The sequence below is a fragment of the Triticum urartu genome, chromosome 6A (genome assembly GCF_056163025.1).
Source record: "Triticum urartu cultivar PI428250 chromosome 6A, HENAU_Tu73, whole genome shotgun sequence".
Classification (NCBI taxonomy): Eukaryota; Viridiplantae; Streptophyta; class Magnoliopsida; order Poales; family Poaceae; genus Triticum; species Triticum urartu.
In genome coordinates this window covers 100,816,048-100,888,136 of record NC_141878.1, presented here as the reverse complement: position 1 = coordinate 100,888,136, position 72,089 = coordinate 100,816,048, and the positions used below count along the sequence as shown (strand labels likewise).

The following is a 72,089-nucleotide window of genomic DNA, read 5'->3' as shown; positions in this document are numbered from 1 at the left end:
CTAGGTACATAGCTTCATCATTATCCCCCGAATGGATCGAGGTTAGAGTGGGGAAAGAGTTGGGGATCCTTTCCGACCGGTTCTTTGGGGCTGTATGAGTGCCTCGTTTTAGGGTCAATTGTCACGGATGACGTCACCAACCTCTTTCAGTCGCCTTGATCCATTCCAGGCCTTTCGTCGAGTGAATATCTTTGCTTGCGACATGCCGAGTGTTGGTGCGAGCGGGATACTCTATTTTTGGCAAGTGGTTCCGCGGCCCTTGGATCTCACGGGATTCGGATTTTGGGAAGCGCGCGGGACGGGAGCAGCCGCAGTAATCGGAAGTGATAAAGCGAAAACTCCTCGATCCTCGCGTCGCCTTTTTCACCACGTACTGCGCGCGCGTCTGTTGCGGGATTTGACTGGACTGCCTGGGCCTACCAGTCAGCCACTCAGGAGCGGCCCCTTATAAGTTGCCGGCTCGGGGTTTCCAAGCCGTGCGCTTCTCCTCTTCTTCCTTCTTCCTCTCTCCCTTCGCCAGCCCTCCCGTGACCTTCGGCCGTACCCTAGCGCCGTTAGCCCGTGTGAGATCTCGCCGGCGATGATGGTGAAGGGCAAGACCACTGCTTTGGAGCGTGCGAAGAAGGTGGCGGCGGCGGGGAAAGGAAAGAGGTCTGCACGAGGCGGATCTTCCTCCCAGACCACCCTGCCCAAGGGTTGGATTCAGGGCGACTGGATGCCATCGGTGCTCCGGCAGGAAGATCTCGACGACATGGTCGAGGGAGGAGCCATTCCCCACGAGGCTGCGCGTCTCCCGGGGGGAGATCGAACCTCAACCCCGCGACGGTGAGTGCGTGCTCCTCGCCACCCACATCGACCGAGGGTTTTCTCTGCCTCCCCATCCATTCTTCCGGAGCTTCTTGAATTTCTTCGGAGCGCAGCTCCATCACTTTACCCCCAACTCCATAGTCTATCTTGCCGCGTTCATTTCCATGTGCGAGGCCTTCCTGGGTTGCCGTCCGCACTGGGGGCTCTTCAAGCATATTTTTACTTGCCGCTCTCAGTCGGTTAAAAAGGCCAAGTCGAGTGATGAGAAGACGCAAGTGATCCAGCTGTGCGGGGGCCTGGCGATCCAAACGATGGGGAAGAGCTGTTTCCCCTCTATCACCTTCCCGGAGTCGGTCCGCGGCTGGCAGTCGACCTGGTTCTACTGCCAGGACCAGGCGACCCCGGACAGTCGACTGGTCTTCCTCCTTTTTCCCTCGACCGAGCCGAGAAGCCCGTCTCTCTGAAAGTCACGCCGGAGGAAAGGGCCCAAGTCAAGGTATTGGCGGGTCGAGTGGTTGAGCTTGTCCGTGAGGGGGTGACTGGGATGGACCTGTTAGAGGTCTTTCTCCAGAGGCGCATCCAACCGCTCCAGGCGCGAGACCACCCGATGTGGCTGTATTCTGGCCTTGACGACACCACTCGGATCCAACCGGAGGAGGTCACCGAGGAGATGCTGGAGGGGTGGCTGTCAAGCATCACGGGGAACAAAGACAACCCCCGAGGAGCCAGAAGGGTAATTCCACTCGACAACTCATATGAAGTGGATCAGGTATGTCTTTGTGTCGGATATCTGGTCTTCTGCATTGGTCTTCTTTGGGTAAGTCGATTGACTTTCGTCCTGTCTGTTGTCTTCCAGGCGACCACTGAGATGTACTCGATGCCCAACGGGGCACAAGGGTCGACTGAGGAAGGTGAGGGGAGCGGAGGCGAGAGCGGGGACGACCAGGGCGAGTGGGAGTCCGACGGTGAGGGAGAGGAAGGCGATGACATCTTCTCCAGCGAAGAGGAGGAGGAGGCTGAACCCTCCCGCCCGGAGGGGCGATCCAAGCTCTCCCACGATCCAGCGCAGGAACGTGGCAAGGCGACTGCTCCTGTTGGGCAGTCATCGAAACGCCCTCGGACTTCTTCTCCTCCGCCGACCGGGAAGGCTCCCAAGCACCCTCGAGCGACGCTATCCAAGCCGCCCAAGGCCTTGCCCAAGATGAAGATAGCTGTTCCCACCATTTCCGGGTAACAATAATACTTGCTTTCCTTTGTCGACTGTGGACGGATCCTTGGTCGATTCACCGGGCCAACTGACTAACTTTCGAGATTTGCAGTGGTGCAACTTCTGAGGTCTCCGCCAGGAACGACGACCAAGAGATGGAGGACGCTGTCACCTCCAACCCTGGTATGATCACTGACGTCCTTCTTTCGAGTCGACTGAAACTTTATTGCGACTCTGGTCGATTGAATGTTTTCCTTGCAGCTCCTCCTCATGTCATTGACCTCCCGGACGACGACGACAACGAACCACTGAGGGTGAAGAGGAAGAAGAAGGCGTTGGCTGGCAAGACTCCGCAATCCACTCCGGCGCTTGAGGCCGTAGTTCGGGACGATGGCGAACCCACTCGGGCTTTCGTGACTTTCGCTGTTCCTCTGACGAGTGTGCGGCCTTCAGCGTCGACTGCGGATCCGTCTTCGCTTTTTGCTGCGTACCCCGTCCCTGAGGACCAAGCGGCTGCTGCGAAGGAGGCTGTATGCCAGGCTGGAATCATGATGGAACAGGTGAAAGTGGCTCGGGAGGCTTGTCAGGCGGCTTATGACGCAAGCTCGGCTCTTCAGAGCAATGTCCAGGTCAGTCGACTTCAACACTTGGTCTGTTTCGATATGTCCTTTGAAGAATCTCTTTTCCGAAGATCTTTAAGTTTGTACACCCAGTGGGTGTGTTTGCCAATTCTTGGACGAGTGGGGGCACGCTAAGTGCACCCACTGGGTGTAGTCCCCGAGACTACGGTGGACTGCTGGCAGTCGACCGTAGTCTTAGTATTTATTGCCTTTGTTGCCTTTTTTTTACTGGAATTGTAACTCCTCCCCTTTGACTTCAGAGATCTTGTGATCTTGGAACCCGCTTGGCTGACTTGGAGAAGCAGCAAATTCAAATGAACCTTGATCTGGAGCTGGCCAGGACAGAGCTGCAGAAGGTCAGAGACGGCGCCGCAGGTAAGACGCCTTTGTCGACTGGTTAGTTTTTAGGCTTGAGTATCTTTTTGCTTTCTCCGACTCAGTCATCATTTTTTTGCAGAAAAACTGAAAGAAGCTCTAGCGAAGAAGGATCAGGACTTGGCTGCTGCCCGTAAGGAGGCTGATGACAAGACTGCTCTGGCCACACAGAAGCTGGCTTCGGTCGACCAATTGGAAAAAGAGAATACCAGGTTGTAGACCGCTCTGAATGATGCCAACATGTTGACTGCAAATTGGAAGAAGGAGAACCTCCTCTTGGGCGAGAAGATGGAAGGCATCGCTCGTAGGAGGGACGACCTGGAGGGCTACTTGAGGAGTTTTGCCAAGAAGTTGTACATCAAGCTCGAAGGTATACATTCAGTTCCGACTGTTTTTTTTCTTGTGTCAACTCAGTTTTACGAAATTTGACTTATCCTTGGGTCGTGTATGCAGAACTTTGCCAGAACTTTGAAGAGGAGACTGGGCGGATCGAAACAGGTTTGGATCCAATCAACTCTCCGGTGAAAGATGAAGCTGCCATGAACCTGCTCCGACTGGAATCTCGTGTTGACGGCGTCGTGGATTACTTGGCTCGACTGAAGGTTGCCATGACGCGAATCGACCCGACGCTTTGGCCAGAGTCTACGCTCCAGAATGATCTCGAGTCTCTGATGACTCGACTCAACGGAATCCCTGACCGAGTGCAGGAGTGGAAGAAGTCTTCAGCTCGGTGTGGCGCTGACGTGGCTCTGTCTCTGGTCCGCGTCCATTGCAAGGAGGTGCGGGAGGAGAATCTGGCCGCCATCCAAGTCGCCAACACGAGGAAGCACAACTTCCAGGACTTCATGGAGATGTTTATTGCCGCTGCTACCTGTATCGCAGACGGGATCGACTTGGATGAGTTTGTCGCCCCTGCCAGTCCTCCTCCTCCCGAGGAATGAAAAAACTTGCCTCGGAATGTCGAGTGTATTTTGTAATCCGTTAAACTCTGCCTTGAATTTGCCTCGGAATGCCGAGTGGAAGTGTAACAGTTAAACTCTCCCGAGCCGGGGGCTCGAGTACTTTGATCTGAGGTCTCTGGGACCTTTTAGGCTTTATCCGAAATCGATTTCTCGTTGGGAATCTTCATGGTTTGATTCGTCGAGTGGAATTTGATCTTCACTCGGAATGACCTTGTATTTGCGGTGCAATTCCGAAGGGGGAGTTAGCAGTCGATTCGCGGATTGGGTCGAGTCTTGAACTTAGGCGAGCGCTGGGCTGCAGCTAAGCCCTCGAGTGGGAGGTTTGCTCTCCACTTGGTAGGATTTTTAAACACTTAGGCGAGTGCCGGACTGCAGCTAAGTCTCTAAGTGAGAGAACTTAGGCGAGTGCTGGACTGCAGCTAAGCCCCCGAGTGGGAGGTTTGCTCTTCACTCGGTAGGATTTTTTCAATACTTAGGCGAGTGCCGGACTGCAGCTAAGTCTCTAAGTGAGAGAACTTTGGCGAGTGCTGGACTGCAGCTAAGCCCCCGAGTGGGAGGTTTGCTCTCCACTCGGTAGGATTTTTTCAATCTTAGGCGAGTGCCGGACTGCAGCTAAGTCTCTAAGTGAGAGAACTTAGGCGAGTGCTGGACTGCAGCTAAGCCCCCGAGTGGGAGGTTTGCTCTCCACTCGGTAGGATTTTTTCAATCTTAGGCGAGTGCCGGACTGCAGCTAAGTCTCTAAGTGAGAGAACTTAGGCGAGTGCTGGACTGCAGCTAAGCCCCCGAGTGGGAGGTTTGCTCTTCACTCGGTAGGATTTTTTCAATACTTAGGCGAGTGTCGGACTGCAGCTAAGTCTCTAAGTGAGAGAACTTAGGCGAGTGCTGAACTGCAGCTAAGCCCCCGAGTGGGAGGTTTGCTCTCCACTCGGTAGGATTTTTTCAATCTTAGGCGAGTGCCGGACTGCAGCTAAGTCTCTAAGTGAGAGAACTTAGGCGAGTGCTAGACTGCAGCTAAGCCCCCGAGTGGGAGGTTTGCTCTCCACTTGGTAGGATTTTTCCAATACTTAGGCGAGTGCCGGACTGCAGCTAAGTCTCTAAGTGAGAGAACTTAGGCGAGTGCTAGACTGCAGCTAAGCCCCCGAGTGGGAGGTTTGCTCTCCACTCGGTAGGATTTTTTCAATCTTAGGCGAGTGTCGGACTGCAGCTAAGTCTCTAAGTGAGAGAACTTAGGCGAGTGCTGGACTGCAGCTAAGCCCCCGAGTGGGAGGTTTGCTCTTCACTCGGTAGGATTTTTTCAATACTTAGGCGAGTGCCGGACTGCAGCTAAGTCTCTAAGTGAGAGAACTTAGGCGAGTGCTGGACTGCAGCTAAGCCCCCGAGTGGGAGGTTTGCTCTCCACTCGGTAGGATTTTTTCAATCTTAGGCGAGTGCCGGACTGCAGCTAAGTCTCTAAGTGAGAGATCTTCGGCGAGTGCTGGACTGCAGCTAAGTCTCCGAGTGGGAGGATCGTTCTCCACTCGGTAGGATTTTTTCAAACTTAGGCGAAACGGATTCGCAGCTAAGTTACCCACTGGGGGATTCCGTATGTAAACAAAAGTGACAACAATTGATGGAACACTCTTGCCTTCGATAAAAACGAACTGCAGGAGTTTTTCTTATTACATCTCGTCCAAGGGAGAGCTCAAGTGAAAAAGGGGCGGAGTAGCTCCGCATTCCAAGCTCGAGGCTCGTCGATCTAGCGATCAACGTTGTAGAGGTGATACGCTCCATTGTGGAGGACTCTGGTGATGATGAAGGAGCCTTCCCAAGTAGGAGCAAGCTTGTGTGGCTTCTATTGATCCACTCGGAGGACCAAATCTCCTTCTTGGAAGGCTCGACTCTTCACATTCCGGGCGTGGAATCGACGCAAGTCTTGCTGATAAATGGTCGATCTGATCATGGCCATCTCCCTCTCTTCTTCTAGGAGGTCGACTGCGTCTTTCCGGGCCTGTTCTGCTTCATCTTCGGTGTAAAGCTCGACTCGGGGCGCGTTGTGAAGAAGATCACTTGGCAGAACCGCTTCGGCTCCATAAACCAGAAAGAATGGAGTTCTTCCAGTCGACCGGTTAGGGGTGGTCCTCAATCCCCACAGAACTGACGGAAGCTCGTCGACCCAAGCACCTGCCGCGTGCTTGAGATCACGCATCAGCCGAGGCTTCAGTCCTTTGAGAATCAATCCATTCGCTCTTTCAGCTTGTCCATTCGACTGAGGATGCGCGACCGACGCGTAGTTGACTCGTGTGCCTTGAGAGGCGGAAAAAGCTCTGAACTGGTCCGAATCGAAGTTTGACCCATTGTCAGTGATGATGCTATGCGGGACTCCATATCTGAATGTTAGCCCTCTGACGAAACTGATAGCAGTGCAAGCATCAAGATTCTTGATAGGCTTGGCTTCAATCAATTTTGTAAACTTGTCGACTGCCACAAGCACATGAGTGAAACCACTTCTGCCTGTTCTCAGCGGACCAACCATGTCTAGTCCCCAAACAGCAAAGGGCCAGACGAGTGGAATGGTCTTCAGGGCTGATGCCAGCTTGTGTGACATGTTGGAGTAGAACTGGCACCCTCCACACTTGTCGACTATCTCTTTTGCCATCTCATTTGCTCTGGGCCAGTAGAATCCCGCTCGGTATGCTTTAGCCACAATGGTCCGAGAGGACGCATGGTGGTCACAGGTTCCCGAGTGGATATCATCAAGGATCATCCGACCTTCTTCTGGTGTTATGCATTTCTGACCGATTCCAGTCGCGCTTTCACTATACAACTGCCCCTTTATGACTGTGAAGGCCTTGGATCGGCGGACGATCTGTCGGGCCTCTTCCTCGTCTTCTGGGAGCTCTTTCCTTAGGATATACGCGACGTACGGTATCGTCCAGTCGGGAGTGATTGCCAAGACTTCCATGATTAGGTCGACCACAGCAGGAACTTCGACTTCAGTCGGATCTGTGGCACTTTTCGGTTGTGGGGCTTCTTCTGTGAAAGGATCCTCCTGGACTGACGGCGAGCGGATGTGCTCCAAAAACACATTGCTGGGAATGGCTTCTCTCTTGGAGCCTATCTTTGCCAGATCGTCAGCTGCTTGATTTTTGAGTCGGGGGATGTGATGAAGATCTAACCCCTCGAATTTATTTTCTAGCTTTCTCACTGCATTGCAATAACCAGTCATAGCTGGACTTCTGACGTCCCACTCCTTCATCACCTGATTAACCACCAAATCTGAGTCGCCATAGACCATGAGGCGACGGACGCCGAGTGAAATGGCCATGCGCAACCCATACAAAAGTGCTTCATACTCTGCCTCATTGTTGGAGGAATCGAAGTGAATCTGGAGAACATATCTGAGCTTATCTCCTCGGGGGAGACTAGAACTACCCCAGCACCGGAACCATTCAGCATCTTAGATCCATCGAAGAACATGGTCCAGTGCTCCGAGTGAACTTGAGTCAGAAGTTGCTGTTCAATCCACTCGGCGACGAAATCTGCAATTGCTTGGGACTTGATAGCCTTCTTTGCTTCAAACTTGATATCTAAGGGAAGGAGTTCAGTCGCCCACTTGGCCACTCGACCAGTTGCATCTCTGTTATGCAGAATCTCTGCCAATGGGGCGTCGCTGACGACTGTAATGGAGTGGTCAGAGAAGTAATGCGCAACCTTCTTCGTGGTCATGTAAATCCCATATACAAGCTTCTGGTAGTGAGGGTATCTTTGTTTTGAAGGGGTCAAAACTTCAGACAGATAATAGACTGGGCGCTGAACTCTGAAGGCCTTTCCTTCTTCTTCCCGCTCGACCGTGAGTACTGTACTGACAACTTGTTCCGTGGCCGCAATGTACAGCAGCAGAGGCTCTTTGCTGATTGGGGCAGCAAGCACCGGCTGGGTGGAGAGCAGAGCTTTGAGCTCTGCAAACGCTGCGTCAGCTTCTGGAGTCCACTCGAACTTGTCAGACTTCTTCATCAGTCGGTAAAGAGGCAACGCTTTCTCACCGAGTCGAGAAATGAATCGACTTAGAGCGGCCAAGCAACCTGTGAGCTTCTGGACATCGTGTATACGCACGGGGCGCTTCATCCGGAGTATGGTGCCAACTTTCTCGGGGTTAGCGTCGATTCCTCGTTCGGAAACGAGAAAACCGAGTAACTTTCCACCTGGAACTCCGAATGTGCATTTTGAGGGATTGAGCTTGATATCATATCTCCTGAGGTTAGCAAAGGTTTTAGCAAGGTCAGTCAGTAGGTCGGAACCTTTTCGTGACTTAACCACAATATCATCCATGTATGCTTCTACGTTTCGACTGATTTGAGTGAGCAAACACTTCTGAATCATCCTCATGAACGTGGCTCCAGCATTCTTGAGGCTGAAGGGCATGGTGACATAACAGAAGCACCCAAATGGGGTGATGAAAGCCGTTTTGATCTCGTCAGGTCCATACAGACGGATCTGATGGTACCCTGAATAAGCATCTAGAAAAGACAAACGCTCACATCCCATGGTCGAGTCCACTATCTGGTCGATGTGGGGGAGAGGGAAATGATCTTTCAGGCAGGCCCGATTGATATGTTTGAAATCAATGCACATGCGAAGTGACTTGTCCTTCTTGGGGACCATGACGACATTGGCGAGCCACTCGGAGTGGTAAATCTCTTGGATGAACTCCGCTGCTAAGAGCCGAGCCACCTCCTCGCCAATGGCTTTCCTCTTCTGGACGGCGGACCGTCGAAGATGTTCTTTCACAGGCTTGAACTTCGGGTCAACTCGCAGACGGTGCTCAGCCAGCCCCCTGGGAACTCCAGGCATGTCAGAAGGCTTCCATGCGAAGACGTCCCAGTTGTCACGGATGAGCGCTTCGCCCTATTTGGAGTCGAGCGTCGTCGAGATGTGAGTCGGAGCAGCGTCGGGGTCGGTCGGGTGAATGTGAGCCATCTTTGTTTCACCGGTCGATTGAAAAGCTGACTCTGAAGCAGGCTTCTTGGCCCGTAGCAATTCACTCGGATCGGCAGTCTTTTGGTACTCTTGCAGCTCGACCACTGCCATCTGAGTATCTGCAATCTTTGAGCCTTTCTGAAAGCACTCTTCTGCCTTCTTCCGATTGCCCGTAACAGTGATTACCCCTTTAGGGCCAGGCATCTTCAGTTTGAGGTACACGTAACATGGTCGAGCCATGAAGCGCGCGTAAGCTGGCCTGCCTAAAATGGCATGATAAGCACTTTGGAAGTCCACAACCTCGAACGTCAACTTTTCCTTGCGGTAATTCTTTGAATCACCGAAAACTACATCAAGAGCGATCTGTCCGAGTGATTGGGCTTTCTTCCCAGGAATGACTCCATGGAAACCCATGCTACTGGTGCTGAGCCTGGACATCGGAATGCCCATTCCTTTCAATGTTTCAGCATACAGTATGTTCAGGCCACTGCCACCAACCATCAGGACTTTAGTCAGTCGAGTGCCTTCAACAATTGGGTCGACCACCAAAGCTTGCCTCCCAGGGGTGGCAATGTGCGTTGGGTGATCAGACCGGTCGAATGTGATGGCAGTCTGAGACCACTTCAGGTAACTGGGTGTTGCCGGGGCAACCATGTTCACCTCTCGGTTAATGACTTTCAGTCGACTTTTGCTCTCGACATCGGCAAAAATCATCAGGGTGGAATTGACTTGGGGGTATCCATCGTCACTGTCTTCCTTGTCCTCGACTCTGTCCGATTCTTTTTCCTTATCCTTGGACTGCTTTCCTTGGAACTGCTGGATCAGGAGTCGGCACTGTCGAGTGGTATGCTTTGGGTAAATAAAATTACCCTCTTCATCCTTCTTGGTGTGGATGTGACATGGCAGATCCAAAACATCATTTCCATCTTGATCCTTGACTTTCTTGGGCTTCCAGGGGCCTTTGGGTTTTCCCTTGAAGTTTCCCTGGGCTACGGCCAGGGCCTCCCTAGGAGCGGCTGGCTCGGCCTTCCGCTTCTGCTTCCGACTAGAATTGCCTCCCATTTCCTGGGCGACTGCTTTCTGCTTGCCACTCCGGAGTCGATCTTCATCTTCTCCGTTAGCGTACTTGGTGGCAATCTCCATCATCCGATTCAGAGACATCTCTCCAGTTCGACCAAACTTCAGATTCAACTCTCTGTATTTAACACCTTCCTTGAAGGCACAAACTGCTTGATGGTCTGGCACATTCTCAACCGAGTGATGCAGCGTGATCCACCTCTGAATGTATTCCCTCAGGGTTTCGTTCGGCTTCTGCACACAAGACCGCAACTCTGTAAGGCCTGCAGGTCGCTTGCATGTTCCTTCAAAGGTTGTGACAAATACTCGGGAGAGGTCCTCCCAGGTGTAGATGCTGCTAGGTGCCAACTGATTTAGCCATGCCCTGGCTGAGCCCTCTAACATGAGAGGCAAATGCTTCATGGCCACCTCGTCGTTGCCGCCGCCAATCTGTACAGCCACTCGGTAATCTTCGAGCCAAGTGTCAGGCTTAGATTCGCCGGTGAACTTGCTGATTGCAGTCGCCAGCCTGAAATTGGGAGGAATCACTGCGGCTCTGATGGCTCGACTGAAACACTCTGGCCCTGAAGCATGTACTCCGCTGCTGGCAGGCGCATCTCTGTTGTGGCCTTCTCGATGAGCTCTGTTCCTGTCAACCAAACCTTGAACGAGGATGGATCTCGCATCAAAGCCTGGGTCTCTGGGGTCGACTGGAATCCTCTGCCCAACACTATGAGGGCGTCTGTCATCTTGCCGTCGAGGAGCATATGACCCACTCCGCGGGGGAGGGGTTAGCACTCGACGTCGATCATTACGGTCGAATCGGTGATCATACTGCTCATTCCTCCTGTACTGATCATGCCGGTCGCCACGTCCCTCACGCCTCGGGGGCGATCTCGGGCTGTGAGCCGACTCGACTGTATCCGTTGCGACGGATCGACTGTGGATCCTGTTCCGCGACTGAGAGACAGCAGAATTCTGGTTTCCCGCCGCCCGGAACAGTGCTCTGATCTGCAACAAGCCTCTGCCCGCCTCCGACTGGGAGGGCTGAATTGATTCTGCTATACAGGCCGCAGCGGCCAAATTCTGAACTGGGGTTCGGTATACCTGCGGCGGAGGGAAGAGCTGACGCCGACTGGACTCGGGAGCTTGCTGACGTCGACTGGACTCGGGAGCCCGCTGACGCGCTTGCTCGTCGAGTATCCGCTGGAGATTCTCCAGTCGAGTGCGCTCGGCCAGGTTAGCCAAGCGCGCGTCCTCCAAGGCCCGGGCCTCGGGGGTTTCTCCGACAATAGGAGTATGGAGCGCGTCCATGTTCCGACGGCGAAGCTCCTCTCGCTGTAATGATGTGAGAGGTTCGGGGAGATACTCATCGTGGGGATGCGACGGGTCGCCCCCAACCGCGCCTCCACCAGCGCGAGGGAAACCAGGTGGACTGTATGTCCCATCGACCGCCAGAACCTCAGCCGCTGGGTCGCTGCTGTCGCACTCGGATGCGGTCTCCGCGGAGCCAGTCGACAGGTCGAATAGGCCGCAGAGGGATTCGTCGGGCTCGATCGCCGCGACTTGCGGGATGGCCGACTGGCAAGCCACGGCATGTCTCACCCACCTCTGAAGTCTCGACCGACCGGAGCGCTTGCGCCGGTGGGAGACAGAGCGAGGAGACGATACGGGAGCCGACCGATATTGGGTCGACGGTTGCCGCAGGAGGACGCCACGAACGCATGCGCGGAAATGCGTCGCACCGCGGACGGGGAGCGCGTCGATGTCGAGTGGCGCCTCCTGAAGCCAGGCGGAGTCGTCGGCGATGAACGTGAGCGCGCCAAGACGGATCTCGCGGCCCTCCACCAAAACTCCGTACGAAACCATGATCAAAGGGGATCGGAAAAATCGCAACTTCTCCAATCAGGCGCTAAGACTGCTGCCCCACGGTGGGCGCCAACTGCCGTGGTTCTAACTCTGACAGTGATGTAGGGGGGGGGTGAGTATGGAGAGGCTAGATCCTAACTATTGGGAAGTTGTTACACGCGAGGTTTACGAGTTCAGGCCCTTCTCGGAGGAAGTAATAGCCCTACGTCTCGGAGCCCGGAGGCGGTCGACTGGATTATGCGTGTATGGATTACAGGGGTGCGAACCCTTCATACTGAGGAGGGGGGTGGCTTATATAGAGTTCGCCGGCCCCCTCCTGCCCTCAGTAATGCAGGGTTTAAGGTACATTTAAGGTCGGGCGTTACTGGTAACGCCCCTAATAAAGTGCTATAATGACCATAAAGACTACTTAACAGCTGACTGTTTGCCTGCGGAGTGACTATAGGTCTCCTGGCGGTCGAGTGGTTGGCTTCATGGTCGACTGATAGCTTCTTGGTCGAGTGTCTTGAACCCGTCGAGTGGGATACCTTCAAGTCGATTGAAAGGTGACTTCTTCTAGGGATGTCCTTGGGTAGGGCTCTTTGGACGGGTCCGTGCCCCTACCCTAGGTACATAGCTTCATCAGGCGCTGCATGCAAGGGTACAAGCGATAGAGAAACGAGAAGCAAATCGCAGCAAACGAACTGCCGACGCTTCTCCCGAAGCTACCCCGCCATCTCAGCGGAGAAGCAGCGTGGCTTCCACCGAGCTGCTTCAGCTGGAGCATGTCTTGACGGCTCCTGCCAGCTATCCCGTGGATGCTATCACGGAGTCTCAAAATTGCCACCTTATGACACAATGGATGAATTTGAAGGTCAAGGCGGTGTTGGCTCTGTTTTTCCTACTGAACCCGGCGCAACTTTTCACTGCCGACCGATTCTAGAAGGATATGCTAGGGTGATGGTGGATGAAATAACAGAGGGATTTGAGGACCTCCAGCTTGACCACCCTACCGGTGAAGGGGAGACTCGGCTGGGTTCTGTTCTGAAGACTCCATGCCTATGGTGGAAGGAGCTGATCAACCTTTCGAACTGGACGCCTCCGCCTCCTCCTCCTCCTCCGGCGAGTCAGGGCACTCCGCCTCCTCCACCGCCTCCTCCTCCGACGAGTGACAATTAGGGCACTCGGCCACCTTCTCCGGCACGTGGCGGCACTGAGGTTAAATATCGTGCCGAAGATACCGAGGCCAACTTGCTACGATCGTTGGTAATAAATGAAAACAAAGATATAATACTCTTTCCTTACAACTTCAAGTGAGTGTTACTGTCTTATGCATATTCGGTTTCCCTGCTTAGTAGTCCAGGTTATAGTAATGTAATTGATGAGTTATGCATGCGTGCACAAATTCCACTATATTCTCCTAGAGATTAAGCTTGAGCAGGGACTAGTAACCGTCTTAGACTCGAGACGAAAAGATCCCAAGGACTATGCGGACATGACTCAAATGCTCGAGAAGTAAGTTAAATCGATCATTATCCACCATATCAGCAACTTTGTTCATTTCCTGATATCAAGTAATTGTTTTCTTTGTCTGGCAGGGTTTGGAGAAAATTCACCAAAAAAGCTCCGGGACTGCCGAAGAAGCTGCAATTTAGACACCCAAAAGTAAGTACTATAGTAACATGTTCCGCGCATCTCCTAGTGATTCAAGCGCTAGTTTTATCAATACCATTTGGCATGCTTGCTTATCAGTTTGATTGACCTCTATTTCTTGTATAGTGGTTGTGGCAGGAACAAGGGAATGATTTCTGTGGATACTACGTTTGCGAGTCCATCCGCCACACGACCTGTGAACGAAGATACTCTGACGAACAATATGAAGTGCGTAAGCAATAATATTCACAATTTTATTTTATTACCATCATTTGTGTTGAGTTTCATTTATTCATATATATATATATGTGTGTGTGTGTGTGTGTGTGTGTGTGTGTGTATGTATTGACCCCCTTCTTAAAATTAGATCTTTTGGATGCGGGATGAACTCCTAACACCACATCGTATGCGAGCAATTCAAGAGGAATTTGCGGCATTCTTCCTTGACCACGTGATCGCTGAAGACGGGGAATACTATGTGGATCATGTGTTCGTATATAATTAGGAGATTATATTGTAAGAGATAATTATTGTACATATGTAGCCGGTAGTGTCGGATAGATATACGAGAACTTGTTGTTCGACCAATCTCTCGGAGAAGGAGAGGTGGTCGATATCACTTCTCTCTGTATGCATATATGTTCATGACGATCTTCTGTTTCCTTCGTTTGCTTACTAGCTAGCTAGCGTGTCTAGTCCTCTCTATACGTATATAGTACGTAGCGTCGACCAAGCACAGACATAAGAGAGGACACTTCTCTCTATTAATTAGCTAGCTAACACAATATATGAAACACCTAAATTAACCTCCCAAAACCCCCAACCCCCCCCCCCTTTCAAAAAAAACAAAAACCTCAGCCCCTGAAATGCTGACGCGTGGATGCCTATTGGTCCCGGTTGGTGCCACCGACCGGGACCAAAGGCAAAAAAAAACAAAAACCTCAGCCCCTGAAATGCTGACGCGTAGATGCCTATTGGTCCCGGTTGGTGCCACCAACCGGGACCAAAGGCCCTCCTGCCTGGGCTCGGCGCACTGGCCACGTGGAGGCCCATCTATCCCGGTTCCTGTTTGAATCGGGACTAAAGGGTCAGGGTATTAGTAACGACCCTTTAGTCCCGGTTCAAAAACCGGGATAAAAGGCCCTTACCAACTGGGACAGAAGACCTTTTTCTACTAGTGATTGTCACCATGATTTATGATTTTTCATCAAGAAGACATCCAAAAAATTCAACCCAATTTTGCACTCTCTGCCATAATCTATTATCCACACTGGTTTGATAGTTGTGAACTATAGTGCATGGTGTTTTGGTCCGAATTTGATGCGAGGATGTATTGGTCCAAGATGTGGCAAGAAGCATAAGTGGTGAAAGAATACATTTTTTTTTGTGGGGAAGTGGTGAAAGAATGCTTGTGACCGTTACGGTATTGAGAACCAAAATTATAAGTCCATGGCTAGAGCCGACAATGCCAGATTAAGAGTGGGTGAAAGAGAATGGCGGTGGGGCACTGAGGAAGGGAGAAATATACCAATTTTTTTAGTGCAAGGAGCGGATGGTTAAGGAAATAGAAAGAGTAGGAGGAAAGAAACGGGAGGGAATCAATGGTTTTCTGCTAAATGAATCCAAACCACATACAATCAATTTTGACACATATTTCGAATTAAAACAATCATATGTCAACATATCTATTTTTTTATCTCGTGGCAACGCACGGGCATTCAACTAATGGTTTCTTAAGGCATCCATTGCTTGTTTTCCTCTTCTTGGGATTGAGGCAAGATTTTGTCATGTATGGTGTAGGTTTCTTGACTTTTCCCTCCATTTCCATGTTTCTCCAGAGAATCTTGTTGGTATCTTGTTGTTGGCTTAGATGACTGACTAGTGCCAATTTCCTGATATTCTCTTACAATTGTGTTTGAAATCTTTGAGGAGACCTAATACCCCTCGAGGTGTTGTGCTGGTCCGCCACAACGCGGAGAGCCGCGCTGAGGTCGATGCGCTAGGTCGAAGGTAGGTGCGGCATGGGTGGCAATGCTTTGAGGTGATGGTGTTCCAGGCGGTGGTGGATGTGCAGGCGCATCTGAGAGGGCGGTATAGTGGTCGACAAAAGCACTGCGGTGTGTCGCATCACCGTGCTCTGCGATGCATGCAGTCCCTCCTGTTGGTCGTATGATCGAAGACTGTCGTTGCCTAACTTTGTGCATACACAGATACTTCTTTCCCAATGTCTTCTATTCCCGCACTAGCAGATTTACGTTTACCACACTTCACTAGCTCTTTCTCCTCCATTTTTCTGTAGTTGTACGCATGTAGTAGCCCTATACTACAGTACTAGTCTCGAAGTGTTATATATTTAATTTCACCCTTGTACATCATACTCTCTCTGTCTCTTCAAATGCGTAGTATTGGCAAACAACTAGATGCATACGTATCTGCGTGTTAGTACTTCGAGTATTGGCCAGCTCTGCATACTTGTCATATATATAGTGGTGCTAGCTAGCTCGCATAGTATCACGTCTGCTCATTATTGCCTGGTAGGTAAACAATGTACTACTGCTTCACCGATCTACTTTGCAGAGAGACGTAAGCTTGTGGCCATATGGACAGACACAGCTAGTGATGTACTGCTGCTTCATTGATCCATTTTGTAAAGAGAAATGCTAGCTTCTAATAATAAGGACAAGCACAGCTAATGTATGTAATCAAAGTGCAAAATTAATGTCCTTAGCAACCATGCATTAGCCAAGTCATCTTCCTGGATCCAGATCGATCTGACGGTTGGAGTTAATATTTGTACATATGTTAGGTTTTCTAAAGAATTGCCAGTCTTCAACTCAGAAAGAAAGATCCGATCAATTGATTGCAACCGTTTTGATGATTATGACAGCTAGTACGGTAGCGAGGGCATTATATTTAGTTTACATTTTTAGAGATATCTATATTATGTGATACAAATTATACAATCATATGTATAGAGACCACAAATTTCTATGAAAATATCTATAATTATTGGTTCCATTTCACTAACAAAAAACACCATAATAATGTAAGTATGTTCTTCTTTGTAAAGTTATAAAGCTTAGATATGCCACTGGACGATAGGTTGTTGTGCGCCTATTATTTCTTGGTAGGTAAAATTGTACTACTGCTTTATCGATCCATATTGAAAAGAGAAATGCTAGCTTCTGACCACAAGGACAGACAAAGAAGACGGAGAGGTTTGAGAACATCTTGGCGAAGAAGGAGAAAACATGTTTCAAGCGTTCCGACGTTAAGGAGGAAAAGAAGGCCGAGAGATGGGAAGAAGCTCAACCTCGAAGAGAAGAAGACGAAGCTCGAATAGAGAAGGGATGAGCTCGCGGCTGCTTCGGAGGATACAAAGATGTTGACCATAAGGATGGATGAGTTGGATGACGATGCGACGACAATCGTGCATGCCATCCATGTCAAGATGTTGAAGCGCTTGGCGGACGAGATGGAGGCGGTTAAGAAGGAGGCGACCAAGAAGGAGCCGAATGGTGGGAGGAGGCAGCGGCAGTGTGATCGAGGAGGCTCAGATAGCCGGTTAGCAGGGCAAAAATTCCCTTTTTTTACACGGACTTTTGTGAACCTGCGCATGCAAAAACTATGACCGGGTGCTATGTAAACCACAATTTACCTTGCTCTTATATTGATATGCATTTGAAATGAAATTGATGGGACCTGACCGGACATTTAGGAAATATCATTGGATGGTCGGCTCTTACATTTCAGGAGATGTTGTGAGATGCCCTAACATAGGATTCACATCAAATCATTTATTTATTTTTCCTTCATAATTAAAGAAACCTGCCCTTACTCCATATGTGATACATCAAGTGGAAGCAGAGAGCAAGCCCTTGAGAAATTCCCGGGGCCGGCACACAAGAGCTAACGGCGTGGCCATAGGCATGCTTAGACCGGCACCTTCGGCCATGTCAATGGCACGACCTTCCCCGGCATCCCATTCGAGGCACTGCACGAGCGTCGCAAGCGTCAAGCCAAGGAGGCGCATCGCCAGCCCTTCCGCGGGGCACCGCCTCCGGCCAAACCCGAACGGCATCATGGGCGTGGGCTTGGCCGTGTCCAAGAACCTCTCCGGCATGAACTCCGTTGGGGAGTCCCAGAGGTCGGCGTCCCGGTTGATCGCCCACGAGTTCACTAGGATCATGGTGCCGCGCGGGACCCTGAAGCCGCCCACCGTGCAGTCCTCCATGGCCTCGTGCGCCGGGATGAGCGGGCCGACGGGGCACAGCCGAAGGCTCTCCTTCAGGACGCATTGGAGGTAGGGCAGGTTGGCCATGTCAGACTCGTCGACAAGCCGTCCCGTGCCGACGTTGGCGTCTATCTCGTCCCTAGCCCTCTGCAGCGCCTCCGGGTGCGTCAGCAGCAGCGCCATCGTCAACTCGATGGTCAGCGCCGTCGTGTCAGTCCCGGTGCTGAACAGTACCTGGATTGGATTGGTTGGACATTACGTTGCAGCAGCTTATATACGTTAAGCTATATTCATGTTGGATGAAGCAATTACGGTGCTACTACTCACCAAGACGATGCCTTTGAGGACGTTGTCTGTGTAGTACTCGGGATCGGCTTCTTGTAGCGCCAAGAGCTCGTCGATGACGCTGGTCGTGTGTCCACCACCGGCCTTGCTCCGCCTTCGCTGTGGTCGTCGACGAGGCCTCCGACGAACGCGTCACGCCTCGCCCGCAGCCTTGCATGCGCCGCGTCGATGCCGCATAGGCGGTCGACCCACCGCAGTGTCGGGAAGAAGTCCCCGACGCTGGGCGCGTCGACAACCTTAAACGACTCCTCGACGAACTCCCGGAACCTGCCCAAGTCGTCAGAGTGCCCGTGCGCGGTCACGGCGCGCAGCATCACGTTCAGCACCAACTCAAAGAGCCTAGGGCGGAGGGTGACCGGCGCGCCGCCACCGCCTGGTGCCGCTGTGTCCTGGAGCAGATTGTCCACGAGGGACGTGACCTCGGCATGGCGGTCGGCCGTGCGTTCATCGAGGTAGGGCGCCGAGAAGAGCTTGCCGGCGAGGAAACGACACAGGACACCCGAGTGGGCGCCGAGAAGAGCTTGCCGGCGAGGAACCGACGCAGGACACCTGAGTGGAAGTCCCGGAGGTCGGCGTCTCGGTTGATCGCCCATGATTATGACATTTCCATAGCCATTCCGAAATATATTGCCATACAACTTTTCACCGTTTCATTTATTATGACACGCATCATCATTGTCATATTGCTTTGCATGATCATGTAGTTGACATTGTATTTGTGGTAAGGCATCATACTTAATTTTTCATACATGTCACTCTTGATTTATCGCAATCCCGGTACACCGCCGGAGACATTTACATAGAGTCATATTTTATTCTAAGTATTGGGTTGTAATTTTTGAGTTGCAAGAAGATAAAAGTGTGATGACCATTATTAGAGCATTGTCCTATGTGAGGAAAGGACGATGGAGACTATGATTCCCCAAAAAAAGAAGAAAAAGAGGTCAAAAGAAAGGCCCAAATAAAAAAGGAAAAAATATAAGAGAAAAAGAGAGAAGGGACAATGTTACTATCTTTTTTCCACACTTGTGCTTCAAAGTGGCATCATGATCTTCATGATAGAGAGTCTCCTATGTTGTCACTTTCATATACTAGTGAGAATTTTACATTATAGAACTTGGCTTGTATATTTCAATGATGGGCTTCCTCAAATGCCCTAGGTCTTCGTGAGCAAGCAAGTTGGATGCACACTCACTTAGTTTCCTTTGATGAGCTTTCATATATTTATAGCTCTAGTGCATCCGTTGCATGACAATCCCTACTCCTTGCATTGACATCAATCGATGGGCATCTCTATAGCCCATTGATTAGTCGCGTCAATGTGAGACTTTCTCCCTTTTTGTCTTCTCACACAACCTCAATCATCACATTCTATTCCACCCATAGTGCTATGTCTATGGCTCGCGCTCATATATTGCGTAAAAGTTGAAAGAGTTTGAAAATGCTAAGTATGAAACAATTGCTTGGCTTATCATTGGGCTTATGCATGATGAGAGCATTTTGTGTGACAAAAATGAAGCATGGCAAAACTATATGACTTTATAGGGATAAGTTTTCTTTGGCTATGGTATTTTGATAAGACATAATTTCTTGATTAGCATACTTGGAGTATTACTATTTTTATGTCAACAATAAACTTTCATCTTGAGTCTTGCGGATATGAACATTCATGCCACAATAAAGAGAAAATACATTGGGAAATATGTTAGGAAGCATTTCACATCAAAAATTCTGTTTTTATCATTTACCTACTTGAGGACGATCAGGAATTAAGCTTGGGGATGCTTGATACGTCTCCAACGTATCTACAATTTTTGATTGTTCCATGCTATTATATTATCTATTTCGGATGTTAATGGGCTTTAATTTACACTTTTATATTATTTTTGGGACTAACCTATTAACCGAAGGCCCAACCCAAATTGCTATTTTTTTTGCCTACTTCAGTGTCTCGCAAAAAAAGAATATCAAACGGAGTCCAAACGGAATGAAACCTTCGGGAGCGTGATTTTTGGAATAAACGTGATCCAGAGGACTTGGAGTGCACGTCAAGCAACCAACGAGGCGGCCACGAGGCAGGGGCACGCCCTCCCCCCTCGTGGGCCCCTCGTGGCTCCACCGACCTACTTCTTCCTCCTATATATACCTACGTACCCCGAAAACATCCAGGAGCACCACGAAACCCTGTTTCCACTGCTGCAACCTTCTATACCCAAGAGATTTCATCTTGGGGCCTTTTCCGGAGCTCCGCCGGAGGGGGCATTGATCATGGAGGGCCTCTACATCAACTCCATGGCCCCTCCGATGATGTGTGAGTAGTTTACTTCAGACCTTCGGGTCCACAGCTAGTAGCTAGATGGCTTCTTCTCTCTCTTTGGATCTCAATACAAAGTTCTCCTTGATTCTCTTGGAGATCTATTCGATGTAATCTCTTTTTGTGGTGTGTTTGTGGAGATCCGATAAATTGTGGGTTTATGATCAAGTTTATCTATGAACAATATTTGAATCTTCTCTGAATTCTTTTATGTATGATTGGTTATCTTTGCAAGTCTCTTCGAATTATCGGTTTGGTTTGGCCTACTAGATTGATCTTTCTTGCAATGGGAGAAGTGCTTAGCTTTGGGTTCAATCTTGCGGTGCTCGATCCCAGTGATAGTAGGGGAAACAACACGTATTGTATTGTTGCCATCGAGTATAAAAAGATTGGGTTTATATCATATTGCATGAGTTTATCTCTCTACATCATGTCATCTTGCTTAAGGCGTTACTCTGTTCTTATGAACTTAATACTCTAGATGCCTGCTGGATAGCGGTCGATGTGTGGAGTAATAGTAGTAGATGCGAGCAGGCGTCAGTCTACTTGTCACGGAAGTGATGCATGCAGGAGTCGGTCTACTTGTCACGGAAGTGATGCCTATATTCCAATATATTTTATTTTGCAATCTTTACTTTCAATCTATATCATAAAAATACCAAAAATATTTATATTATTATCATTATCTCTATCAGATCAAACTCTTGCAAGTGACCGTGCAGGGATTGACAACCCCTTTATCGCGTTGGTTGCGAGGTTCTTATCTATTTGTGTAGGTACGAGGTGACTCGCGGGTGGTCACCTACTGGGTTGATACCTTGGTTCTCAAAAACTAAGGTAAATACTTATGCTGCTTTGCTGCATCACCTTTTCCTCTTTAAGGGAAAACCAACGCATGCTCAAGAGATAGCAAGCGGCAACAACAATTCACTAGTAGAAAAAGGCCCATTTGTCCCGGTTCATAAGGCCCATCTGTCCCGGTTGGGGAACCGGGACTAAAGGGTCGTTACTAATGCCCTAGGCCTTTAGTCCCGGTTCTTATACAAACCGGGACAGATGGGCCTCCACGTGGCCGCTCCGGCGAGCCCAAGCAGGAGGGCCTTTGGTCCCGGTTGGTAGCACCAACCGGGACCAATAAGCTTTCACGCGTCAGCGTTTCAGCGGCTAGTTTTTTTTTGAAAGGAGGTGGTTTAGGGGTTTTGGGGGTTAATTTAGGTTCATATAGGTAGCTAATAGAGAGATGTGTCCTCTCTTATCTCTGTGCTACTGCTACTGCTATGCCTAAACATGACTTAGATTGAAGTGAGGCAACATGTGGTGCATGTCGAAAGTAATACTAATCCTAACTTGATCAAGTTTGGATTGTACTACTTCCGACATGCACCACGTGCATGTTGCCTTCACTTCAATCCAATCCATGTTCATTTCACCCACTGGTATGGTGGGGAACGTAGTAATTTCAAAAAATTCCTACGCACACGCAAGATCATGGTGATGCATAGCAACGAGAGGGGATAGTGTTATCTACGTACCCTCGTAAACCAGCAACGGAAGTGTTGACACAACGTAGAGGAAGTAGTCGTACGTCTTCCCGATCCGACCGATCCAAGTACCGAACGTACGGCACCTACGAGTTGTGCACATGTTCAACTCGGTGACGTCCCTTGAGTTCTGATCCAGCAAAACGTTGAGGGAGAGTTTCGTCAGCACGACGGCGTGATGACGGTGATGATGTTCTACCGACGCAGGGCTTTGCCTAAGCACCGCTACGATATGACCGGGGTGGAATATGGTGGAAGGGGGCACCGCACACGGCTAAGGAACGATCACGAGGATCAACTTGTGTGTCATGGGGTGCCCCCTTGCCTCAGTATATAAAGGAGGGAGAGGGGGAGGTGCGGCCGGCCCTATGGGTGCGCCTGGAGGAGTCCTACTCCAACCGGGAGTAGGACTCCCCCCTCTTGCCTTGTTGGAAAAGGAAGGAGGAAGGGAGAAAGAGGAAAGGGGGGCGCTGCCCCCCCTTCCTTGTCCTATTCGGACTAGGGGGGAGGGGGTGCGCGGCCTGCCCTGGCCGGCCCTCCTCTTCTCCCTTATGGCCCATGTAGGCCCAATAGCCCCCGGGGGCGTTCCAGTAACCCCCTGGTACTCTGGTAAAATCCCGATTTCACCCAGAACGCTTCCGATATCCAAATATAGGCTTCCAATATATCAATCTTTATGTTTCGAACATTTAGAGACTCCTCGTCATGTCCGTGATCACATCCGGGACTCCGAACAACCTTCGGTACATCAAAACACAAAAACCCTAATCACGATCGTCACCAAACTTTAAGCGTGCGGACCCTACGGGTTCGAGAACTCTGTAGACATGACCGAGACACGTCTCCGGTTAAAAACCAATAGCGGAACCTGGATGCTCATATTGGCTCTTACATATTCTACGAAGATCTTTATCGGTCAGACCGCATAACAACATACGTTGTTCCCTTTGTCATCGGTATGTTACTTGCCCGAGATTCGATCGTGGGTATCTCAATACCTAGTTCAATCTCGTTACCGGCAAGTCTCTTTACTCGTTCCGTAATACATCATCCTGCAACTAACTTATTAGTTGCAATGCTTGCAAGGCTTGAGTGATGTGCATTACCGAGAGGGCCCAGAGATACCTCTCCGACAATCGGAGTGACAAATCCTAATCTCGAAATATGCCAACCCAACAAGTACCTTCGGAGACACCTGTAGAGCACCTTTATAATCACCCAGTTACGTTGTGACGTTTGGTAGCACACAAAGTGTTCCTTCGGTAAACGGGAGTTGCATAATCTCATAGTCATAGGAACATGTATAAGTTATGAAGAAAGCAATAGCAACAAACTAAACGATCAATTGCTAAGCTAACGGAATGGGTCAAGTAAATCACATCATTCTCCTAATGATGTGATCCCGTTAATCAAATGACAACTCATGTCTATGGATAGGAAACATAACCATCTTTGATTAACGAGCTAGTCAACTAGAGGCATACTAGTGACTCTCTGTTTTTGTCTATGTATTCACACATGTATTATGTTTCCGGTTAATACAATTCTAGCATGAATAATAAACATTTATCATGATATAAGGAAATAAATAATAACTTTATTATTGCCTCTAGGGCATATTTCCTTCAGTCTCCCACTTGCACTAGAGTCAATAATCTAGATTACACAGTAATGATTCTAACACCCATGGAGCCTTGGTGCTGATCATGTTTTGCTCGTGGAAGAGGCTTAGTCAGCGGGTCTGCAACATTCATATCCATATGTATCTTGCAAATTTCTATGTCTCCCACTTGGACTAAATCCCGAATGGAATTGAAGCGTCTCTTGATGTGTTTGGTTCTCTTGTGAAATCTGGATTCTTTCGCCAAGGCAATTGCACCAGTATTGTCACAAAAGATTTTCATTGGACCCGATGCACTAGGTATGACACCTAGATCGGATATGAACTCCTTCATCCAGACTCCTTCATTTGCTTCTTCCGAAGCAGCTATGTACTCCGCTTCACATGTAGATCCCACCACGACGCTTTGTTTAGAAATACACCAACTGACAGCTCCACCGTTCAGTAAAAACACGTATCCGGTTTGCGATTTAGAATCGTCCGGGTCAGTGTCAAAGCTTGCATCAACGTAACCATTTATGATGATCTCTTTGTCACCTCCATATATGAGAAACATATCCTTAGTCCTTTTCAGGTATTTCAGGATGTTGTTGACCGCTGTCCAGTGATCCACTCCTGGATTACTTTGGTACCTCCCTGCTAGACTTATAGCAAGGCACACATCAGGTCTGGTACACAGCATTGCATACATGATAGAGCCTATGGCTGAAGCATAGGAAACATCTTTCATTTTCTCTCTATCTTCTGCGGTGGTCGGACATTGAGTCTTACTCAACTTCACACCTTGTAACACAGGCAAGAACCCTTTCTTTGCTTGATCCATTTTGAACTTCTTCAAAACCTTGTCAAGGTATGTGCTTTGTGAAAGTCCAATTAAGCGTCTTGATCTATCTCTATAGATCTTAATGCCCAATATGGAAGCAGCTTCACCGAGGTCTTTCATTGAAAAACTCTTATTCAAGTATCCCTTTATGCTATCTAGAAATTCTATATGATTTCCAATCAATAATATGTCATCCACATATAATATCAGAAATGCTACAGAGCTCCCACTCACTTTCTTGTAAATAGAGGCTTCTCCAAAAGTCTGTACAAAACCAAATGCTTTGATCACACTATCAAAGCGTTTATTCCAACTCCGAGAGGCTTGCACCAGTCCATAAATGGATCGCTGGAGCTTGCACACTTTGTTAGCTCCCTTTGGATCGACAAAACCTTCTGGTTGCATCATATACAACTCTTCTTCCAGAAATCCATTCAGGAATGCAGTTTTGACATCCATTTGCCAAATTTCATAATCATAAAATGCGGCAATTGCTAACATGATTCGGACAGACTTAAGCATCGCTACGAGTGAGAAGGTCTCATCGTAGTCAATCCCTTGAACTTGTCGAAAACCTTTTGCAACAAGTCGAGCTTTGTAGACAGTAACATTACCGTCAGTGTCAGTCTTCTTGTTGAAGATCCATTTATTCTCAATTGCTTGCCGATCAACGGGCAAGTCAACCAAAGTCCATACTTTGTTCTCATACATGTATCCCATCTCAGATTTCATGGCTTCTAGCCATTTTGCGGAATCTGGGCTCACCATCGCTTCTTCATAGTTCGTAGGTTCATCATGATCTAGTAGCATGACTTCCAGAACAGGATTACCGTACCACTCTGGTGCGGATCTTACTCTGGTTGATCTACGAGGTTCGGTAGTAACTTGATCTGAAGTTTCATGATCATTATCATTAGCTTCATCACTAATTGGTGTAGGTGTCACAGAAACCGGTTTCTGTGATGTACTACTTTCCAATAAGGGAGCAGGTACAGTTACCTCATCAAGTCCTACTTTTCTCCCACTCACTTCTTTCGAGAGAAACTCCTTCTCTAAAAAAACTCCGAATTTAGCAACAAAAGTTTTGCCTTCGGATCTGTGATAGAAGGTGTACCCAACAGTCTCCTTTGGGTATCCTATGAAGACACATTTCTCCGATTTGGGTTCGAGCTTATCAGGTTGAAGCTTTTTCACATAAGCATCGCCGCCCCAAACTTTTAGAAACGACAACTTTGGTTTCTTGCCAAACCACAGTTCATAAGGCGTCGTCTCAACGGATTTCGATGGTGTCCTATTTAACGTGAATGCAGCCGTCTCTAAAGCATAACCCCAAAACGATAACGGTAAATCAGTAAGAGACATCATAGATCGCACCATATCTAATAAAGTATGATTACGACGTTCGGACACACCATTACGCTGTGGTGTTCCCGGTGGCGTGAGTTGCGAAACTATTCCGCATTGTTTCAAATATAGACCAAACTCGTAACTCAAATATTCTCCTCCACGATCAGATCGTAGAAACTTTATTTTCTTGTTACGATGATTTTCAACTTCACTCTGAAATTCTTTGAACTTTTCAAATGTTTCAGACTTATGTTTCATTAAGTAGATATACCCATATCTGCTTAAATCATCTATGAAGGTGAGAAAATAACGATATCCGCCACGAGCCTCAACATTCATTGGACCACATACATCTGTATGTATGATTTCGAACAAATCCGTTGCTCTCTCCATAGTACCGGAGAACGGTGTTTTAGTCATCTTACCCATGAGGCACGGTTCGCAAGTACCAAGTGATTCATAATCAAGTAGTTCCAAAAGTCCATCAGTATGGAGTTTCTTCATGCGCTTTACACCGATATGACCTAAACGGCAGTGCCACAAATAAGTTGCACTATCATTATCAACTCTGCATCTTTTGATTTCAACATTATGAATATGTGTATCACTACTATCGAGATTCATCAAAAATAGACCACTCTTCAAGGGTGCATGACCATAAAAGATATTACTCATATAAATAGAACAACCATTATTCTCTGATTTAAATGAATAACCGTCTCGCATCAAACAAGATCCAGATATAATGTTCATGCTCAACGCTGGCACCAAATAACAATTATTTAGGTCTAATACTAATCCCGAAGGTAGATGTAGAGGTAGCGTGCCGACTGCGATCACATCGACTTTGGAACCATTTCCCACGCGCATCGTCACCTCGTCCTTAGCCAATCTTCGCTTAATCCGTAGCCCCTGTTTCGAGTTGCAAATGTTAGCAACAGAACCAGTATCAAATACCCAGGTGCTACTGCGAGCATTAGTAAGGTACACATCAATAACATGTATATCACATATACCTTTGTTCACTTTGCCATCCTTCTTATCCGCCAAATACTTGGGGCAGTTCCGCTTCCAGTGACCAGTCTGCTTGCAGTAGAAGCACTCAGTCTCAGGCTTAGGTCCAGACTTGGGTTTCTTCTCCTGAGCAGCAACTTGTTTGCTGTTCTTCTTGAAGTTCCCTTTCTTCTTCCCTTTGCCCTTTTTATTGAAACTGGTGGTCTTATTGACCATCAACACTTGATGCTCCTTCTTGATTTCTACCTCCGCGGCTTTTAGCATCGCGAAGAGCTCAGGAATAATTTTATTCATCCCTTGCATATTATAGTTCATCACGAAGCTTTTGTAGCTTGGTAGCAGTGATTGAAGAACTCTGTCAATGACACTATCAACACGAAGATTAACCCCCAGTTGAGTCAAGTGATTATGATACACAGACATTTTGAGTATATGTTCACTGACAAAACTATTCTCCTCCATCTTGCAGCTATAGAACTTATTGGAGACTTCATACCTCTCAATCCGGGCATTTGCTTGAAACATTAACTTCAACTCCTAGAACATCTCATATGCTCCATGACGTTCAAAACGTCGTTGAACACCCGGTTCTAAGCCGTAAAGCATGGCACACTGAACTATCGAGTAGTCATCAGCTTTGCTCTGCCAGACGTTTATAACATCTGGTGTCGCTCCTGCAGCAGGCTTGGCACTTAGCGGTGCTTCCAGAACGTAATTCTTCTGTGCAGCAATGAGGATAATCCTCAAGTTACGGACCCATTCCATGTAATTGCTACCATCATCTTTCAACTTTGCTTTCTCAAGGAACGCATTAAAATTCAATGGAACGACAGCACGAGCCATCTATCTACAATCAAACATAGACAAGCAAGATACTATCAGGTACTAAGTTCATGTTAAATTTAAGTTCAATTAATCATATTACTTAAGAACTCCCATTTAGAAAGATATCCCTCTAATCCTCTAAGTGATCACGTGATCCAAATCAACTAAACCATGTCCGATCATCACGTGAGATGGAGTAGTATTAATGGTGAACATCAATATGTTGATCATATCTACTATATGATTCACGCTCGACCTTTCGGTCTCCGTGTTCCAAGGCCATATCTGTTATATGCTAGGCTCGTCAAGTTAAACCTGTGTATTCCGCGTGTGCAACTGTTTTGCACCCGTTGTATTTGAACGTAGAGCCTATCACACCCGATCATCACGTGGTGTCTCAGCACGACGAACTTTCGCAATGGTGCATACTCAGGGAGAACACTTATACTTTGATAATTTAGTGGGGGATCATCTTATAATGCTACCGTCAATCAAAGCAAGATAAGATGCATAAAAGATAAACATCACATGCAATCAATATAAGTGATATGATATGGCCATCATCATCTTGTGCTTGTGATCTCCATCTCCGAAGCACCTTTATGATCACTATCGTCACCGGCGGACACCTTGATCACCATCGTAGCATCGTTGTCGTCTCGCCAATCATATGCTTCCACGACTATCGCTACCGCTTAGTGATAAAGTAAAGCATTACAGCGCAATTGCATTGCATACAATAAAGCGACAACCATATGGCTCCTGCCAGTTGCCGATAACTCGGTTACAAAACATGATCATCTCATACAATAAAATTTAGCATCATGTCTTGACCATATCACATCACAACATGCCCTGCAAAAACATGTTAGACGTCCTCTACTTTGTTGTTGCAAGTTTTACGTGGCTGCTACGGGCTTAGCAAGAACCGTTCTTACCTACGCATCAAAACCACAACGATAGTTTGTCAAGTTGGTGTTATTTTAACCTTCGCAAGGACCAGGCATAGCCACACTTGGTTCAACTAAAGTTGGAGAAACTGACACCCGCCAGCCACCTGTGTGCAAAGCACGTCGGTAGAACCAGTCTCGCATATGCGTACGCATAATGTCGGTCCGGGCCGCTTCATCCAACAATACCACCGAACCAAAGTATGACATGCTGGTAAGCAGTATGACTTATATCGCCAACAACTCACTTGTGTTCTACTCGTGCACAACATCAACGCATAAAACCTAGGCTCGGATGCCACTGTTGAGGAATGTAGTAATTTCAAAAAATTTCCTACGCACACGTAAGATCATGGTGATGCATAGCAACGAGAGGGGAGAGTGTTGTCTACGTACCATCGTAGACCGGCAACAGAAGTGTTGACACAACGTAGAGGAAGTAGTCGTACGTCTTCCCGATCCGACCGATCCAAGTACCGAACGTACGGCACCTCCGAGTTGTGCACACGTTCAACTCGGTGACGTTCCTCGAGTTTCGATCCAGAAAAACATTGAGGGAGAGTTTCGTCAGCACGACGGCATGATGATGGTGATGATGTTCTACCGACGCAGGGCTTCACCTAAGCACCGCTACGATATGACCGAGGTGGAATATGGTGGAAGGGGGCACCGCACACGGCTAAGGAACGACCACGAGGATCAACTTGTGTGTCATGGGGTGCCCCCTTGCCTCAGTATATAAAGGAGGGAGATGGGGAGGTGCGTCTGGCCCTATGGGTGCGCCTGGAGGAGTCCTACTCCAACCGGGAGTAGGACTCCCCCCTCTTGCCTTGTTGGAAAAGGAAGAAGGAAGGGAGAAAGAGGAAAGGGAGGAGCCGCCCCCCCTTCCTTGTCCTATTCGGACTAGGGGGGAGGGGGCGCGCGGCCTGCCCTGGCCGGCCCTCCTCTTCTCCCTTATGGCCCATGTAGGCCCAATAACCCCTGGGGGGGTTCCGATAACCCCCCGTACTCCGGTAAAATCCCGATTTCACCCGGAACATTTCCGATATCCAAATATAGGCTTCCAATATATCAATCTTTATGTATCGACCATTTCGAGAGTCCTCGTCATGTCCATGATCACATCTGGGACTCCAACAACCTTCGGTACATCAAAACACAAAAACCCTAATTACGATCGTCACCGAACTTTAAGCGTGCGGACCCTAGGGGTTCGAGAACTATGTAGACATGACCGAGACACGTCTCCGGTCAATAACCAATAGCGGAACCTGGATGCTCATATTGGCTCCTACATATTCTACGAAGATCTTTATCGGTCAGACGCATAACAACATACATTGTTCTTTGTCATCGGTATGTTACTTGCCCGAGATTCGATCGTCGGTATCTCAATACCTAGTTCAATCTCGTTACCGGCAAGTCTCTTTACTCGTTCCATAATACATCATCCTGCAACTAACTTATTAGTTGCAATGCTTGCAAGGCTTGAGTGATGTGCATTACCGAGAGGGCCCAGAGATACCTCTCCGACAATCGGAGTGACAAATCCTAATCTTGAAATACGCCAACCCAACAAGTACCTTCGGAGACACCTGTAGAGCACCTTTATAATCACCCAGTTATGTTGCGACGTTTGGTAGCAGACAAAGTGTTCCTTCGGTAAACGGGAGTTGCATAATCTCATAGTCATAGGAACATGTATAAGTTATGAAGAAAGCAATAACAACAAACTAAACGATCAATTGCTAAGCTAACGGAATGGGTCAAGTCAATCACATCATTCTCCTAATGATGTGATCCCGTTAATCAAATGACAACTCATGTGTATGGTTAGGAAACATAACCATCTTTGATTAACGAGCTAGTCAAGTAGAGGCATACTAGTGACTCTCTGTTTTTGTCTATGTATTCACACATGTATTATGTTTCCGGTTAATACAATTCTAGCATGAATAATAAACATTTATCATGATATAAGGAAATAAATAATAACTTTATTATTGCCTCTAGGGCATATTTCCTTCATGATATATAATAACTCTTCATGCTCGCATCATGCATCATCATATACAATAACAAGTCTACTAATCATCATCATACAACTTCTACTCGTTATTAATAACAAGTCATACGATCATCATCCTCATAGTCATTGAACCAACCCTACTTAATTGTTCTTAGCACATGATCATCAGTATTAGGTAGGACCTAAATACCCTCTTTAAGGTAAAATAGTATAAAACAATATAGACCCTGACTCTCCATTATGGAGAATGGAGATCATCCTGTCTCCAATTCTTGCGCTTTGCTTCCTTTTGCTTTCAAGAACCTCCTTACGAATGTCCATACATTTTTCCATACTTTGATTTGCATGTCTCCATTTTTTTAGAAATCTTTTATGGACAGTTGAGATTCCTAGGATGACCTGGCTGTATGTTCAAAACATTAAGGCTACCTTTCTGATACATCAAATGAGGCACACAATTCTCTGGGATTATCTATTGAAAAACATAGTAATAACTTCATAGTTAGCAATGATGTATTAGTTTTAGAAGTATGCAAAAGATGCACGGATGTCATAATACAAAAAAAACTTACAAGGGTATCTCCATGGTAGTTACCGTAGTTGAACACATGCACTAGTGGCATGTTTTGACCATAATGTTGAGGAGTTTGATTGTAGATATTGTAATTCTCAATGTCAGTATAAAATTCGACCAGATGATTTTTCTCCTTGTAAGTTAATTCGGAGCCATCGGTGTAGTGGGTTTTGTCTGTAATCTCCCGCACATTCTTTGAAGAATGAAAATAAGCTGTCAATGGAAATAAGCTATCAACTATTTTGAAATAAACAATATAAATTAGCTAATAACTATGTTTGAGAAACTAAACTCACATAGCGGTAGAATTGGAGGCGTATCAACAAGGACCCAAATGTCCATATTGTCTTGCTCGATTTCAGGATCACCAAGATCCATGGTGACAAGCATACCCTCATCAAAACCATACATCTTGCAGAATGCTTCTCATTTTTTGCAACCAAAATGGGTTACGCTCTCAGAATTGTACATCTTTACTTCAAAATCCACATCATGATGAGTCATTAGGTGAATTTTCTTTGTTTCAAAATGTTCATGGTCTTCAAAACCCATCCTCTCCAAGACATAGCGCCTTGCATGGCATGGGATAAGCTACTCGAATTGTAAAAGATGAGAATTAGACGCTGAAATAGTTGTAGTCATGCTTAATTACGAAAAAACACTTGTCGTCGTTGCGTACCATTTCAACATCGAAAGTCTCCTCGAGCTTAATGTTGAAGCGCCGATCATCGTCCAGGTGAGGCATGTCGCACAGACCTCGATCGTCGTGGCACCAGCTGCACTCCTCCGGGAGACTTTCGTCGTCTGATGACGACATTTCCTACGTTCATATATTCAAAGATTAAACTTGTAAAATTAAATATATGTACTACAAAAACTAAATTAGATCATTATTATTCATCACGGGTTGACTATCGGTCTGTCGAGTCTTTTCTTGAAAACTCTTAGCTCACGTGGTGTATATATTCGACTTTCGGTGATGGTCGCTCCTCACTTTGTCCTCGAGTGCATCACACCAAAATGTCTAGCACACGGGAACGAAGAAGAAGCGACACCCACGACAATAGTCGGGATTCTTCGTCCCCTCATATATATATATACATATAATGTGTGTTTTAATTCTATTCAAATCAATAAATATAAATGGGTGGACATGCGAGCTATTAAATGCTAGGTGCCTGGGCACCTAGGTGCCCCAAACAATTTACCCATATATATATATATATGGTGGAACTCTCCCTCATTGATTCCTCTCTGACATTTGCGACCGTCGGTGATGGTCGTTACTCCTTCTTTCCCTAGTGCATAACAAAGCTCTAGCACCCGGAGAAGAAGGAGAAACGACCCCCACAACAACAGTCGACCTTCTTTGTCCTCTCATATATGGTGGAGACTCGACAGACTTAAAGTCAATCCGAAATATCGTTTAATTATCTTTCTAAAAAAGGATTTGAATGGTCTCACCACGAGGTCGGAGGGGGTCGGTGACAGGGACGACGACAGGGATGATGGAGGGGGGCTCCTAGATTTCTGCGAAAACAAAAACACTATAAGCTATCAACTAATCATATGCATACGCCTTGCATAGTGCTCTCCAATTAGCATTCAAAGTAGGAGTAGTTTTCCAATTTGAGCATTCAGTAAGCAAAATCAAATCGCAAAATAAAGTAGTATTAAAATTAGGATGCATTCAATTATAAGCAAAACTACATCATCTCCATGCGTCCGTACATTGTCGAATATTATCACTAATACACCTCGAATACTATCATACAAATAGCATCGCCAGTACAGCTAGAACTGTAGCGCCCGACGGGTATCGGCGCGGGCGGTGGACACCCAAAGGGAAGGAACCATCACAGGATCACAGCTCTAGTGAGATCCCTGAAGAACCTGCCAGGTATTGTCGAACCTTCCCTCCAACGTAACCATGTAGCGACGGACGTGCTGGTCCTCCTCGCCGACATGGTGACGTACCACCTCCGCGGTGTCCGCAAGCCTCGGCACCGTCACTAGCCCACGCGACCGCCACCAAACAAGGATCGGGTCAACGACGGGCTGGCTCCTCACCAACCTACGCCCCCCGGAAGGTAGCACCTCCCAAAACCAGCCTGGCGGAGCCCAGTCCCGGACATGGCCCCTTTGATCAAGCCGGCCTCCTCCGCTGAGTCGACGACGAGGATGCGGGATATGCATAGTCGACGTCGATGCGGGAATAATTGCTTTAACTAAAAAACAAACTAGTTCTATTAATTTCCTTGCTAAAAATAAACTACTTCTATAGTAAAATAAACTACTTCTATATATAGTAAAATAAAGTAGTTTTATTAAATCAACTAGTTCAACTACTAAGCACTTATTATAAATAAAATAAAGTAGTACTTACTAAAAATAAACTTGTTTAACTAGTTCTGTTATTTATCGACCCCCCCTCATGTCGAAATTATCGGGGAGGGGGTATATCGACAACGACATACCCGATAAAAAATAAGAAGAGGAAGAAGAAGAAAAAAAGAGGAGAAGAAGAAAAAATAGATTCTATTCCTTCTCCTTCTCCTCTTTTTTTCTTTTTCTTTGTCCTCTTCTTATTTTTCTTCTTCTTCCTTCTTCCTCTTTTCTTCCTCTTTTCTTCTTTCCTTAATTTTTTTCCTCGACGACCCTAACCCTAAACAGTACAACTAACTACAACGACTTCACTTGCATACATATGAACAAATATGATCGATCATCTATGAACAATATAAAAACATCATATAATATATGAACAAAAAAATCACATCTATGAACAAAAAAAATCATCTAATCATATATTTTTTACGGCGTCGGGGCAGGGGCGGCGCGGACCGGGGCGGTGACGACGCGGGGCGGCGCGGCGCGCAGCGACGGCGTTGGGGCAGGGGGCGACGGCGTCGGGGCAGGGGCGACGCGGACCAGGGCGGTGACGACGCGGGGCGGCGCGGCGACGGCGTCGGGGCAGGGGCGGCGGGCGGTGACGGCGTTGGGGCAGGGGGCAGCGGCGCGGCGACGGCGTCGGGGCAGTGGGAAGAAGAACTGAACCGAAAATTTCACAAGTGTGGCTTATATAGACAGACCTTTGGTCCCGGTTCGTGGCACCAACCGGGACCAAAGCACACCTTTAGTCCTGGTTAGTGCCACCAACCGGGACCAAAGGTCATTTTTCAGCAGCCCAAAGGGCGGGAAGCAGAGGCCTTTAGTCCCGGTTGATGGCACAAACCTGGACTAATGGGGGGGCATTGGTACCGGTTGGTGCCACAAACCGGTACCAATGTATGCCTTTAGTACCGGTTGGTGGCACCAATCGGGACTAAAGGCCTTGTGTTGCCCGCATCGCGGCACGAAAGTTTAGTCCCACCTCGCTAGCTGAGGGAGCTCAAGAGTGGTTTATAAGCCCCACTCCCGGTGCCCTCTCGAGCTCCTCTCAAATGCAGGCTTTCGGGCCTAAACACACTGTATCTGCCTCTGGGCCTATTGGGCCTTCTACGGGCCTGAATCTTGGCCCATGGGTGGGTTTCTAGTCGTATTCAGGCCGTGGTGGCCCAGTAGGTGGCGTTTTTTTCCCAGTTTATTTTTTTCTTTTTTGCTTTATTTATTTTATTTTGTTTCTACTTACAACAAAATTCTTATTTATTTTATTTTATTTTGTTTCTAATTACTTATTTATTTTATTTTATGATAATTCTTTTTGGTATTAAAGTTTCTAACAAAAAAGTTCTTTATGAAAATTCTTTTTTGCTTTTAATGATTTTGAACAGAAAAAACTTGATAATTTTAGTTGCATCAATTTTATATAATTTTAGTTTCAGTAATACTAGAGGTTGCTTATAATGTTTTGAACAGAAAATACGTTGATAATTTTAGTTTCATAAATTTTATTTATGTTATTAAAGTTTATTTTATTTTGTTTCTACTTATATATTTTATTAAAATTTATTTTATTCTGTTTCTAATTACTTATTTATTTTTATGATATTTGTTATTTTCCATGCATTTACTGATTATTTTGAGCTATAAGACCCTGAAATTGAAAAGCACTAGAAATGAACTCTGAAAAGGTTGAAAGTTGGCATGGTATCATCATTTCACCCACATAGCATGTGCAAGAAAGTAGAGAGGGTTACGGCAAAAACTGGATGCACTTCGTGTACAAAATGGACAATCTATTTTGAAGTATCAGGATTTCATACAGAAACTCGTATGTTACAATAGGCATTTCAAATGAACTACGAAAATGTTGAAAGTTGTCATGGTATCATCATAATAGTTGTGGAGAGAAAGTCTTCACTTTTTTTTCGCTTGTGTGCTTTGCTTATTGTGCCGTAATCATGGATAATCTTCATCGTTTATCAGGATGCTTGGGTCATTCTTGATTTTGAAGGGAGGAATTTCATGAAACTTTTCATAATCTTCAGACATGTCTGTCTTGCCCTCCACTCCCACAATGTCCCTTTTTCCTGAAAGAACTATGTGGCGCTTTGGCTCATCGTATGATGTATTTGCTTCCTTATCTTTTCTTTTTCTCGGTCTGGTAGACATGTCCTTCACATAGATAACCTGTGCCACATCATTGGCTAGGACGAACGATTCGTCAGTGTACCCAAGATTGTTCAGATCCACTGTTGTCATTCTGTACTATGGGTCTACCTGTACCCCGCTTCCTGACAGATTGACCCATTTGCACTTAAACAAATGGACCTTAAAATCATGTCCGCAGTCAACTTCCCATATGTCCATTATGTAACCATAATATGTGTCATTTCCCCTCTCGGTTGCTGCATCAAATCGGACACCACTGTTTTGGTTGGTGCTCTTTTGATCTTGGGCGATCGTGTAAAATGTATTCCCATTTATCTCGTATCTTTTGTAAGTCAATACAGTCAAAGATGGTCCCCTGGACAACGAGTACAGCTCATCACAAACAGTGTTGTCACCTCTGAGACGTGTTTCCAACCAACTGCTGAAAGTCATGATGTGTTCACATGTAATCCAGTCGTCACACTGCTCCGGGTGTTTGGAGCGCAGACTGTTCTTGTTTTCATCGACATACGGGGTCACCAAGGTAGAGTTTTGTAGAACTGTGTAGTGTGCTCAAGACCAAGAATGCCCGTCCCTGCGTATTATTGAGTCCGCTCCTAGCGTGCCTTTTCCAGTCAGTCTCCCATCATACCGCGATTTAGGGAGACCTATCTTCTTAAGGCTAGGAATGAAGTCAACACAAAAACCAATGAATCCTCTGTTTGATGGCCCATGGAGATGCTTCCTTCTGGCCTAGCATGGTTACGGGCATATTTCTTTAGGACTCCCATGAACCTCTCAAAGGGGAACATATTGTGTAGAAATACGGGGCCCAGAATGACAATCTCGTCGACTAGATGAACTAGGACGTGCGTCATGATATTGAAGAAGGATGGTGGGAACACCAGCTCGTAACTAACAAGACATTACGCCACATCACTCCTTAGCCTTGGTATGATATCTGGATCGATCACCTTCTGAGAGATTGCATTGAGGAATGTACATAGCTTCACAATGGCTAATCGAACGTTTTCCGGTAGAAGCCCCCTCAATGCAACCGGAAGCAGTTGCGTCATAATCACGTGGCAGTCATGAGACTTTAGGTTCTGGAACTTTTTCTCTGGAATATTTATTATTCTCTTTATATTCGACGAGAAGCCAGTCGTGACCTTCATACTGAGCAGGCATTCAAAAAAGATTTCCTTCTCTTCTTTGGTAAGAGCATAGCTGGCAGGACCTTCAGACTGCTTTGGAGGCATGCTGTCTTTTTCGTGCAAACGTTGCAGGTCCTCCCATGCCTCAGGTGTATCTTTTGTCTTCCCATACACACCCAAGAAGCCTAACAGGTTCACGCAAAGGTTCTTCGTCACGTGCATCATGTTGATTGAAGAGCGTACCTCTAGCTCTTTCCAGTAGGGTAGGTCCCAAAATATATATTTCTTCGTCCACATGGGTGCGCGTCCCTCAGCGTCATTAGGAACAGCTAGTCCACCGGGATCCTTTCCAAATATTACGTGTAAATGCGAGACCATAGCAAGTACATGATCACCGGTACACATGGCGGGCTTCTTCCGGTGATCTACCTCGCCTTTGAAATGCTTGCCTTTCTTTCGACATTGATGGTTGGTCGGGAGAAATCGACGATGGCCCAGGTACACATTCTTCCTGCATCTGTCCAGATATATACTTTCGGTGTCAGCTAAACAGTGCGTGCATGCGTGGTATCCCTTGTTTGTCTGTCCTGAAAGGTTACTGAGAGCGGGCCAATCATTGATGGTCACGAACAACAACGCCTTTAGGTCAAATTCTTCCCCCATGTGCTCATCCCACACACGTACACCTGTTCCATTCCACAGCTGTAAGAGTTCTACAACTAATGGCCTTAGGTACACATCAATGTCGTTGCCGGGTTGCTCGGGGCCTTGGATGAGAATTGGCATCATAATGAACTTCCGCTTCATGCACATCCAAGGAGGAAGGTTATACATACATAGAGTCATGGGCCAGGTGCTGTGATTGCTGCTTTGCTCCCCGAAAGAATTAATGCCATCTACGCTTAAAGCAAACCATACGTTCCTTGGGTCACTTGCAAACTCAGCCCAGAACTTTCTCTCGATTTTTCTCCACTGCGACCCGTCAGCGGGTGCTCTCAACTTCCCTTCTTTCTTACGGTCCTCATTGTGCCATCGCATCAACTTGTCATGCTCTTTGTTTTTGAACAGTTGTTTCAACCGTGGTATTATAGGAGCATACCACATAACCTTCGCAGGAACCCTCTTCCTGCGGCGCTCGCCCTCAACATCACCAGGGTCATCTCGTCTGATTTTATACCGCAATGCACCGCATACCGGGCATGCGTTCAAATCCTTGTACGCACCGCGGTAGAGGATGTAGTCATTAGGGCATGCATGTATCTTCTCCACCTCCAATCCTAGAGGGCATACGACCTTCTTTGCTGCGTACGTACTGTCGGGCAATTCGTTATCCTTTGGAAGCTTCTTCTTCAATATTTTCAGTAGCTTCTCAAATCCTTTGTCAGGCACAACATTCTCTGCCCTCCACTGCAGCAATTCCAGTACGGTACCGAGCTTTGTGTTGCCATCTTCGCAATTGGGCTACAACCATTTTTTGTGATCCTCTAACATGCGATCGAACTTCAGCTTCTCCTTTTCACTTTCGCACTTTTCCCTTGCATCAACAATGACCCGGCGGAGATCATCATCGGGCACATCGTCTGGTTCCTCTGGATCTTCAGCTTCCTCTTGATCTTCGGCTTCCCCCGTTGCAGCATCACCGTATTCAGGGGGCACATGGTTGTCATCGTCCTCCTCTTCTTTGTTGTCTTCCATCATAACCCCTATTTCTCTGTGCTTCATCCAAACATTATAGTGTGGCATGAAACCCTCATAAAGCAGGTGGGTGTGAAGGATTTTCTTGTCAGAGTAAGACCTCGTATTCCCACAATTAGGGCATGGACAACACATAAAACCATTCTGCTTGTTTGCCTCAGCCACTTCGAGAAAATTATGCAGGCCCTTAATGTACTCAGAGGTGTGTTTGTCACCGTACATCCATTGTCGGTTCATCTGCGTGCATTATATATAATTATGTGTGTCAAAAGTAAGAAAATTAGACAAGTATGTATCTAAAGTAAGATTTTTTTCTTTCAAAAAGAAGATAAGAACAAGAGGCTCACCACGGTGGTGCCGGCGACGAGATCGGTGCGGGCGATCGACGACGGTGAAGACGAGGACGGGGCGTGATGGACCGCTAAACCTAGACAAATCTCGGAAAAAATGGAGCTCGGAGGTCGAGCTTCGAGAGGAGAAAGCTTAACTAATGTGGCTCGGGCATTTCATCGAACACCTCATGTGCATAGAAGGTGAGCTAGAGCACCCAATGCCCCCCCCTCGCCGGCCAGCAAAAAACAGAGCACTGTGGAGTGCTCTGCTCGCCGGCAATGGGGTATATATAGGCAACTCATTGGTCCCGGTTCGTGGCTGGAACCGGGACCAAAGGCCATCCTACTGTCCTAGTTCCTGCCACGAACCGGGACCAATGGTAGTGGGCCAGGAGCAAGGCCCATTGGTCGCGGTTCATGCCAAGAACCGAGACAAATGGGCCCAGACGAACCGGGACCAATGCCCACGAGGCCCCGGCCGGCCCCTTGGGCTCACGAACTGGGAAAAATGCCTCCATTGGTCCCAGTTCGTGGCAGAATTGGGACTAATGGGCTGGCCAGGCCCGAACAAAAGCCCCCTTTTCTACTAGTGATTGGTATCAGAGCTTCGGTTCAGGCGATCACCGACGACCATGGCGCTCGTCCCGCACGGCGGCGGCGCGGGCGGATCGGCGACGATGGCGATGCCAATGCTGACCGCGGAGAACTACATGGTCTGGGCCATCAAGGCGCAGGCGATCCTCGACGTCCACACCGTATGGGAGGCGGTGGCGCCGAGCGACGCGGCGGTGAACGCGCGGAAGGACAAGATGGCGCCGTGTTGCTTCTCGGGGCATTGCTGGAGGATGTGCTGCTGCAGGTGTTGACGAAGCTCATCGCCAGGGAGGTATGGGACTCCCTGAAGGTGAGCTTCGTCGGCGCCGATCGGGTCCGTGCGGCGTGGCTGGCGACGCTGCGCGGCGAATTTGACTGCCTAAAGATGGCGGACGGCGAGGAGTTCGATGTGTACGGAGGGAGGCTCGCGGCGATGGCGGCGAGGTACGCCAACCACGGGGAGACGCTGGACGATGCGGCGCTCGTCAAGAAGCTGCTGGATACGGTGCCGGATCGGTTCTTCCCCATCGTCGCCGGCGTCGAGCAGTTTCACAACGTGACGACGATGGCGTTCGACGAAGCGCTCGGGCGGCTGCGCGCGTTCGACGAGCGAGTTCGGCATCGACGGCAGGACAACGGCGAGCGGGCGGACGGACAGCTCCTGTACACGGCGGCGCAGTGGCGGGCGCGGGAGTGGCAGCACGGTGGAGCACGGGACGACGACGACGGACGCAGCGTGGCGTCGGGGAGCGGCAGCAACAGGCGCTGGCGCTGCTACAAGTGCGGGGAGCACGGGCACTTCCAGCGCGAGTGCCCGCAGCTGCGGAAAAAGACCGGCAGTGGAGCAGGCTCTCTTGGCCGGTGGTAACGTCGACGATGACGGACTCCTCTAGGCCGTGGCTTGGGAGGTATGTGTTGGAATAAGTCACGGCATCGGGCTTGTCGGGTTCGTCGGGCGCTTCGATGGCGCGCGGGACGGGCGGGACGTGCGGGACGCAGCAGTGTGGCATGTGTGTGTATAGGCAGTGTATGGCCCATGTGCGTGCGTTTGATTCATTATCACAGACTGGTTTGTTGCAGCGGGCGCTGGCTATGCGTGGTGGTGACCAGGTATTACGGATGAGTAGGTGCTCACGTTGGGAGAAGACCGAATCACTAGGAGGATGGGCGTGCGTGGGTTCTGTAGCTACAAAGCCGGCTGGGGCGTGTGTTAGGGCATCTCCAGCCGTTGCCCCCCCCAGGACGCATAAAAATCGCCCCCTGGGGCGAGCCGGCGATACAATCGGCGCTGGGGGCGGTTTTGTGCCCAGTCGTCGCCCCCAGGCGCCGAAATTGGCCCTCTTTGCAGGCCCATATGGGCGAGAATAGGCCCATATTCGGCATGGTTTCGCCGTGTCTCAGCGTTCAATTATCAACACAATTATTTCTTATCACATATTTCATCACAGAAAAATCAAATACTTCAACAAAATAGTACAACAACAAATAGTTCAATACAAATTATATAGTTCAACAAATAAAAACTCGTATTTCATCACACGGCGTCCCCCTTGAGCCTCCATAGGTGCTCAATCAGATCTTTCTGCAGTTGATGATGCACCTATGGGTCTCGGATCTCCTGACGCATACTGAGATAGGCAGTCCAAGTTGCCGGTAGCTGGTGATCAACTTCGGCTAGAGGACCCTGCCTGTAGTATGGTTCAGTGTCAAACACTGGGTCTTCTTGCTCGCTCTCGATGATCATGTTGTGCAAGATGACACAGCAAGTCATAATCTCCCACATTTGATCTTTGGACCAGGTCTGAGCGGGGTACCGAACAACAGCGAATCGAGATTGGAGCACACCAAATGCCCGCTCGACATCCTTCCTGCAAGCCTCCTGAACTTTCGCAAACCAGGCGTTCTTGCCTCCTGCCGCAGGGTTTGAGATCGTCTTCACAAATGTCAACCATCTCGGATAGATGCCATCTGCTAGGTAGTACCCCTTGTTGTATTGGTGCCCATTGATCTCGAAGTTCACCGGAGGAGAATGGCCCTCAACGAGCTTGGCAAAAACAGGAGAGCACTGCAGCACGTTGATGTCATTGTGAGTTCCTGGCATACCAAAGAAGGAGTGCCAAATCCAAAAGTCCTGTGTGGTTACCACCTCAAGCACCACACTGCAACCGCCTTTGGCGCCTTTGTACATCCCCTGCCAACCAAATGGGCAATTCTTCCATTTCCAATGCATACAGTCGATGCTTCCAAGCATCCCAGGAAATCCTCTTGCTGCATTCCGGGCTAGGATCCGAGCAGTGTCTTCCGCATTGGGTGTTCTCAAGTATTGTGGTCCAAACACTGCCACCACTGCCCGACAGAACTTGTAGAAACACTCTATGCTGGTGGACTCGGCCATGCGCCCATAGTCGTCGAGTGAATCACTGGGAGCTCCATATGCAAGCATCCTCATCGCTGCCGTGCACTTCTGGATGGAGGTGAATCCAAGAGCGCCAGTGCAATCCATCTTGCACTTGAAGTAGTTGTCGAACTCCCGGATGGAATTCACAATCCTGAGGAAGAGCTTTCGGCTCATCCGATAACGGCGCCAAAATGTTCTCTCGCCATGAAGTGGAGCATCGGCGAAGTAGTCAGAGTAGAGCATGCAGTAGCCTTGGAGACGATGCCGGTTCTTTGCTTTCATCCGCCCCGACGCCGAGCCACCTCGCCGCGGCTTTTCATTGCTCGCCAGCAGCTGGCCGAGGGCGGCGAGCACCATGAGATGCTCTTCTTCCTGGACGTCGGCCGCGGCTTCCTCCTCCAGCAGCGCGGCGAGCTCTTCCTCCTCATCCGAGTCCATCGCCGAGGCAGGCAAAACGCCGAACACCTTGCGCTCGGTGGGCGTGTACCCGCCGTTAAACCACGCCTCCGCGGCCGGAAACGGCCAGCTGCTGTGGGAGGGTCTGCCGCGGCGAAGCGCTGCTATTTTCCGGCGGGGAATGGCTATCTAGCGGAGTAGGGCGGCGGCCGTCGCCGGGATATAGCTAGTGGTGGCCGAGGGCGCGGGGGGGGGGGGGTGCGAGGCGAGTCGGGGGAAAAAACCTTGACTTTTCCGCTGTCGGTGTGGGCCAGGCGTGCTTTTCCCTAGCGCCGGAGCCCCCAACTGCTCCCCAGCGCGCCGGGTTCGGCCTGTGACCGCCGGGCGGAAAAAAGGTCTGAACCGGCGATTTTCGGCGTCCTGAGGGCGCGACTGGGCCGTTTTTTCGGCGCCGGCGCCGAAAAAGTGGCCTGGGGGGCCCTGTTAGGGGCGCGGCTGGAGATGCCCTTAGTGCTTAGTGCATGCCTAGGAAAAGGCCATGCAGTTAGTGGCTTGGTTAGTGGCGTCCAGCGTGTGTGCACATCTGGATATAAAAGGTCCCTCATTGTAGGATGAGACTTGCCTGCTCCCTGCGTGTGCTCCCATCCGTGCTTCCGCATACGTGGCTTGATTTGATTGGAACAAAATAAGGTCCGGCTTCACCCCCTTAAAATCAGGGGGGAGATGATTAGATTAGAAATAGAAAAGAAAAAAGAACAATCGTAGGATGAAGTGGGAGCACGGATGGGAGCACGAGGAGGAAGCAGGCAAGCCGGATCCCTCATTGTATGGCTTGTAGACGGGGAGTGAGTCGGAGATAATTGGAAAGGGCTGTGTTGCGGCCGGAAAAATACTGTTGTATTTTTTCTACCTCTATTCTCCGTCCGGCATGAGAGAGAGCGGCAACAACATACCTTGACACGGCGGTCGGCCGTGCTTTCATCGAGGCGGGGCGCAGAGAAGAGCCTGCCGGCGAGGAATCGACGCAGAACGCCCGAGTGGGCGCTGTGGGATGCCCAAGTGAGCGTGGTGTGGTTATACCCGAGGTACTTCCCCACAAGCAGTCGTGGCCGTCCCGTCAGGGCGGCGTCCTGCGCCGTGAAGCACTCCTCGGCGGCAGCATGTGTCGACACAAGGAGGGCTGGCCCTGCCCCCAGCCTCAACGATACGAGCGGCCTCAAGGCCCCGCCGTGCGCCGAGGCGGCCAGCGTGGCCAGCGAGCGGTGCAGCGGCTTCTTGTTCAGGGGGAGGTGGCCCAGCAGCGGGAGCAATGGTGGATTCGGTGCGGTTGCACCATCCGTCGACGGAAAAAAATTATATGAAATCAGGTCTCACGGTTAGTAGGTGAGACCCGTTCTGATGGATGACACGTGTCATTCATAAATCACAAAGCATCTAACCTCTTTCCCTTTGATTTCAAGTGAGGATGGAGTAGATGCTCTGTGATTTGTGAATGCCACGTGTCATCTATAAGAATGGGTCTTGCGCGAGACCTGGTCTCATAGAATTCTTTTCCTCCATTGACCCATATGATCGAACAAAAGTCACGATGACACTGGTGAGGAGGACGAGAAGGAGCAGGAGAACGCCGCCGCTGCCGCGTCCATGGCTAGCATTGGCATTGCGATGAAAATCCTCGGCACGCGCTTGCTATATAGTGCTAGTACCACGCAGGTTGCTTCATAATAACGATTCTTAAAGAAATCGTCGGCTCAAATGCGAACAAAACTAGAACTTCAAAAGTCCAATCAGGCAGCCAATCCACTTGGTAAGAGAACGACTGCTTACATTTTACATAAAAAGAACCATTACTGGTGTGTTGCTTACAGTGATTCATGAGACTCGCGCTCTAGTCCTTCTAAACCTCAAGCATGACCAAAGAATTACGTGAGCTGCCTCGCGTCATGAGCAATACCGTATGCCTATGCCAGGCAATCTATATCCCTAGCGACTTAGCGACTGGAGGGGTGTCTTATTCTCGCTACTAACCAGGTTTTGTTTGTCACACTTTTTTTCCGCTGAAACCCACCATTGTCGTAATAGAAACAGTAAATTTTTCCGTCGTTGATGTTTCACTCTCACTCGTGGTTTTTAAATATGTTTATCGAAGAACCAATGTGTAATTGATTGGTTAGGAGGATGGTTGTACTCCTAGCTCACTAGGAATCAAACCACATGTTTGAAACTTGTGTGTCTCATAAAGGCAGAGTGTTCTTTTGATGGGAGGGGACGTTTTCGTCAATAGTGACGTGTCCGAGGTGTCTTCGTCAACCTCAAGACCCACCGGCTCAGTCTCCCGAAGGTGCCCATAGGACTAGGGGTGCGTGAGAGCGTATATGAACATGAGTGTATGTGCATGTATGTGAGTATATGTGTTTGTACTGTGTTTCTCAAAAAAAATATTTATTGAATATAAAATTACACTAGCAATTTTATATTTTTGTTTCATTATGTTGTTGTTGTCAATTTTAGTGAAACTTACACTATAAGAACTATGTTGTTTATTTATGTTTTTTTGCTTCAGTAAGAGATTGAAAATAGCTGGTTGTTGTGTTTTTTTTTTCTAAAACGCCTTACAAAAGTGAATCGAGGGAGTACTATCTTGTCACGAGCAAATGGATGTTTTAGCACACATCTGATTTTCGTTGTCTGAATTAAGAAATGAAATGACTAGAGCTAACTCATATATTCTTCGTTCTAAAATAAGTGTCTTAACTTTATACTAGTTTTAATACAAGTTATACTAAGCTTAAGACGGAGTGATATCGAACTGTCAACACAAGCAATCACTTAAACTTCTTATTTGGCCCTTTCTTAAAATTTGGTTCCCTTTTTGGCCCAAAAAACTTCTTTTTTCCCTTTTTGACATTTAAACTTCATTTTGTTTCCTACGTGACACTTTCATCCACTTTTCCATCCGACGGTTTTAACTATGATGTACAAAGACAATTTTACCCCTGGTGGTAATATATGTCACTAAGAAAGGGAAGATAAGGAGCGTGAATATGAATGTATGAAAGTGTTGCATGTTGGAGATTCCACGTTCAAATATTCATATGCACCAGCGCCCGACCAGTCGCGTTGCACAGCTTGATCCGCGACCGCGAGAGCGCGGCACTTAGTTGCTCACGCACGAGTACGTACAAAGCTAGCACAAGAACCATGCAAGCTAGCAACTTGATTGATTTTGCCTGAACACTGAACGCACATCTAGCCGGCACCTCACATGCGGACGCGAACCAGTAAAAGCTAGCGCTTAATCGATCGGATCAATTCGATCTCGGCGGAATACTATCGTGACTATCCTACTGATTCGTGTATATACATTGGTAGTGAGGAGACATTTTTTTTAAAACGATTCGATGGAGACATTTTACTCAATGGAGGCGTGAGCTTGTGCAGCAAATTGAGGCGCGAACACAGCTGAGGGAGATCACCCGTCGAGGTTAAACTACCACCCGCGAGATTAATCTGCACAAATTTATACACTACAGTCTACAGTAGAGGCTGAATGGGTAGTTATTATTCCACTCATCATATTATTATTAGTCCCCTGCAATTTTTTTAATGATTAGTCATGTAGTACTATTTTTTTATTTATCCAACCACGACAAAATATATCACATTACCTCTTTGTTTGCATGTGAATAATCTGGTCATATACTACACTAGGGGTAAAAATGTCTTTTTATGTCAGACTTAACACCGTTACTAGTCAAATATGACGGAAGTGTCACATAGGAACAAAATAAAATTTAAGTATCAAAAAGGGAAGAAAAATGTTTTTTGGGCCAAAAAAGGAAGCAAATTTTGAGAAAGGGCCAAATAAAAAATTCTCTCATCAATTAAGGTTCGTGACCTGGAGTCAGTTTTATGCCGGTAGTGCTACGTCCATTTCCTGTTGTAGTGTATATAAGTTTTTTGAAGCCAAACTTTACAAACGATCAAGTATCTAAAAAAAAGTTCTACAACTAGATTACTAACTACTCCTTCCGTTCTAAAATAGATGACCTAGCTTTGTACTAGTACAAAGTTGAGTCATCTATTTTGGAAAGAGGGAGTATATACCATTTGATACATTATGAGTGTATTTTCATATTATATATAAATAATTTCCTCTCTTGTAAATTTTGACTTAAAAAAATTATATGCGCACTCCATTGTTAAACTAAGGGAGTAGTTGCAGCGGCAGGTATCACCTATTACCTCATTCATTTGTTTTTAACTACCACTGACTTACTTCATAGACTTGAACGGAGGGAGTAGTTGCTGCTAACGTACAGCTTCATTTGTAAGTCAGTGGTAGTTAAAAGAAGGAACATATTGATCCATTCCTATTCGTTCCTTAGGTTAGTACATGCACGTAGAAAAAGAACGAACTGATTGTTCTCTTTCCATTCATCACGCACGCATTCACGCTGCACTTTCCAATTTACCAGCGGCCGGCCGCCGACCCTTGTCTTTTGGCTAATCGCGACTGTGTGCATGGCGCTTTTTTCCCCTTTTCTCCTAAATCGATTGTTCCTTCCTAATTCAGTGAGGTCGTCTGCCGATTTCAATTCCCGGGCGGCGGGCGCAACCTAGCTTTGCTCTCCATCCATCGACAATTCGATCCTCTGAGGTATATCTTATATCTTATATTCATATCTGTATTCTACTTCCTAGTCTCCTAGATGAACAGCCAACACATCGGCACTGTTCAACAATTGTCATTTGGTGTATTTTTTTTATATTTATTTTCGACATTGTGTCTTATCATGGCGCCCGGAAGAAAATATCCATCTGGTAGCGACTAAAAAAAAGAAGAAAGTTGCGGCTGACTTGGTACAATCACAGTGCGGAAATATTTATGATGAAAGTGATTATCAAGAAGAAATCCTAGAAGTTGAGAAGGCTTTTCAAGTTAAGTATTTCTTTTATTTTGGTTGATATGGCGATCACCTCTTTGAAAGGTAGATTTAAAGAACTCATGGTGATTAAAGATATATATTCGGATTATTATTGAACTCGGGTACTCTGAAATCATTACATTATATTGAACTTGAAGAATGTCGCACAAAATTTGCAGAAACTTTCTCTCTTGATGGTTTATGAGATGTTGAGGTATATGATCTTATTTTTGAGTTGAAGATTATAAGATTAACTTTGCCAGATGGTGTAATGTCTGCTATGGAGATTTTCGAGCATGTCCAAGAAGTTGTTTTTTATCCTAATATCTTCATTGCCTACCACATCTTACTTAATATGCATGTGACTAGCTTACAAAGTTGAAATTATTGAAGAACTATCTAAGGTAAACAATGGTTCAAAGAGGATAAATGATTTGGCAACATTATGCATTGAGAAGAATTATTGGATGATATTGACATGGACCCCATCGTAATTGACTTTGCATTGAGGATTGTTAGAAGAAAATTTTAAGGTAATATGTATAGATTATTTTATATGCATACTGATTTAGATGCATTTAAGTGCTATCGATCAATATTTCATATATATGTATGTTCATTTTTATGTTATGACATCCATATTAAGGCCCCGACTTTTAGTCTCGCCCCGGGCCCCCAAAATCTCAGGACCGGCCCTGGCCTACGCTAGGCAATCTATATCCCTAGAGACTTAATGACTGGATGACTGTTTTGTTAATCAACTACGGGGTGTCTTATTCTTGCTAGTAACCAAGGTATTTGTTGAATCACGGGTTCCGACAAAACCCTTAAGGTTCGAACACTGGGGTGCGCGCAAAGATTTTCCCCTACCGATCCACGTCCTAACTCGGCTAAGATCTTACAAACTAACTTGACGAACTCGCAACGCAAAGTACACAAGATTTATACTGGTTTGGGCCACAGTTGTGGTGTAATACCCTACTCCAGTGTGGTGATGGTGGATTGCCTCTTGGGCTGAGGATGAATAGTACAAGGGGAAGAACAACCTCCTGAGGTTGAGGTGTTCTTGTGCTTGGTGAACTTGTGCGTGTGAGGATTCGATCCTCCCTCTTGATGTGTCTCTAATCGATCGGGTACCTAGCTAGGGTGGTGGCTAGTCCTATTTATAGAGGCCCTAGTCCTCTCCCCAAATATTGAGCGGGAAGAGAGCCAATAACGACCAATTTGAAAGGGGACAGCTAGTACAGCTTATCCTGACAAAAGTGGTCTTCGCCTGCAAAAGGCTCTAGTGGTGACGCCGCCCTTGGGCTCCATGGTGACCTCCATCTTGCCGCCCTGCTGGTCTTGGTCTCGTTGCACTGATATGGAAACCTTTGCTTGATGCCTTGGTACTCCGCGCCTGCGCTTGTCCCCTTAGCACCAAAGAGGAAACAAGGACGCTGCGTGCGCTGGCGCCCGCCTGGTCTCGATCGTCATGGCTCACGTCACGAGAACCTCACGAGGTTTGCCTGGCCTTGAACTCTCCACCCCTTACGAGCCAGCCTGGTGAGGCTGCTCCTAAGGAGGTCTTGCATCGTCCGCCTCGCGAGGCTTGGCCCCTCGCGAGGGTCTTGAATGCCTTGTTGATGAAGATAGGCCGTACAGACCTGCTAGCAAAGCCACGCCATGGGCCGCAGGCAGGCAAGTCTAGGGACCCCCATTCCCAGAACGCCGACAGCAGCCTCCGGGCCCAAGGCGAGCTCGGGCTTGGCTTCGAGGTGAGGCCGAAGGTAAAGTGTGGAGCGCCGCGGGCCCCAATAGCATGCGGCCTTGGTCGACGCGTGGCGGTTGATTGGACGTGGACGTCTCCGCTTCCCCACGCTGCCTCGGCAACTGCCCGACTTGACAAGTCCCTGCGACATGCAAGGAAAACCATCATTACCAGTGATCATGGGGGTGCTGGTTGGCCTTCTGCTATAAATGAGGAGGGAGGGCAGAGCCCCCGTCGCCCATTTCTTCCTCTGCCTCTCCCGCTTCTTCTCCTTCCTAGCTCCACTCCTTGCTTGTGCACACATGGCAGCGATTCGGAGATTCTCGGCCGCAGAGAAGGGCAAGGTTACCCTTACTGAGCCCGAGCTGCTCCCGTCGAAGAAGAGGAGGTCTCATCGCCGTGAGATGGTCGTGAGGCCGGTGGTGTCACGGCCTTGGTACGAAAGGCTGCCTCCTGGGTACTCGATGCCCTTGTATGCTCACACCGACGATTCCGGAGGGAGGAGCGGCGCCTCCTGCGCCGGAGCCGTTGCCGCCGTGCCATGGAGGCGCACGCCGTCGCCCCAGGGGTCCACGCTGCGGACTCCTCGCACGAGTTCATGTTGTGTGCGACGATGCCCCCGAGCACCTGGATATGCCTCCCGCAGTTCTTCGCCGCCGAGGGGCCTTCGTGAGCTTTGGCTGCAACACACCGACTGCGACGCCCCGGCGACTGGAGCGGAGATTGGAGTCGTTGCCTCCGGGAAGATCTTCATGACCCGAGGCTGGGCCGAGATTGCCCGAATCTGTCGCGCAGAGGGCGCCCTCGCGATCCACTTCGAGTACGACGACGCCTCCATGCTGTTCTTCAAGGTCTTCGATGAGGAAGGCCGCCGCCTGGAGTGCTGCCCTGAAGGAGGTCGCCAGGACGATGCTGCGGCGGGCACTGGGCTCGCCGCAGGCCTCGCCTGCATCTCCTCCAGTGATAGCAGCGATAGCAGCGACTCCTGGTGGTCCAGCGACTCTCCTGAGCTCTTGGAGTCTCCGGAGACGAGCGATGACAGCTACGTGCCCCCGAGCTCCCGCCGAGCCCGGAGCAGGGCTGCGGCGTCCAGCCACCGTCGCCGCTGATCTGGATGGGGTTGGCGCCGGCCTCGCGTGGCCCACTGTTGATGATGGCATCGACGACATCTCGTGTGTGTAGATAGAACCCCTAGGAATTCCTTCCCTTTTGTTCCCTGCGAGGAATCGAGAAATGAACCCCGTGGAGGCGTGTAAAGCGTATGTAATGCCTTTTGTCAATATAGCCCTTATTATAAAGATTTTTGTGCGCATATCCTGCCGAGGCTCAGCCTTCCCTTTCCAATCCTGCAGCAGCTTGGTGCTCTACGTTGACAGGTCTTGGTCCCCAGGCAGGCTTCAGCCGTCGCTGGTATGCCAGGTTGCGTGTCGTGGTCAAGGCCAGGAGGTGAGAGGCCCGAGGTCCAGTAAGAGCTCCTAAGGCGCGATGCTCAAGAGGTCCCCTTTAGCGCGCAAGCAACTGTCTTAGGATGGGAAAGGAAGAAAACATTGCCGTAGCAGGGCAGTGAACGGAGTGAGCGTAGCGATTGGTGGATCTAGAGCGAGAACTTATCTTGGCTGTCCGGGGTCGGCTCCTCGAGTTGTGCCGAACTCGTACATCGGCCACGGTAGTGTAGCTTGGTCAGGCCCGTGCGGGCCACCCCTCCCCTCCATGTCCTTCTTGGTGCTCTGCGTCCTCAAGTCCCGGCCCTCGAGCGAGCTCAGCCGCCGCTGGTATGCCAGGTCGCGTGCCGTGGTCAAGGCTTGGGGTGAGGGCTGGAGAGCCAGTAAGAGCTCCTGAGGCGCGATGCTCAGGAGCCCCCCTTTTAACGCGCAAGCGAATCGCATGAGAGAAGAGGGAGAGTGATACGTCTCCAACGTATCTATAATTTTTTACTGCTCCATGCTATATTATCTACTGTTTTGGGCAATATTGGGCTTTATTATCCACTTTTATATTATTTTTGGGACTAACCTATTAACCGGAGGCCCAGCCCAGATTTGCTGTTTTTTTGCCTATTTCAGTGTTTCGAAGAAAAGGAATATCAAACGGAGTCGAAACGGAACGAAATCAACTGGAGAAGTTAATTTTTGGAAGGAAAGCTACCGGAAAAGCTTGGAGTGCACGTCAGGAAAGAAGGGAGGTGCTCACGAGGGTAGGGGGCGCGCCCCCCTGCCTTGTGGCCCCCCTTCGGTCCCCTAACGTATCTCTTTCACCCATATATACTCACGTACCCTAAAACTTCCAAAACAGAAAATGGATCGGGAGTTCCACCGCTAGAAGCCTCCGTAACCACCGAAAACCAATCTAGACCCGTTCCGGCATCCTGCCGGAGGGAGAATCCTTCTCCGGTGGCCATCTTCATCATCCCGGTGCTCTCCATGATGAGGAGGGAGTAGTTCTCCCTCGGGGCTGAGGGTATGTACCAGTAGCTATGTGTTTGATCTCTCTCTCTCTCTCCTCTCTCTCTCTCTCTCTCGTGTTCTTGATTTGGCATGATCTTGATGTATCGCGAGCTTTGCTATTATAGTTGGATCTTATGTTTCTCCTCCCCCTCTTCTCTCTTATAATGAATTGAGTTTCCCCTTCGAAGTAATCTTATCGGATTGAGTCTTTAAAGATTTGAGAACACTTGATGTATGTCTTGCGTGGGATACCCGTGGTGACAATGGGGTATTCTATTGATCCACTTGATGTATGTTTTGGTGATGAACTTGCGGGTTCCTCCCATGAACCTATGCATAGGGGTTGGCACACGTTTTCGTCGTGATTCTCCGGTAGAACTTTGGGGCACTCTTTGAGGTCCTTTGTGTTGGTTGAATAGATGAATCTAAGATTGTGTGATGTATATCATATAATCATACCCACGGATACTTGAGGTGACATTGGAGTATCTAGGTGACATTAGGATTTTGGTTGATTTGTGTCTTAAGGTGTTATTCTAGTACGAACTCTAGGGCTGTTTGTGACACCTATAGTAATAGCCCAACGGATTGATTGGAAAGAATAACTTTGAGGTGGTTTTGTATCCTACCATAATCTCTTCATTCGTTCTCCACTATTAGTGACTTTGGAGTGACTCTTTGTTGCATGTTGAGGGATAGTTATGTGATCCAATTATGATATTATTGTTGAGAGGACTTGCACTAGTGAAAGTATGAACCCTAGGCCTTGTTTCCACACATTGCAATACCGTTTACGCTCATGTTTATCACTTGTTACCTTTCTGTTTTTATTATTTCAGATTACAAATACCTTTATCTACTATCCATATACCACTTGTTTCACCATCTCTTCGCCGAAATAGTGCACCTATACAATTTACCATTGTATTGGGTGTGTTGGGGACACAAGAGACTCTTTGTTATTTGGTTGCAGGGTTGCTTGAGAGAGACCATCTTCATCCTACGCCTCCTACGGATTGATAAACCTTAGGTCATCCACTTGAGGGAAATTTGCTACTGTCCTACAAACCTCTGCACTTGGAGGCCCAACAACGTCTACAAGAAGAAGGTTGTGTAGTAGACATCAAGCTCTTTTCTGGCGCCGTTGCCGGGGAGGTGAGTGCTTGAAGGTATATCTTTAGATCTTGCAATCAAGTCTTTTAGTTTCTTGTTTAGCACTACTTTAGTTTATATAAGAAAACTATAAAAAAATGGAATTGGGTTTGTCTCATACGCTTCATCTTTTTAATATCTTTCGTGAGTATGATGACAAGAAAAATTGTGCCAAGGTGTTAGAAGAAGAATGCATTAAAATGTTTGGCACTAAATCTTTGAATGATGAGCATGATTGCAATGTTGTTAGTACGAATTCTTTGAATATCCATGATGCTAATGATGATTGCACTAGTTATGATGAAAATGTCTCCTATAAACATGTCAATTTTTGTGGAGTGCATTGGGTTTGTAAGTACACACCAAATAGAGAAGATAGATATTGCAAGAAGCATAAGTACTTAGAAACTAAATTGTTGCAAGAAGAGCTAGATGAATGTGCTGAAAATTTAAATTATGTTGGCCATGCTTGTGAGCTTTGCAATGAACATGATCGTTTCAATACCCAATGCAAATTGTTTCATGATCGTATCGTGTCAAAAAATTGTGATGACTTGATTTCCCTTACACATTATAATGAACTTAGTTTGCTTATGGGTTACGAAGAAATGAAACGTACAACTAAGCATCTTCCAGAATTTGCTCGTTATAAACTGCTTGGCTTTGATCTAGAGGAAATTTATATGTATTGTGCGGTGAACTATATTGAAAATCCTTATATTGCCAATTACATAAAGAAAAGAAAACAAATAGAAGATGAAGAGAATACTAATGAAGGGGAAGAGACTTCCCAATATCCTCTTGTTGTTTCTTATGATGAATCAGGTAACGAGGAGGAGCCTCCTATTCAACGAATCTCATTAATAAGGAGCTCCAAATAGAGGATTGAACCCACACATGATGTGGTGAAGAAGAAGAAAAGAAAAAGGAAGAGAGGTAAAAGATATCTGTCACGACCGGGTTTTCCGGGTTTTAAATTCCAGAAAATGGCCATCGTGCTCACCAGCCCCAGGATTACTGTTAGCTGATGAGGCACCAACTTGTTACAGAAATCCCAAGCAAAAGTACAAAATGTGTAGTACAAGACCATTCTGGCCTGTGAGTACAACAATTGGGTTTCTAGTGGTTGATGGCGGAAGCGGTTTGTGAGACATCAGTGTCTATGGGACTCCATTTCCCACGGGAACAGCTGACCAGGTTAACTCCTATCTTCGCGAGGCTGCTATCACCGTTGCTTAGGTCTTGAGGCTGTCATCGCCACGCTCCTCTCCAAGCAAGCAATCTGGACAAGACAATAGCCAGGGACAAGCCAGTGAATACTTTGAATGTACTCGCAAACATTATGAACACTGGGATAATTTAATTGATAATCATGCGCTGAAATATTCTATGATCACATCGTGAGTCACAAATAAAATATCTTTTATGCATGCAAGCAGGTTATTTATATGCAACATTAATAAGCCATAATAGAGTGGGAATAAAATGCCGCAGTCGGGCGTCTGAGCGACACAACATAAAAGGGCTTTTAAAAGAAGTGCCACACTCGGGCGTATGAGCGACACCACATAAAGGGCTTAAAAAGAAATGCCACAGTCGGGCGTCTAAGCGACACCACATAAAGGGCTTTTAAAAGAAATGCCACAGTCGGGCGTCTGAGCGACACCACATAAAGGGCTTTTAAAAGAAATGCCACAGTCGGGCGTCTGAGCGACACCACATAAAGGGCTTAAAAAGAAATGCCACAGTCGGGCGTCTAAGCGACACCACATAAAGGGCTTTAAAAGAAATGCCACAGTCGGGCGTCTGAGCGACACCACATAAAGGGCTTTTAAAAGAAATGTCACAGTCGGGCGTCTGAGCGACACCACATAAAGGGCTTTAAAATAAATAACAAGCATTGCCACAGTCGGGCGTCTCAGCGACACCACATAAAGGGCTTACAAAATAAATAATCACAATGAATATCCAGGAGGTAGAACCGTCCCAGGGATACTCAATATTATAATTAATGCAACGGGTTAGTCCATTTCAAAATAATAATCATGGGCCTCACAAGTATCCAGTCGGTATCCCAGTTTGGTTTAACAATATCCCCTCCGAAGACCGACACTAAGACCAACACTTGACCCATCCCAGACTGTAATCCTTAACCATGGACACGGCTATTCGAATAGGTTTTAATCTCTGCAGAGGGTGTACTCTTTACCCACGAGTAACGGATTCCGTTAGTCCATCGGGACTAATTCCGTCTACGGTCTTTTAGTTGAAAACACGCCTAACTTGCACACACCAGCTTAACTCACCGGTGTCTAGAATCACCCACGACACCTGTCAAGCAAACTCTAAGTGGGGAGGCTACAACCTCGCGTAGCATGGGATCAAATTTATATCGCGCGCTCTAAGGGGTGGCCTCCCCTCTCGGTCCCAACCGGAAACACCCATGCCCCCGGACCAGGTGGCATGCCTACCGGCTACAACCGATATCTTCCACCATGGCCTCTCTGTACGGTGTGTGCTTGAAAGGGGTTGACGACTTACTGAACCATACCCTACCTGTGGCAGGGACAAGTGGTAGTACATAGCAAGTATGGGGGTTACTGGAAACAAGGCTCGGTCTGCGGTCGACTCAGGAGTTTTATAAGTTCCCTGCATGACATGTAACAAATATATTTCAATCAACAAAATCACCACTCAATATACCTTACCATGCCATGCCGGACATAACCGTCCCGACAGGGACCGGCGACAAGCTCACGCCTACCCAAGGCCGAGGCTTTCCCGGATTCCTTTCCGGCATGCATGCAAGGCACATGAGGATGATTACCATCACAATTATATTCATTTCCAACAGCAAGGAAATCACTAATATGCTTCCATGCAAATGATCATGTCACATGAAATAACAAGTCCTCTGTAATAAGGTGGTGTTATAAACGTGTCAAATAACACACCAAAAACATTATGCCAGGGTTCAGAATGCTTGCCTTTAAGTTGTGGAGGGGTGAGGTGCTCTCAACTTTTGAAAGTTTCTTCTCTCTCTCCAAAATCCTATTTTAAAATATATTTGAATTAACACACATTTCAAAACAGTACAAAAAAGTTGTTTGAAATTTTTTCAAATAAATCTTAAAATAAACTAGACCAAATTTGAGGAAGGTAGGAAAAAGAATCAACTCATTTGGAGTTATATTTAAAAAGTTATAGCCAGTCAAAGATTTGGTCAAATCTGTTTTAAAAAAAATAGAAAAAGAAAACGTTTCAAACGAGATTACGCTTTCGGTGCAGAGGAGGCGTACTTGAGGCTTTACGCCTCCACTTAACCACGTGGACCGGCGCTGGTCTCTGACGGTGGGCCCCCCTGGCCCACTGGTCAGGTTTGACCAGTCGCCCGTCGTCTCCCTCCTCTGCCCGAGTGGAGCGGGGCTCCGGCGATCATCGCCGGCGAACGGTGGCTCCATTCGGAAAGCTGAGGCCACCAGTGGATTCAGGGGGCCGAGGTGGTTACTCCGGTAGTCGTAGGGTCGTCGGAGGTGGAGGATATCGCCGGCGGCGAGTTCCATGGCGGAGGGAAGCTTCGGGAGCAAGATGGATTTGGGGCTACGGTGGTTCCCGATCAAAATTGAGTAGGGGGATGGGTTCACGGGAGGATGAGGAAGTTTTTGGCGAAGAGAATGGAGAGGGGGAGGCCCTGGTGGTGCCGGAATGGCCGGGGCAGTGGCGGCGGCAGGAGTTACCGGAGATGGGGAAGAAAGCTCTCCTGGGTCGATTGGCGAGCTGGGGAAGCGTCATTGGGGTGGCCTGAGGTTGCCAGTGTGCGGGAACGGCCCGGGGCGTCCATTTATAAGCGAGGCAAGGCGGTTCCGCGGCGGCCGTGGATAAGCTTCCGGCGAACCGACGTTCTATAGCAGCAGGGCATCGTGGCGGCGACAAGCGCTAGAGGACATGGCTGCGGATGAGCTCGCGCTGCTCCAGGGGCCAGGTGGTGAGCGGGAGGGGTTTGGGCGGCGCTGCCCGTGGCTGGAGCCACTGCGGACGCCGGAGTGCCGCCAATAATGCCCTGGCGGCGGCGCTGTAGCGTGCCAGGGTGGTTTGGCGCGATGCTGCGAGGCGGGGAGTGCGTGGCGAGGTGCTGCCGTGTGGGCCAAAGCCAGGGGGGCCAGCGTGTCGGCTCGGGCGCGGCATCGTGCAATACGCGCGCTCTGGGCGCGTCCAGTGCACGCACGGGAGATGTTCGACACAATGCCGCGGCATGCTACAGGTCGCAGGTGAGGTTGGGGTTTACCAGATCGAGGTTAGGAGCAACTGGGAGTCTAGTGGACATGCTAGTTTGATCAGAGGTGCAAGCTCACAGTGAAATGCCAAAACTCATGTCAAAACTGGTCATGCCTACAGGGTGCTCGATAGAATGCCACATGCACCTAGGCAACTCTTGGGGTGGCCAAAACTTCCAGATGGTGGTCTCTTTAGATGCAAGAGAGAGTGGTGAGGTTAGTTGGCCAAAAGCAGAAACTTGCTAGTGCAAGTTTTGCAATACTACAATTCTGGACAGGAAATAAATGACATTATTTCATGAACCAAAATTAATCTAATGGGTGCATGCTCCTGGATTTAGGGGTTTGGTAGGGCTGCCTACAAGTGGGAGAAAGCACAAGATCATTGGAGCAAAATTAAATAGGGTTGTAGTAGAAATCACAAGGCTGGACCAGAATGAAGATGAGGTTGATTCACTCAAAATTTTCAAAGAACAACACCAGGTTTTTGCATAAACTTGAATCATATGATACTACCAATATCCCATAATTTTGGTGGAGGCTAGAAAGAATTATTTAAAAGGGTTGTAGTGCAAATTGCACTCTGGACCAGAGAAGAAAAATTGAGTGTAGAGCTCAAAATATTTCATGAATAAAATATATTTTTGTATAAAAATGATTTAAAAACATCACATGACATCTCCAAATTTTGGTTGGGATTTTAAGTGAATTTATCAAATGGTTGTAGTTCAAATATGGCCATATAACCTTGAAAAACCATTTTCAAGAAAGTAAAGATCAAGCAACTTAATTATTTAATTAGTTATATTAAATAAGGGAAAGTTTATCTTGAGAGATTAAATATGTCCAATGACATATTTGAAAAGTTTTCTCTTTGGGAAAAACTCATCATAACAGGGAAGGAAATGATTTTAAAAATCAAAATGGAGCTCAGAAATTCAAAGTTTTAATTCCTGGCAATTTTTTTTTAATTCATTAAAACAAGGCCAAATTTTTGGGGTGTCACAACACTACCCCCCTTAAGAAAAATCTCGTCCTCGAGATTTGTTAAAAGCTGTGTTAAGAAAAACTATAAGCAGTAAAAATGTGGCTAAAGTGAGAGGGCAATAAGTGGTGAAAAACCACAGTGTGAAAACTGGTGCTGCGTGGAAAAGTCTACGGTTCGGGACAAAAACGTGAGATTCTACGCTAGATATGAATTTAGAATAATTTCTAAATTTAAATATACGCTGGTCGTACCCGAGAGTATAGTGCTCCCTCTGGCTGACAGGTGGACCTGGGGTCCACTGTCAGTCTCTTCTTCTCCCTCTGGTTCTCTCTTCTTCCTCTCTCCCGCGCGCTTTCTCCACCGGCGACGCCTAGCGCGTAGGGCATCTAGGCCGTACTGCGGTAGTGCGCGGCGTGCTAGCTGCCGGTGCAGCGTGCACTCACCTCGCGAGCCAGCGCGCTGTCGGCACTGCTTGCGGATTCGACTCCGAACACCGGCGATCGGTGACGAGCGGCGTTGGTGGACTTCGCCCACCGTACACCGAGCTCGAGCTATAAAAATGGCCGGGGTGCCTCTCTCTTCTTCCTCACACCTGGCCTCACTTCTCCTCCTCCTTCTCCCTCCATTACTGCTTACAGAAGCTCGGGTGAGGCTCTAATGGCGAAGGCGATGCCGGACTGGTTTGTGATCCTGATATTTGGAGGGCTGGCGACACTACTGGGGCTCTCTGTGCTCTGTGCACGATGATCCTTGACGAGCGTCGCGACGCTGCTGCTCGGGGGTTGGCTCTCCGCGATGGTGGTGATCACGAGGAGTAGGTGGGGTGTGCCGGGTGCTAACCGTTGTTAGGAGGTGATTAGCTGGATGCAACACTGTTGCAAAGTTTTGCAAACAGTATATGTGTCCGAATGGTAATGGTTGTGAGTCTGCTGCGTGGTGCTGTGTGAAATTAATAAATCCACGCCGTGAGAAACGGCAGATGTAGCAACTCAGGGAAAAGAAATCTCACTCCAGAATTTTGCGAGGGAAAAACAGTTAATTTTAAAGGAGCATAAACCACAACAAAAACTACACACATTAATAGAAACCAAATAATTGACTCGTCGTACAAACTCAGGGTATCACGCATAAGTCACACACATAAATAAATGTCGCAATAATGAACACCGCAGCAACGTCTAAAATGGAAACGGTAACTGGATGGGGTCCCTAGAAAATGTCTCTGGTACTGGGATACACTCCTCTTCTATCGGTGAAAGTGGATTGACCAGTCGATGCACGTGTCTCTCCTGGTCGGGCCTTAGTGCTCTGCCGATGGCGATCTGAGGATTTAAATCTGCGAGGCTCTGAAGATAACCCATCACACGTTGGGATAAATGCTCTTGAGCGATGACGTACTAGATAAGGTTGGCCAGGACTGGGTCTCTCTCAATGCGTCCACCGGGAAAAGATGTCACTCCTCCGGGTGCTGCACGGCTCGGGAAGTAATAATACCCTCGTTCGCTGGCATAGGGTACCGCGAATCGAAGGCGAGCAAGCGCTTCGTATGCAACAACTTCTATGGCCATCTGTGAGGTTGGCATAGATTTCCCCACGAAGGAGACCTCCGTTGGATCTTGGTTTGAGTTTACGGGAGGGATGTGTACTGCTGCCCAATATCTCGAGGTGGAAGGGGTAATTCTTGATTTGAACCGCTCGTACTGGGGTGGCTGGGTAGCGCCCATGGTACTGCAGGTAAAATCCCGTAATATCTTGACAAAACTACCTGGGGTTGCATCTGGGGTTCTCAGATAAATGCTAGGGCTCGGCATGGCTAGGAAATGGTTGTGAGGATGGTGCACAAGGTGAGAGGTGCTTGGCAAGGTCACGCGGTGGCCTTTTTATAGCACCGGAGCTGGGTCATTTTTACCGTGGTGAATGGTAAAGAAAATTTTCAGCTCTGTCCCAAGGGTCGGGGTCAAGCCACAGATTCACACATTTCACTATAGTGATGTGTTACTGTGGGGTTGACGGGGTGGTCTTTTGGTAACTGTGCCCGGGATAGAAATCTTATACTGCATACTGGCGTATCCAGGCAAGGCTACTATTAAAACAGAGGCATGACAACAGGCGGCGTTTAATTACAAGACCACACGATTACAAAGCGAGGGTACACTGGGACTCGATATGACTCGGGTGACTTAGTCTACTTCGTTTACCTCCAAGCGGGCGTGCCTTGAGGCTCCTCCACGGGTCTCGTCGTCGGAATTAGCTGGAGTGGGTCGAGGGGCTGCAGGCTCGGGGTAGCGATGAGGACCATCTCGGGGATTGTTGGCCACAATCCCGTTGGAGTGTGCTCCCAATATGCGACGAAGCACTTCTGGGGTTATCGCAGCACCTTGGCCGATGGCTGGGGCAGGCCTCAGGGACTCGATCGGGTGTCCAAACAGCACGACTGGGTTGTCGGCGTTGGGCTCGTTTTCTTCTCTCGCCAGGGCTCGACGAACCAGTTCTCCACGAGCTGCGATTAGATCAATAGTGATTTGATCGCATAGTTCCTCTAGTGCACTTACATAGCGCACTAGGTGCAACAATGCAGGATCCGTCTCGTGATCTCCGTTGGCAACTTGGGGTGGTCTACCATACCCTTCACGTCTGGGGTAGTAGTGGAACGAGCGACAGTTAACTCTGGGCGACAAGTGCCGGAGATGAACTATAGCCTCTCGAGCAGCTAGTTGGATGGCTTGAAGCTCAAAGGAAGTTGTTCTTCCGGTGAACCTGTAGGGGCGCTCGGGCTCTAGACCCCTACCGTAGATGTGTACAGTGGCCCAGAATTGACGGCTCTCACCGCTCATGGGTCCTTGGTACACAACATATTCTGGGGGCTCTTCTAACGCATAAGCACGACGGGTGAGGTTTGCGAGTATGGTCACAAAGCCTCCAAGGTTGGTTGCTGTGGTCTCATTGTGCACGACAGGGCCAGGCATTGTGGCTCGGTTTGGGGTAGAGACTGTGCTGTGCTGTGTTGGGGCTAGCGTGCCCCTTTTTATAGGAAAAAGGGGACGGAGTCTTCCCTTGCACGCTTGCGAGAAAGGACTATTTAATATTCGATCACTGGCGCATGAGTGACAGGTTAGGTTGATAGGTTGGGCACCGACTGCCAAAAAGGTGTTGGGTCACTGTGTGGCTATCTCGCACGGGAAGCTTGGCTGGGGTTTGGTTATGGTTTGGTGGGTTGGTTTGCCTAAATTTATAGACCCGGCTAAGATAGGATTAGCCAATGGTCAGCCTGGCTCTAATAGCAAGTCTGTCACGACCGGGTTTTCCGAGTTTTAAATTCCAGAAAATGGCCGTCGTGCTCACCAGCCCCAGGATTACTGTTAGCTGATGAGGCACCATCTTGTTACAGAAATCCCAAGCAAAAGTACAAAATGTGTAGTACAAGACCATTCTGGCCTGTGAGTACAACAATTGGGTTTCTAGTGGTTGATGGCGGAAGCGGTTTGTGAGACATCAGTGTCTATGGGACTTCATTTCCCACGGGAACAGCTGACCAGGTTAACTCCTATCTTCGCGAGGCTGCTATCACCGTTGCTTAGGTCTCGAGGCTGTCATCGCCACGCTCCTCTCCAAGCAAGCAATCTGGCCAAGACAATAGCCAGGGACAAGCCAGTGAGTACTTTGAATGTACTCGCAAACATTATGAACACTGGAATAATTTAATTGATAATCATGCGCTGAAATATTCTATGATCACATCGTCAGTCACAAATAAAATATCTTTTATGCATGCAAGCAGGTTATTTATATGCAACATGAATAAGCCATAATAGAGTGGGAATAAAATGCCGCAGTCGGGCGGCTGAGCGACACCACATAAAGGGCTTTTAAAAGAAGTGCCACAGTCGGGTGTCTGAGCGACACCACATAAAGGGCTTAAAAAGAAATGCCACAGTCGGGCGTCTAAGCGACACCACATAAAGGGCTTTTAAAAGAAATGCCACAGTCCGGCGTCTGAGCGACACCACATAAAGGGATTTTAAAAGAAGTGCCACAGTCGGGCGTCTGAGCGACACCACATAAAGGGCTTTAAAAGAAATGCCACAGTCGGGCGTCTAAGCGACACCACATAAAGGGCTTTAAAAGAAATGCCACAGTCGGGCGTCTGAGCGACACCACATAAAGGGCTTTTAAAAGAAATGCCATAGTCGGGCGTCTGAGCGACACCACATAAAGGGCTTTAAAATAAATAACAAGCATTGCCACAGTCGGGCGTCTCAGCGACACCACATAAAGGGCTTACAAAATAAATAATCACAATGAATATCCAGGAGGTAGAACCGTCCCAGGGATACTCAATAATATAATTAATGCAACGGGTTAGTCCATTTCAAAATAATAATCATGGGCCTCACAAGTATCCAGTCGGTATCCCAGTTTGGTTTAACAATATCCCCTCCGAAGACCGACACTAAGACCAACACTTGACCCATCCCAGACTGTAATCCTTAACCATGGACACGGCTATTCGAATAGGTTTTAATCTCTGCAGAGGGTGTACTCTTTACCCACGAGTAACGGATTCCTTTAGTCCATCAGGACTAATTCCGTCTACGGTCTTTTAGTTGAAAACACGCCTAACTTGCACACACCAGTTTAACTCACCGGTGTCTGGAATCACCCACGACACCTGTCAAGCAAACTCTAAGTGGGGAGGCTACAACCTCGCGTAGCATGGGATCAAATTTTTATCGCGCGCTCTAAGGGGTGGCCTCCCCTCTCGGTCCCAACCGGAAACACCCATGCCCCCGGACCAGGTGGCATGCCTACCGGCTACAACCGATATCTTCCACCATGGCCTCTCTGTACGGTGTGTGCTTGAAAGAGGTTGACGACTTACTGAACCATACCCTACCTGTGGCAGGGACAAGTGGTAGTACATAGCAAGTATGGGGGTTATTGGAAACAAGGCTCGGTCTGCGGTCGACTCCGGAGTTTTATATGTTCCCTGCATGACATGTAACAAATATATTTCAATCAACAAAATCACCACTCAATATACCTTACCATGCCATGCCGGACATAACTGTCCCGACGGGGACCGGCGACAAGCTCACGCCTACCCAAGGCCGAGGCTTTCCCAGATTCCTTTCTGGCATGCATGCAAGGCACATGAGGATGATTACCATCACAATTATATTCATTTCCAACAGCAAGGAAATCACTAATATGCTTCCATGCAAATGATCATGTCACATGAAATAACAAGTCCTCTGTAATAAGGTGGTGTTATAAACGTGTCAAATAACACACCAAAAACATTATGCCAGGGTTCAGAATGCTTGCCTTTAAGTTGTGGAGGGGTGAGGTGCTCTCCAAAACTTTTGAAAGTTTCTTCTCTCTCTCCAAAATCCTATTTTAAAATATATTTGAATTAACACACATTTCAAAACAGTACAAAAAAGTTGTTTGAATTTTTTTCAAATAAATCTTAAAATAAACTAGACCAAATTTGAGGAAGGTAGGAAAAAGAATCAACTCATTTGGAGTTATATTTAAAAAGTTATAGCCAGTCAAAGATTTGGTCAAATCTGTTTTAAAAAAATAGAAAAAGAAAACGTTTCAAACGAGATTACGCTTTCGGTGCAGAGGAGGCGTACTTGAGGCTTTACGCCTCCACTTAACCACGTGGACCGGCGCTGGTCTCTGACGGTGGGCCCGCCTGGCCCACTGGTCAGGTTTGACCAGTCGCCCGCGTCGTCTCCCTCCTCTGCCCGAGTGGAGCGGGGCTCCGGCGATCATCGCTGGCGAACGGTGGCTCCGTTCGGAAAGCTGAGGCCACCAGTGGATTCAGGGGGCCGAGGTGGTTACTCCGGTAGTCGTAGGGTCGTCGGAGGTGGAGGATATCGCCGGCGGCGAGTTCCACGGCGGAGGGAAGCTTCGGGAGCAAGATGGATTTGGGGCTACGGTGGTTCCCGATCAAAATTGAGTAGGGGGATGGGTTCATGGGAGGATGAGGAAGTTTCTGGCGAAGAGAATGGAGAGGGGGAGGCCCTGGTGGTGCCAGAATGGCCGGGGCAGTGGCGGCGGCAGGAGTTACCGGAGTGGGGAAGAAGGCTCTCCTGGGTCGATTGGCGAGCTGGGGAAGCGTCATTGGGGTGGCCTGAGGTTGCCAGTGTGCGGGAACAGCCCAGGGCGTCCATTTATAAGCGAGGCAAGGCGGTTCCGCGGCGGCCGTGGATAAGCTTCCGGCGAACCGACATTCTGTAGCAGCAGGGCATCGTGGCGGCGACGAGCGCTAGAGGACATGGAGTGCGTGGCGAGGTGCTGCCGTGTGGGCCAAAGCCAGGGGGGCCAGCGTGTCGGCTCGGGCGCGGCATCGTGCAATACGCGCGCTCTGGGCGCGTCCAGTGCACGCACGGGAGATGTTCGACACAATGCCGCGGCATGCTACAGGTCGCAGGTGAGGTTGGGGTTTACCAGATCGAGGTTAGGAGCAACTGGGAGTCTAGTGGACATGCTAGTTTGATCAGAGGTGCAAGCTCACAGTGAAATGCCAAAACTCATGTCAAAACTGGTCATGCCTACAGGGTGCTCGATAGAATGCCACATGCACCTAGGCAACTCTTGGGGTGGCCAAAACTTCCAGATGGTGGTCTCTTTAGATGCAAGAGAGAGTGGTGAGGTTAGTTGGCCAAAAGCAGAAACTTGCTAGTGCAAGTTTTGCAATACTACAATTCTGGACAGGAAATAAATGACATTATTTCATGAACCAAAATTAATCCAATGGGTGCATGCTCCTGGATTTAGGGGTTTGGTAGGGCTGCCTACAAGTGGGAGAAAGCACAAGATCATTGGAGCAAAATTAAATAGGGTTGTAGTAGAAATCACAAGGCTGGACTAGAATGAAGATGAGGTTGATTCACTCAAAATTTTCAAAGAATAACACCAGGTTTTTGCATAAACTTGAATCATATGATACTACCAATATCCCATAATTTTGGTGGAGGCTAGAAAGAATTATTTAAAAGGGTTGTAGTGCAAATTGCACTCTGGACCAGAGAAGAAAAATTGAGTGTAGAGCTCAAAATATTTCATGAATAAAATATATTTTTGTATAAAAATGATTTAAAAACATCACATGACATCTCCAAATTTTGGTTGGGATTTTAAGTGAATTTATCAAATGGTTGTAGTTCAAATATGGCCATATAACCTTGAAAAACCATTTTCAAGAAAGTAAAGATCAAGCAACTTAATTATTTAATTAGTTATATTAAATAAGGGAAAGTTTATCTTGAGAGATTAAATATGTCCAATGACATATTTGAAAAGTTTTCTCTTTGGGAAAAACTCATCATAACAGGGAAGGAAATGATTTTAAAAATCAAAATGGAGCTCAGAAATTCAAAGTTTTAATTCCTGGCAAAAATTTTTTAATTCATTAAAACAAGGCCAAATTTTTGGGGTGTCACAATATCTCTCCCAAATAATGTTGCTCCTATTACTATTATGCCTCATGAAAATATAATTGTGGAAGATAATGATACTTCTTATGATCTTGAAAATCTTTTTGGCACTTGCTTGGAAGAATATGATAATTGCTATACTATTGGTGCTATCTACACAATTAATGATGAGAGTGATTATGCTTATGATATGAAAAGGCCCAAGCTTGGGGATGATATGTTTGATGAAGATGATGTTTTTGAGAATATATTTGCTGCAATTAATGTTTGTCCCAAGCTTGGGGATGCTACGTTTAATGAAGATGATATTTTTAGTCTCCCAAGTTTTGATATGCAAATTTATAATGATGATAGCATGCCTCCTACTTATGATGATTATTGTGATGATACTTATGCTATAAAAAGTAGTAATTATATTTATAAAACTTTTCATGATTATGATTACCCCTTTTCTGAACATTACTCTTTTAATGTGGAAACAATTTATAGTATTCGAGTATCTTATGATACTCCCACTATTCCGAATGAGAAGAATTTTGGTTGTGTGGAGAGTAGTAAATTTTCTATGCTTGTAGGTCATGAAAAGAATGCTTTAGGTGCTGGTTATATTTTTTAATTCATTCATGATGCTACTGAAAATTACTATGAGGGAGGAACATATGCTTGTAGGAATTGCAATAATATCAACTTTCCTCTCTATGTGCTTAAAGTTTTGAAGCTATGCCTGTTTTACCTTCCTATGCAAGTTGATTCTTGTTCCCACAAGTTGTTCGCTCACAAAATCCCTCTGCATAGGAAGTGGGTTAGACTTAAATGTGCTAGTCATATTCTTCATGATGCTCTCTTTATATTTCAATTCTTATCTTTTATGTGAGCATCATTGAAATTATCATGCCTAGCTAGGGGCTTTAAACGATAGCGCTTGTTGGGAGGAAACCCAATTTTATTTTTGTTACTTGCTTTTTGCTCCTGTTTAGTAATAAATAATTCATATAGCCTCTGTTTAGATGTGGTTTTATGCTTTTAATTAGTGTTTGTGCCAAGTAGAACCTTTGGGAAGACTTGGGGAAAGTCTTATTGATCATGCTGTAAAAAACAGAAACTTTAGCGCTCACGAGAATTGCTGCCATTTTTATTTGAAGAGTGTTATTTAGTTAATTATTTTTTCAGATGATTAATAGATAAATTACAAAGGTCCAGCAATTTATTTTAGAATTTTTGGGGTTCCAGAAGTTTGCGTTAGTTACAGATTACTACAGACTGTTCTGTTTTTGACAGATTCTGTTTTTCATGTGTTGTTTACTTATTTTGATGAATCTATGGCTATTAAAATAGTTTATAAACCATAGAGAAGTTGGAATACAGTAGGTTTAACACCAATATAAATAAATAATGAGTTAATTACAGTACCTTGAAGTAGTGTTTTGTTTTCTTTCGCTAACGGAGCTTACGAGTTTTCTGTTAAGTTTTGTGTTGTGAAGTTTCAAGTTTTGGGTAAAGATTCGATGGACTATGGAACAAGGAGTGGTAAGAGCCTAAGCTTGGGGATTCCCAAGGCACCCCAAGGTAATATTGAAGGACAACCAAGAGCCTAAGCTTGGGGATGCCCCGGAAGGCATCCCTTCTTTCGTCTTCGTTCATCGGTAACTTTACTTGGAGCTATATTTTTATTCACCACATGATATGTGTTTTGCTTGGAGCGTCAATTTATTTTGTTAGGATTTGCTTTCTGTTATTTAGAACAATGTTTTTCATCTTTTATTTCAATAAAAGTGGCATTGATAGCCTTTACTATGCCTATGTTACAAGTATACATGTTGTTGTTTGAAAACAGAAAGTTTACCGCTGTTGCAATAATTCCCTAGAAAAGTCAGAATGTGATAAAACGTTGAAAACTTTTGAATATTAAGCTCTGATAAATTTAATACAGTGGGAATTTTCTTTCATAATTTTTGGAGCTAGGGAAGTATGGATGTTGCAGCATTCTTTACAGACTACCCTGTTTAGCCAGATTGCTGTTATGTTTGCATATGTTTGCTTCTTTAATGATTCTATTTGAGGATTGGACTATTAAATATGCAGAGGAATTTAGTATGAAATGTTGAATAATAATTTTAGTGATTTGCTACAGTAGAGTATGATAAGGTTTTTGCAATGGTTTATACTAACTTATCTCACGAGTCCTTGTTGAGTTTTGTGTGGATGAAGCTTTTGAGATTTAGGGAGACCGTGATATGAGAGGAATTAAGGAGACACAAAATCTCAGGCTTGTGGATCCCAAGGCACCCCAAGACAATATTTCAAGAAGTCTCAAGCATCTAAGCTTGGGGATGCCCAGGTTGGCATCCCGCCTTTCTTCTTCAACAACTATCGGTTAGTTTCGGTTGATCCTAAGTTTTTGCTTCTTCACATGATGTTTGCCATTCTTAGAATGTCATTTTATTTTGCTTTGCTTGCTGTTTGAATAAAATACCAAGATCTGAAATTCCTAAATGTTAGAGAGTCTTCACATAGTTGCATAATTATTCAACTACTCATTGATCTTCACTTATATCTTTCAGAGTAGTTTGTCATTTGCTCTAGTGCTTCACTTATATTATTTTGAGAGTCTTAAATAGCATGGTAATTTTCTTAAAATCCTAATATGCTAGGTATACAAGATTAATAATAAAACTTTCTTATGAGTGTATTGAATACTAAGAGAAGTTTGATGCTTGATGATTGTTTTGAGATATGGAGGTAATAATATCAAAGTCATGCTAGTTGAGTAGTTGTGAATTTGAGAAATGCTTGTGTTGAAGTTTGCAAGTCCCGTAGCATGCACGTATGGTAAACATTGTGTAATAAATTTGAAACATGAGGTGTTATTTGATTGTCGTCCTTATGAGTTGCGGTCGGGGACGAGCGATGGTCTTTTCCTACCAATCTATCCCCCTAAGAGCATGCGCGTAGTGCCGAGGTTTTTGATGACTTGTAGATTTTTGCAATAAGTATGTGAGTTCTTTATGACTAATGTTGAGTCCATGGACTATACGCACTCTCACCCTTCCATCCTTGCTAGCCTCTTCGGTACCGTGCATTGCCCTTTCTCACATCGAGAGTTGGCGCAAACTTCGCCGGTGCATCCAAACCCCGTGATATGATACGCTCTTTCACACATAAACCTCCTTATATCTTCCTCAAAACAGCCACCATACCTACCTATTATGGCATTTCCATAGCCATTCCGAGATATATTGCCATGCAACTTTCCACCGTTTCGTTTATTATGACACGCATCATCGTTGTCATATTGCTCTGCATGATCATGTAGTTGACATCGTATTTGTGGCAAAGCAACCATTCATAATTCTTCCATACATGTCACTCTTGGTTCATTGCATATCTCGGTACACCGCCGGAGGCATTCATATAGAGTCATCTTTGTTCTAGTATCGAGTTGTAATCATTGAGTTGTAAATAAATAGAAGTGTGATGATCATCATTATTAGGGCATTGTCCCAAGTGAGGAATAAATAAAAAAAGAGAAAGGACATAAAAAGAGAAGGCCATAAAAAGGCCAAATAAAAAAATGAGAGAAAAAGAGAGAAGGGACAATGCTACTATCCTTTGCCACACTTGTGCTTCAAAGTAGCACCATGATCTTTATGATAGAGAGTCTCTTGTTTTGTCACTTTCATATACTAGTGGGAATTTTTCATTATAGAACTTGGCTTTTATATTCCAACAACGGGCCTCATCAAGTTCCCTAGGTCTTCATGAGCAAGCAAGTTGGATGCACACCCACTAGTTTCTTTTGTTGAGCTTTCATACATTTATAGCTCTAGTGCATCCGTTGCATGGCAATCCCTACTCCTTGCATTAACATCAATCGGTGGGCATCTCCATAGCCCGTTGATTAGCCTCGTTGATGTGAGACTTTCTCCTTTTTTGTCTTCTCCACATAACCCCCTCATTATTCTATTCCACCCATAGTGCTATATCCATGGCTCACGCTCATGTATTGCGTGAAAGTTTATAGGTTTGAGATTACTAAAGTATGAAACAATTGCTTGGCTTGTCATCGGGGTTGTGCATGATGAGAGCATTCTTGTGTGACGAAAATGAAACATGACTAAACTATATGATTTTGTAGGGATGAACTTTCTTTGGCCATGTTATTTTAAGAAGACATGATTGCTTAGTTAGTATGCTTGAAGTATTATTATTTTTATGTCAATATGAACTTTTATCTTGAATCTTTCAGATCTGAATATTCATGCCACAATTAAGAAGAATTACATTGAAATTATGCCAAGTAGCACTCCGCATCAAAAATTCTGTTTTTATCATTTACCTACTCGAGGACGAGCAGGAATTAAGCTCGGGGATGCTGATACGTCTCCAACGTATCTATAATTTTTGATTGCTCCATGCTATATTATCTACTGTTTTGGGCAATATTGGGCTTTATTATCCATTTTATATTATTTTTGGGACTAACCTATTAACCGAAGGCTCAGCCCAGATTTGCTGTTTTTTTGCCTATTTTAGTGTTTCGAAGAAAAGGAATATCAAACGGAGTCGAAACGGAACGAAATGAACTGGAGAAGTTATTTTTGGAAGGAAAGGTACCGGAAAAGCTTGGAGTGCACGTGAGGAAAGAAGGAAGGTGCTCACGAGGGTAGGGGTGCGCCCACCCCCCTAGGGCGCGCCCCCTGCCTCGTGCCCCCCACTTCGGTCCCCTGACGTATCTCTTTCACCCATATATACTCATGTAACCTAAAACTTCCAAAACAGAAAATAGATCGGGAGTTCCACCACCAGAAGCCTCCGTAACCACCGAAAACCAATCTAGACCCGTTCCGGCACCCTGCCGGCAGGGAATCCTTCTCCGGTGGCCATCTTCACCATCCCGGTGCTCTCCATGATGAGGAGGGAGTAGTTCTCCCTCAGGACTGAGGGTATGTACCAGTAGCTATGTGTTTGATCTCTCTCTCTCTCGTGTTCTTGATTTGGCACGATCTTGATGTATCGCGAGCTTTGTTATTATAGTTGGATCTTATGTTTCTCCTCCCCCTCTTCTCTCTTGTAATGAATTGAGTTTCCCCTTCGAAGTAATCTTATCGGATTGAGTCTTTAAAGATTTGAGAACACTTGATGTATGTCTTGCGTGGGATACCCGTGGTGACAATGGGGTATTCCATTGATCCACTTGATGTATGTTTTGGTGATCAACTTGCGGGTTCCGCCCATGAACCTATGCATAGGGGTTGGCACACGTTTTCGTCGTGATTCTCTGGTAGAACTTTGGGGCTCTCTTTGAGGTCCTTTGTGTTGGTTGAATATAAGAATCTGAGATTGTGTGATGCATATCGCATAATCATACCCATGGATACTTGAGGTGACATCGAAGTATCTTGGTGACGTTAGGGTTTTGGTTGATTTGTGTCTTAAGGTGTTATTCTAGTATGAACTCTAGGGCTGTTTGTGACGCCTATAGGAATAGCCCAACGGATTGATTGGAAAGAATAACTTTGAGGTGGTTTCATACCCTACCATAATCTCTTCGTTCGTTCTCCGCTATTAGTAACTTTGGAGTGACTCTTTGTTGCATGTTGAGGGATAGTTATGTGATCCAATTATGATATTATTGTTGAGAGGACTTGCACTAGTGAAAGTATGAACCCTAGGCCTTGTTTCCACACATTGCAATACCATTTACGCTCACTTTTATCACTTGTTACCTTGCTGTTTTTATTATTTCAGATTACAAATACATTTATCTACTATCCATATACCACTTGTTTCACCATCTCTTCGCCGAACTAGTGCACCTATACAATTTACCATTGTATTGGGTGTGTTGGGGACACAAGAGACTCTTTGTTATTTGGTTGCAGGGTTGCTTGAGAGAGACCATATTCATCCTACGCCTCCTACGGATTGATAAACCTTAGGTCATCCACTTGAGGGAAATTTGCTACTGTCCTACAAACCTCTGCACTTGGAGGCCCAACAACGTCTATAAGAAGAAGGTTGTGTAGTAGACATCAGAGAGTCTGCGGTACCGCCTGTTGTGGCCCTCAGGAAGTTCCTGCAAGTTAGCGCGAGGAAGGGCACCGGTCGCCGTGGTGATTGCTGGTTTGCTTCTGGTGCGTGAGAGGGGACTCCCTACTATGGAGCGCCCCCAGGGCGTGTACAGCCCCACCCTGACACGTGGCTTGCATGGCAGGGCTAGACGAGGTGTGTCTAGACACTCGTGAGCCAGCGGGGGACTTACGAGGCCCTAGCTCAAGGCGGGTTGCGCCTGGTCTTGGTTCTTGTTCGCTGTCTTGGTCCTGCGAGATGGTTAGACAACGCGAAGGGTCCTGAAGAAAGACGGCCGGCGCGCGGCTCTCATGGTGGGCGACAATCAAGCAAGTGATAGTAATAGATAGATTAAGCATGGAAAGCATACTGGCTTAAGTAAATGCAGGGAAGATGCATGCCACTGGGTCCTGCCCGAGCGGCTTGGGGATGATGCAGCCCGAGGGGCGCCCCCAACAAGGTAAGCTGAAGACATAAAAAAGGAAAGATACATGCCACAGGGATGGAGCCACGCGGCCTGGGAATGATGCAGCCCTGGGGGCGCTCCAAGCTGAATGAACTTGGAAAATGTCACCTGGTTCTGTTGATGAAGGAGAGTTGGGGTAGCTGAAGGTATGCGGCGAAGGGGCTACTCCTCATGAGCCACCAGGGCCCTGAGCCTCGGGAGGCTCTGGGGGTCTAGGGGGTTCCTTGAGGACCGTCTTCATCTCCGCCAGCTCAGCGTGGTGTCTGGCCTCCTCAGCCGCCAGGATGCTCCGCAGGTTGTGTTGGTAGGCGGTCGCCATGCTCGGCAGGCCAAAAGGCATGCAGACGTAGCTGTGAGCTTGGCCCTT

At 47.2% G+C, this 72,089-nt stretch overlaps 1 pseudogene; it reads right to left on the bottom strand.

The window, feature by feature from the left end:
• Window positions 1–17,337: 17,337 nt before the first annotated feature.
• Window positions 17,338–43,539, bottom strand: LOC125517207 (cytochrome P450 81Q32-like; annotated as a pseudogene).
• Window positions 43,540–72,089: the final 28,550 nt, after the last annotated feature.